Raw genomic sequence first — 71,729 nt, forward strand, 5'->3', positions numbered from 1 at the left:
GATTGATTCTTTTCCATTCCATTCCATTTCATTACCTCTAACTAAACGCCACCTTATAGTTGCCAAAAGTGTATATATCATCTTAAAATATATTTTTTTTTTATTTTCTCCCTCATTCATATAAGATAGGGTAAATACCATTTTGGACCCTCTGTTTTACAAAAGTTACCAATTGGACCATGTGTCTTGTTAAATGACAAAATGGACCCTGTATTTTCTAAAATAGTACAAATAGGACCCTGAATTGATTTTTTGTCAAAATAAAATTTAATTATAATCCGATCTAAAAGTGCTATATGAAAAAACTGTTTACATTTTTTGTATCTGTTCGTATTAAGCATTGTCTTCAAGTTGGTTGTATTAAAAAAAAGTTATCAAAAATTAAGCTCAGGGTCCTTTTTTTACTATTTTAGAAAATACAGGGTCCCTTTTGTCATTTAACAAAACACAGAGTCCAATCTGTAACTTTTGCAAAACACAGGGTCCAAAATAGTATTTACCCTATAAGATATGATAACTTTTCATAAAAAAATTACTTTTAACAATAGACAACTCTAAAAATTATCTACCATAATCTCATATGCCATTATTTAAATGATTAAATTTTATTAAATACTATAAAATAGTACCATAGTGATTTTTTTATTTTTTTTGAAAAAGGAAAACGATAAAGTTATTATAATGTCACATGTGTATTGCTAAATATAGACAATAGTATTAATAAAATTACATTAAAAAATGATAACCACATTGTATATCTAGCAAAAACAATTCTATGAGCAACCCCAAGAGGCCTTTATAATGTGTCTCTCTCCTCTCCTACTTCTATTAAAATAAATGTGACTCTCTCCTACTTTAAACTAAGTTTTTCCTATTTTAAAAAATATTATGGGTAGGATATAGGTGTAATGTTCATCAAATTGTCCACACAATACAAAAAAATGTAATTTGAAATCTTTTTCGGTTTAATTGTAGTTTCCATGTTTGACAAACCTAGTAATGCAATGCAATTAACGATTTTGATGAGTTAAATAGTTGCAGTTAAAACCGTACCGTACCATATATTATAAAATTAATAATTTTTACAATTGTTTTTTTTTTTAAATATATATAATATATTATATAATTTTTGAGATAATTCAATATAAAGATTTGACCGATTAGTATATATATATGTAATGATATTAATTTTTTTTTTTAATGTTAAAATTTTATAAGATTGATTTTTGAATTTTTATTATAATGTTTAATAATGATAATAGTGTAAATCGCTCAAATTACACCGTATGTACCACACCAAGGACGGACCCACTTTGATTGATGTGGGAGCTATAGCCCCATTAACAAAAATACTGTCTTTTAAAAAATTAAATGCAATTTTTTTAATTTCATAATTATAGATTAAGATAGTAGAAAAAGTCTCCATAAAATTAAATAAATTTAGTAAGAGTAATTATAATATAGATATAAATATTTTTTAATAATAAATTAACTCCTACAAAATAAAAATTCTGAGTCCGTCACTGTACCACACTATATTTTTATAGTGTAGTTTTTGTCATTATTTAATCTTACGGTACGGTTACAGAAATTACAATTTAATTTGAAAAACAAGTCTACTATCTGCATTGCGAAGTAATTACATTTAAAAATTAAATTTGTACCATATAAATTATTATTTTGTAGTTACATCTAAATTTTATGGGGCTATGGTATAATAGAGTTTCTGATTGGGACTCTTAAAGAGTATCACCAAAAGTAGAATAAAAAAGATAACTAAAGTTCTTATCCTTACGAATTTAGATTAAAAAAAAAGAAAATTATTTTATATATTATTTTTATTTCTTTAAATTTACATTTTGAGTTGTTCGGTAGTTTCTATGTGTATGAGTTATACTATATAGATTTTAGTTACGATTTAAGTTACTTCATTAGTTACTATTAAAAAAAATAAATTTTTGTATAAAATTCCGTAAAATTATAAAAATAATTGTTTTGAAGTATATATATATATAGTGGGTATACCTAGAAGAAAATTGGACGAGCCAATGTATTTCAAGAAAACTTATTATATCTTATCCTTTTATTATCTTTAGCTGCATATACATATTTTTAGTGGGAATACTTTTGATAAAAGAAAATAGTAAAAGGATAAGGTTTCTCATCAAGAAATATAAACAAAACAAGGAGGTTCCCCTTATTGACAAAATATTCCAAATACTGTTATATTAATTATTGCTCCCAATATATACATTTTTTTTAAAAAAAAAATTATTATTGCGAACAGTTTATGTTTTAAAAAAAATTAATTTTTAAAAATTACTTTTAATATTTTTTTTTTCACATTATTTTAGTTTTATTTTATTTTCACATGCATTTATGATTTTTAATAAAATTTTATATAATTTTGTTGTCTTAATATTTAAAATATATTTTATTTTATAGATATATTTTAGAAGAGTAAGAAAATAAATAAAAAAAACTAATATATATTTTAAGATAAATTGCGGCATAAATACTTAATATTTCAAATTTTATACACTTAAATATCTTATTTTTATTTTTGGAGGCAAAAATACTCAATGTTACAATTTTCTTACATTCGTTATTACCGTTTCCGTTAACTCATAAATATAGACAATATAGACACGTGGAGGGTTTAGATGCATTATATTTTTTTTGTTATTTTGAAAATTTAATAGTCTTAATATCAAAAACTAAATGTTACTTGTTAAAAAAAACAGTTCTCATAACAATTTTTAATTGACATTTTGTTGTCTTATATAAAATAATTGAATAGTAGAAAATTCCAAATCTGACCTAGATCGCTCTACTATTATTATTACAAGCTATGTAAAGTCCATTCATGCATTCAAGTGGTCCTATATTAATATTTTTTCTTACAAAAAACATGTGATTTTTTTTAAAAAAAGGTAATATGTAAAAACTTAAATGCTATAAATAAGATGCATAAAACAAGTTATGAAACCCCATAACTTTTGTTTAACATAAATTCTTCATTCAAACAAACGATTACAAATAATTAGGTAAATCCTGTTCTAAAGATTCACATAAGAGGATTAATCCCAATCCATATATCACTAGCTTAGAGTTTTAACATTCTTATTTTTATGACTTACTTTTAAGGGAAAAATCGAATTATGAAATTTCTCAATCTCACGTAGTTTAGAAAGATAAGATAGTTTTGCAAGCACAATATACTGTATACTCTCAAATGATGAATCTACTTCAACAAATGATAAAACATGATCCAAAATGGTATTTACTCCTAAAAATATAATAAATTACTATAGTATATACTCTCAAATGATGAATCTACTTCAACAAATGATAAAATTTTCTCTCATTTTGTTGTAGAATTAAAAAATTTGCTAGTTTACAACAATTTGGCAAAATGTGAGACGATGCAATTAATGTTTGAAAAATTCACGAGACAAAATGGATTATTCAACGGGCATTACAATCTCGCAATCACTCACCAAATTCATTTATTTGATGATGATTTTGAAGAGTGGTCCATACTTGATGGCTTTTTTGAGGGAGTTGTTTGCTGCTTTTCTTTGGCTCTTTTGATTTTGTTTCTTTTGTTGTTTGGGACTTTCTTTGTTTTCTTTATCTGTTTCAGTTTGTCTTTTTATTGAGTGGTCTATTAATTTGCTTACTAATTTGTACTAAGAACTATAGGAAAATGATGGAATTGAGCTTCGGATTAAACCGGTTGATAAGTGTGATTAAAGTAAATATTGACGCAGCCATCTTTGAAGAAAAGGGTCGGTATGGCTTTGGGATGGTGGCTAGAGATTGCACGGGTCAATTTGTAAGCTCGTTGCCAGTCGTTTCCCGGCCATCTGGATATGTTGCAACAGTGGAGGCGATAGGAGTCAAGGAAGCCCTCAATTGGATACAAGATAAACAGTGGTATCATGTGGAGGTCGAGACTGATAGTAAGCTAACTGTTCAAGCGGTTCATAGTTCAACGATCATGAAGTCAGTCTTTGGTCTTTTAGTTCAAGATTGCCGTTGTTTACTTCATTCTATGACTAATGTCACTTTATGTTTTGTAAAACAGTTTGCTAACTGAGTACCTCACTTTGTTGCTAGACAATCTTGTGTTTTAACTGATCGTCGAATCCTTATTTCTGATGTCTCTGCCGAGTTGCAGGATATTTTGTACTGGATTCTTATTATTAATAAAAGTTTGCTTTTGAATTAAGAAAAAAATTCTATAGGAAAATAGATTAAAGGATTATTTTTCATGCTTTACTGAACTATTTTGTTTCGTGGCACATTAATTCTTTTATCTAATAATAAAAAGTATATATTAGAAGGATCAATAGTATATATTATCTGGCCAAGGAGGACTAGACGGATGTAAAAATTTAATAAAATTAATTAATTATTATTATGTGATTATTTCCGTGTCAAAAATGACAATTTTAATCTTTTTTTAATAATTTGATGGAGAAATACTAAAAGAGACTAATGTTGCCTAGTACCTTTTAATGTGCTATATTGCTATTAGTATAATTAAATATCTAATTTCATATAATTTAATATAATAATTTTTTTAGAATATAGCTAACTAATTGTAAGACGCTACCCTGTGTTATGGGCCGTAATAAGAATGCCATACTTGGTTTTTTGAAGGATAAGATGCAGAAAAGAATTTTGAGTTGGGAAGGTCGGTTGCTTTCTAAAGCAGGTAAAGAGGTGCTAATCAAAACTGTTGCCCAAGCTCTCCCTACTTATGCTATGTCTGTTTTCTTGTTGCCTGTGGAAACTTGTAATAAGTTAGAAGGAATGATGAGTAAATATTGGTGGAGTTCGGGCTCCAATCAAAAACGTGGGGTCAGTTGGTCTAGTTGGAAGCATATGTGTCGACATAAACATCATGGTGGGCTTGGTTTTCGTCACTTGCGGGATTTCAACTTAGCTATGCTCGGAAAACAAGCTTGGAGATTAGTCTCGAATGAGCATTCTTTGGTTAGTCGGGTCTATAAGGCTCGATATTACTCTCATGGGTCGTTTTTGACTGCTTCTCTTGGTCCGAATCCTAGTTTTATTTGGAAAAGCATCTTCGAAACACAAGAGCTGATCAAGAAGGGCGCTCGACGGGTTGTTGGTCCTGGTACAAGTATTAGTGTTAAGTTTGATCCGTGGTTAGAAGATATTTCTCATCCGTGGGTCACTACTATCGCTAATGGTATGGAGCAGTGGAAGGTTAACAATCTCATGGTGCCAGGAGAAAGATGTTGGGATTTGGAAGTGATCTCCGATATTTTCAATGATCGGGATAAGGAGTTAATTTTGAAGACCAACATTGTTCAGGAGTCTACAATTGATACGTGGTATTGGTCTCTGGATCTGCATGGTGTTTACACTGTAAGGGAGGCCTATCGCTTGCTACATCAGGCTGAGGTCACTAACATTAGTGACTTTGAGATAAAAATCTGGAAGATCGCTTGGAAGCTTCAAGTCCCCCCGAAAGTTCACCAACTTATGTGGCGTGCTTTGACAGGCTGTTTGGCTACTAAAGTTCAACTTAATACCAAGCACATTCCTCTGGATCAACTATGTCCTATGTGTCACCAATCGTCTGAGACGATCATCCATTTATTGGTTCTGTGTCCCTTTGCAAAGATCATGTTGGCAGAGGTCGAGTTTAAATATGGTCTCAGTGTCTTGGACGTCATTTTGGGATTGGTTTAGTCAGATGATACTTCAGCATTCTACTATGGCACAAGAGGAATTATTGATGGTGATTTGGGCAATTTGGCATGCCCGAAATGAGCTAGTTTGGCGGGAGAAATCATTGTCAGCGGCAGAGGTTATTCTATTGGCAAGAGTAGTCCTTAATCAATGGAGAAATGCTCAACAAAGGAGAATAGGGTCTTTATTTGTTCCCTCGGGTTCGAACATAGACTTGGAGCATTGGGTGAAACCGGCTATGGGAAAGATTAAGGTAAATGTTGATGGCGCAATCTTTGCAAATGACAGAAAATTTGGAGCGGCTGGCGTGGCTCGAGACCATGATGGGCGGTTCATTGAAGCCTTCACGGTTCTCTTGGAGGGGTGCGTGGACCCGGTCATAGCTGAAGTTGTGGGGGTTAAGGAGGCTCTGAGTTGGATAAAGAGACACCAATGGGGTCGGGTTGATGTTGAGACGGATTCTTTGGTTGTTGTTCAAGCAGTTCGAGGTTCGGTATTCATTCCATCTCCTTTTGGTCAACATGTGTCTGCCTGTCGTACATTGTTGGCTTCCTTACCCTTAGTCACTATTAATTTTGTTAAACGTTCTGTAAACAAAGCTGCACATTGTCTTGCTCGTAGCTCTTGTTTGTATTCAGATCGTATTTTCAGTGAGAGTACTGCTCCTGCTGATCTTTTATCTATTGTAATGGTTGAAAGTTCATTCTAATAAAGTTTACCATTTTCCTTCAAAAAAAAAAAAAAAATTGTAAGACGCTACCTATTGTGACACTGTTAGTTCCTTCATGTCTCAGTTAGAGTTAGGATTGTTCAGTAAGTTAGTTATGTTAACTAACTCCTAACTAGTCCTAAGATCTATATAAGTACCTAATCAACTACTGCATAATGTTGTTGTAATAAGAACACACACTCTCATATATATATATATAATACTAAATTCTTTTACTGTAATTAATATATTGAACTTGGTGTTCAAATCGGCCTATGTCCATGTGAGCTGATCATGAGTGTTTGAGTGAGATCAATGCAAGACTTTTGCGTTAAGCATTATTTATAGCAATGCTGAATTTTATGATACAATTTTTATAATACGATTTTATGATGTTCTCTTTCTTGTTATGGCTCTTGTGACTGTATAATATTGTATGTGGTTTAATGCTGAGAAAGATGTAAATTACATTGTCAAGAGTACTACTGCAATATATTTTCTTAATTAAGATTCATTTTTTTTGGTCAGAATATTTGACCAAATTTCCTCCCAAATTATATATAATATTGTTTTGCTTATTAGTGTGTGGTTCTTCTAGGGAGTAATATGCCAAGGAATATTTACACTATTGCTCTTTCTTTTCTTCTTTGGTTGAGTATGCCTTGGTACTGAATTGGGCTCTTATCATAGTTAAAAAAAAAATAGTTGATGTGAACTTCATACAACTCTTTTTTGTATTCATAATGAGTGGAAATAAAATATTAGTGACAACAAAAAATTGTGAATTAAGAAGTATCAATGATAAATTTTTTGTTGTGATCTAAGAAATATTAGTGAGAATTTTTTTGTTTGTGAAAAAAAAAGTATTAGTGATCACAATATAAATTGTGACTATATAAAAGATAAGAGAGTTGTGGCAAAAGAAGTTTGTTGTCACTGAAAAGGTGGCTGTAACTAATAGTGATATCATAACAACTATTAGTCACGAAAATTAGTTAGATTAGTTGTGATTAAAATTGATTACTTTTAGTAATAATATTATTTTTATTGTGATGTTGGTTTGTCCTGTAAGGCTACTAACTGTTTAGAGAGATTGCTTTGGGTTGGTTAAGGCTTATGCAGTATGGTGTTGATGGCCTTTCTAACTAGTTGTGGCTGAAGCTCTTGCGGTTTACCGAAACTTGTTTTTCTGCATTCAGTTGGGGTATGAGAAGGTGATTGTGGAATCAGATTGCCTTACTTACTGTTATTGTTGCCATCAATAAGCATATTATTGATCATTCATGTTGTATTATTAGAGATATTATTATTGTTGTAATAAATTTGTTGTTAATTATTTCTTCTATTCATGTTTTTAGACTTGTAAATAGTGTGGCGCAAGCTCTTGCTCAGTTTTCTTTTTTGTAGGAGGTTAATATGTTTGGTGGCCTAGTATACATTATTTAATCAATTAGCTGCTAAAGCACCCTAATTTTAAGTTTGTAACAATTAACCACAAAAACTAAAATTTTGGAAGAGAACCTTGGTTCTGTTTTGCTTTGTACCCTTTCGTCCAAAAATCACAGTTAAGTGCCACGGTGGACTGTCCACCATTACACATTTGTACACGTGACAAATTTTTAGTGGTCCACGTAATATTAATTTTAAAATATTATAAAAAATAACTTGAAAATATACAAAATTAAATAATAATATTATAAATTAATTTAAAATTAAAAATAAATCATTTTATAGAATAAAAAAATTAAGATTTTTCTTCTTTTTTTTTCCCAATTTTTCTTCTTCTTCTTCTTTTTCATTCATTATATCAACACCACCGCCAGCATCGAATCATCACTGCAATACCATCACCACCACGCAAACACCACCATTACATTTATCAGATCCTAATCAACCTAAAAAATATAAAACAACAATAAAATGCAAAAGCAAATCTCAGATCCAAAATAAAACCAAACAAAATACCAAAATGAGAATATCAATAAGCGAAAAAAATAAAAATAAAGATGAAATAAAAAACATATTTGAGATGTTTGATCTCATTATTAGTGATAGTGTGGATCTGAGATTTGAGAGCTACGAACCTTTAATGGTAGCGTTGATGGCTATGGAAGCTTTCAAAGATGATGGACTTGGGCTGGGGTGAAAACAGAATCGAACGGAGTTGTGACAAAGGAGGGGCGATTGAACGAAAAAAATGGGGAAGATTAGATGGCGACTGGAGCTCCGAGATGGTGATTGGAGATGATGGACGTGGTTTGCAACCTCTGCAGGGTTCCTCGATGACGACGTTGAAGAGACTTTTGGGTTGAGAAAAACTGAGAGTGAGAGAGATATTGGGGAGAGATGGCGGCTCAGGGTTTTGAGTTTCAAGACCAAGGGATGTAATTCTGTGATCCGTTTGGACCGTTGGTGGTCGAAGGCGGCCTAAACGGGTTGAGCAGAGGGTTGTGCAGGTGAAGACAAGTATCGTGGAGGAGCAAGGGGCTGGGGCTGGGGCTGGGGCTGGGGCTGGGGAAGGTGAAGGCTATTTGGGGGGGTGGGGTGTTCTGTCGAGAAGAAGAAGAAGAAGAAGAAAAAGGGTTAAAGGGAGTTCTGTCGAGAAGAAAGAGAAAGAGAAAGAAAAAGAAAAAGAAAAAGAGAAAAAAAAAAGATTTTTTTTTTTAATTTTCAAATTATTTTTAGTATATTTAAAATTAAAATTACGGACCACTAAAATTTTGCCACGTGTACTCTTGTATACACGTAGGCAGTCCAGCGTGGTACTTAACTGTGTTTTTTAGACGAAGGGGTACAGAGCAAAACGAAACCAGGTTCAGAGAGTTATGCTGCCAAAATTTCAATTTTTGTCGTTAACTGTTACAAACCTAAAAATTAAGGTGGTTTAGCGCCAATATTTCTTTAATTAATGTTATCTCCTAATACTCTTTTTCCTCTTAAGATTTCTCTTATTGAGTTTATTCTGGAAGTTATAATGGGGCGATTTCTTCTTTTTTTTTAATATATAAAAAAAATTATTCTGACTAATTTTTAGAGATTTTTACACCTCATGTCAAAATTGACATCTTTTTTACATTTTTATCAATACACGGTTTTTTAAACTTTTTTAACTTTTACATTTTTCAATTTTACTTTTCAAAAAGTTTCATAATTACAATTTTACCTTTTCCCTTCTTCCTTACACACGTACACGCACGCCACCTCATAACTCCTTTTTTATTTTTTTTTTTTGAATTTTTCATTTATCTGATTCTTCCACTCTTCAAACCGAGCTTCCCACGATCACCATTCTCAAGCCCTAACCCATTTCTTCTTCCCACGATCACCTTCTCCAAGCCCTCACCCACGTTTTCCTCAACCTACATTGTCATCCTCCACTATCTTTTTTCTATATAAATGGCAACCACTAGAAGTGGTTCGAAATCACCATCTCCGGCGAAGAAACTTTCTAAAAAATCGAAGAAGCCTCCAACTGTTACTTCCAAAGTCGAAGCTAAGATGGGGTTAAAAAAAATTGCTAAAAATTTAGTGGGTGATGTTCCAGAGACATCGGGCACTAAGAAAAGAGCCCTTCCAGTTAAGGCCGATGCTCATAAGCCTAAGAGAGCAAAAATTTCCAAGTCTGCACGCGATGTAAGTTTCTCTTTGTTGTTTTTAAATTTTTCTTTAGTTTTTTTCTGGTTGTTTTATTTGTGGTGTTACATTTGATGATTTAAAGTTTTCCCCATTTTTTGTTCTAGGTTTCCTCAGATTCTGATTTTGAGGATGAAGTGCATGCTGAGGACCAAAAGCCTAAAGTTAAATCGAAGGTAATTTAAAATTGCTTGGTTTCATTTTATTGTGTTAATTTTTACATGAGCTTTTTAGGTCACTGATTTAGGTGTTTATTAGGATGTTTTTATGTTTTTTTTGTTGTTCTTTATGTATTTCTGTCATGTATTGTGGTTGATGTTGTTTTGTTGTTTTTATTCAGTTGTTGTTTGGTTGTTGAAAAATTGCCCAGTTCAATTCGTATTTTGTTACAGTTTTGAATTGCTTTTCCCCATTGGTTGTTTATATGTTTATTGTGAATTTGTTTTCGGTTGTTTTACACAATATTAGTATTGAGAAGCATTTTACTAATTTCAATTGCAACAAGATCTTTCAGTGTTGTTTATTCTTTAGTTTTGTATATGTTTATTGTGAGTTTTTTCTCGGTTGTTTGTCACACTACTATTATCGACTACCATTTTTGAAATTTCATAACAACGAGCTTGTACAGTGTTGTTAATATTTTAGTTGTTTTTTCTGTTTATTGTTAGTATTTGTTTTTTTTTATAAGTTGTGACAGTGTTGTTACTGTATTTTTTTGAAAGTTGTTTATCTCTTACATTTATCATACTGTAAGGGTTTCATAAACGTTGTTTTTAGGTTTTTTATTGGTTGTATTTTGGTTACTACATTTTTATATCTTCATTGTTATTGTATCTAAGATTTGTTGCTTATGTTTTACTTTGTATTTCTTTTTTTTTGCAGGTCCATGCTAGGACCTCAGAGAAGGTTGAAGGATTTGACTTACCAAAGAAAAATCCCCCTAAGGTGTCCTTTTTTTTAAAAAAAAATTATTTTTATTATTTGTTTTCTGTTTTTGTTTTAGTTTTTTTTTTGTTTTTGTCCTGATTTATTTTGTTTCAATTGATACAGGAATGAGATTATATTTATGACCAGAAGAATCTCTTCATTGCGAAAGCCTTTTCGACTGCTACTTTCCAGGTGATAGAGAACATTAAGTCTTGTCTTTCAGATGTACAGCTTGAAATGTTTTCCAAAACCTGTTTTGGACATTTCCTTAACCTTCCTGATTTTAAAGTTCAACCCCAAGTGTTTCATGGGTTGTTGCTCCGGGAGGTTCAGCAACCTAATGATGCTGAGTTGTGGGTAATGATACGCGGTGTTAGGCTTAGGTTTAGCATTGAGGAGTTTACTTTGATTACTGGGTTAGACTGTGAAGGTGACTGTAGTGTTTTAGATTTTAAGCAAGACGTTAATAGTCTTTGTGAAAAATATTGGCCAACTTCGTCCTCTATCACTAAGGAATCTGTTAGGGAATGTTTTACCACCAAGAGGTGGGGTGATTCTGATGAGGATGCTGTGAAGTTGGCAGTTTTGTATTTTGTGGAGTGGTTCTTGCTTAGTGGCACTAAGCATAAAAATGTACCTAAGTCTATTTTAGATGTTGTAGATAGTGGGAGGTACAATGAATTTGCTTGGGGCCGGAGTTCTTTTGAATTGACTATTTCCTCATTGAAGGGTAAGCTTGATAGTTGGGTTGAGGGTGTTAGGAAGGCAAGGAGTTCGGGAAAGAGGCCGAGTGTTTTTTACACTTTGATTGGTTGTCCTCATGTTCTTCAAATTTGGTTCTACGAGTGTTGTAAGTACATGAAAGGTAAGTACTGCCAAAAGGAAAACTCTCGTATTCCAAGGATCACTCAGTGGACATGCAATAGTCAGCCTACTTTCAAAGTTTTGAAGACTACTATTTTTGATGTTTCCAAAGATAAGGTATATCTGTTTGTTGTAATTTGGTTTTTCAGTAGTTGTTTTTATGTTGTTTTTCATTATTAATAATCTTCATAATTGAAATTTTCATTTTGTTGTTTTTTGATCAGCTGCAACTTTCAAATATGAGGCCCACGACTGGTGAGTTCAAAGCTTTGAAACTGAGCAGTTTCAAGTTTGACACTGACTACAACTCTTACAAGAGTCTTCCTGTTCCCGAAGAGCCAACTGTTGCTCAGAGTGACATTTCTGTCAAGCTTGATGCTTTTTCTGAGAAATTTGATGGGTTGGAGGTCAAGATCGATTTGTTGCATACTTCCCAACAGAAGATTTCATCTGATTTGGTTGAGTTGAAAGAGTTTGTGTCTGCACAGTTTGTTTCTTTTGGTGCTCAGATGGCTTCAATGCAGACACAGTTTTCTACTGTTTTTGCCGATTCCTATGCCAAGGTATTTTAGTTTTTCAATAGTTGTTTTTCGGTTTTTTTTGAGTTGTTTTATACTAATTTAAATTGTAATTTCAATATAGGACAAAGGCAGTGACTCTTCCAATGATGATGATGGAAGTGGCGATGAAGCAGATTTTGATTTAAATGAATCTGAAGAAACTGATGACAATGAAGAAGAGAATGTTATGGGTGATGAAGAAGGTGAGGGTAGTGAAGGTGAAGAGAAGGATGGTCAAGCTGATGAAGATTCTGACTCAAAAGAAAAAATGATAAGGGCAGTGATGATGAATCCACTGATAGTGAGGAGAAGGTAGATAAGTAGACAATGTAACTAGGTTTTAGTTACTTTGTGTGGTTTATTTTGTTGTAAGTCCGTTTTAGGTAGTGGTCTTGTAATTCTATGTTCTTGTTATGTCTCTTGTTATGTTTTATTTTTTTTTTTAAAAAAAAATTTGCAACTATTTTTCAGACTATTTATTTGTATTTATTATGTTATTTATATGGCTGTGTTTATAGATTATGTTGTTCGCAATTTATTGTTGGTCTTCTTATTTTACTTGTTGTTTTTATTTTGTTTTTAAGTTGTTATGTAGTTTTTTTTTTAGTTGTTGAAGTCTTTAACAAAAAATAACTTCACTTTTTTTCCATTTTCTTTTTCCTTTATTTTCTGTATCAAGAATTTCGTTGATTTCAATGACGGGCCTACTCAAATAGATGTTGAGGCTACTGTTCAGTCCGGTGTAAAAGCAGTTGAGATTATGGTAATGTTGCTTTTGTGTTGTTTTTTGGTTGTGTAAAGGTTGTTATTTTTTAACCATGCTCTAATTACTTTTTAATACCATATATAAACAGATGTCTTCAGATGGAATTGGTGGTGATTCTTGTAAACAGATTTCAGTTTCTGAAAATGTTGAGGTTACGGATCGTCGTCTTGTTTGTTTTGAGGTATATTTTTTTTTGGCTGTTTTTTAGTTTCTTCATACTTTTTGTGTTTAACACTGCCTTTTTTCTTTCATTTTTGTGGAAAAAATATATTAGATGGGTGCAACAGGTCTCAATGTTGATTCCAACATTGAACTTGAAGATGACCCAATTCCCGTTGAAGAAACTCCTCTTGTTGACAAGAGGAAATCTAAGAAACCCATAGCGCTGACGTCTCCGTTTATGGAGTATGACTCTTCCATTTCTAGTTCTAAAGATGGTTCTGGTTATGGAGTTGTTAAGTATGTGGCTGGGTTGTGTCCTCTCGATGATAAGATTGGTGAAGATGTAGAACATAAAGACGAGAATGATTTTGACTTGTGGCTTGGTGAAGGACGCCGATCGAAGAAAGATCCGTAAGTGTTTATTTTCAGCATTTTTGTTGTGTTTTTGTATTTTTTGTTTTTTACTTTACTATTTATGTTTCAATTTTTTTTTTAATGTTAGGCATGACAAGGACAAGGTTTACTTGAAGGGTAAGGATAAGATTGTTCCCCCTTTTCGTTTTGGCGTGGAAGATGTTGCAACCAAGATGTGGTTCCACAAGCTTGCATATCCTGGCCAATGTTTAACTAATTCTGTAAGTTAATTTATTTTTTCTTTTGATTTTTTTCAAAAATTTCAGTCTATAGTTTTCTTCATGTTGTTTGTTGGTTGTTTTTTAGTTGTTGAAATATAATTCATTTTCTGATTTTCGAACATTTCTCATTTTTTATTGTTTAGCATCTGGACATCATTTTTTACTATCTACGTAAAAAAGGAAAGTATGCAAAGGAGCCAAAGGTTAAGTTCACAACCACCGATTGCTTATTCTTCAAAACCATTCATGCTTTGTATGAAAAATTTATTGCACAGAAAAAAAATCTTTCTTTGATAACTGCCCAGCATGCCATTGCTGATTATATCAGAGGTAGAAAAATGTTATGTGGTTCCCCTTGGCATTTGTGCGATCATGTTTTGTTTATCATCCATATGGAGACTGAATCACATTGGATTCTTGGTCGATTGAATATTAAGGAAAGGCGTATGTACATGTACAACTCCTTGTCGACTGCTATGAAAGATAGTCTTTGTTTATCAAAGCTTGTCAGCCATTTGCGGTGTTGTTGCCCCACTTTTTTGCTTTGTTTGATGAGTTCAAAAAGGAAAACAAACCGGTTTGTTTAGACCCTTTCGAAGTTGTTAAGGTTGATGGTTTGCCTCAACAAACCTCGAAGTAAGTTGTTTTTATTTTTTATTTTCAAATGTTTTTAAAATTTTGTATGTTATTTTCCTTTTTTAAGTTTTTCTGATGTTGTTTTTTGGTTGTTTTGCAGTGACTGTGGTTGTTTCGTTGCATCGTTTGCCGAATACTTCATTGATATGAAACCGATTCCTCCCATATTTGATGTTGAGAAACACCGTGATAGGCTTGCTGTGTTGTTCTATAAGTATGCTCGCATGAAAGAATTGGATCTTATTGATAGTGAAGATGAGGCTCCTCCAAAGGGTCCAAAGAAGAATTTGTCTTAGTTATCTATTGGTTGTTGTTGGAAATACTACTTTTTTTATTTAGCTTTTGTTTTTTCTATTACCAGATTATGTTCATAATCATAGACAAGTTGTTGTTTCTATAATGTTTTTTTCTTTATTGGAATTGGTTTTTTATTTGTTCATATTTTTGGATTTTTAATTTTTATATTTACTTTAACTCATGACAGCATACTATTAACAACCTTATTACAACCATCTGACAAACAACTAAATTGCATTTTAATCACTTTATGTAGTTTTTTTTCTTTCTTATTAATTTCAACCTTCTTCCACTCATTTAATTATTTAACTATAATATTTGATGTTCTTTTGTATATTAATGATAATAATACCAATTCCCTATTATCAATATCTCTCCACATAAAAAATCACAATAAAAAAATATATGTAACAACCAATCGTAATATGCAGTATGTGTTTTCTAAATGTTTTAATATAGTTGTTTTTTGGTTGATGTGTAGTTGTTTCCACTTCTATGCTGTAATTCTTCTGCAGGTCTTTTTGTTATGTCCCTTTTGTCCACACTTGCCACACTTGTTTTGTTTCTTTGTTTCCCAAGCCGCGCCATTCTTCTTTTCCTCGGCCTTCCAGACTTGATTCTCTCCTTTGGAGGCAACACTATGATGTCTTCAAAAAATTCTGGAAGTTCCCATTCTCTTACGTTTCCAACTGGATATACTGTTTCTTCATATGTTTGCAGCCATGCTTTTGATGTGTAGTATTGTGCACAGTAGTTGTATGTGTTTATGTTCAAGTCCTTCATGACGGCGACTGCATGGTTACATGGCATTTCATCTTTTTGAAATCTATTGCATGTGCACGTCTTCTCCTTCAAGTTTACTATTCTTGTTCTGTCTTCATCTATCACCTCAAACAGGTTTTGGTTTGCTGGTTTCACCTGCATGTTTTAAACCAACTTTAAAACAACCAAAAAACTATGCAAAAACAACTGTTTTCATTTTACTTTATGCGAACGATAATCTCAACTTCCTGTTAGTCGCAATGACTGTACATAGTTCCCTATGAGTTTTTTCTCAGATGATGGTGTCAGCCTTGTTGTGCATTTTTGTGCCTCCTTTCTATTATTGTATGTCCACTCTTGCATTTGTGCCCTCAAGCACTCCATTAATGTTGTCACTGGTGTTTCCCTTGCTGCTAAATTTGCTGAGTTCAGTGCCTCAGCTATGTTTGATGTCATGGTAGAGTACCTATAATTTGGACAGTTTCTATCATAGTTCTACTTTTGAAAAAAAACTCAAACGCAACGCAAAAACAACGCAAATACAACGCTTTAAATATCTGAATATATCATTAATTTTATCCTTCTTATTAGTTTTCACCTGTTGTTTTCTGAATGATACCTTGACCATTTTTCATGGCTAATTTTTTCCAGGTACGGTCTTATGCGCTTATCCAAGTTGTCTAGCTCCCTCATATGGAATTCAAACTTCATTTCTGTGTAAGCTTTTGCAGCTGCAAAGAATGGCACTCTAAAATGCTTTGCATTTTTTTTGAATTTTGTTTTGAGGTTCGACAAGAGGTGGAAGATGCAGTAGCCATGTGTTATTTCAGGGAACATTTTCCTAGTTGCTTTGATGATGCTTTCATGTCTGTCTGATATTAGGCATTGACATTCTCGAACCCCGAATGCTTCTTTTATTTTTTTTAAGAACCACTCCCACGATTTATCGTTCTCAGAATCAACTATGCAGTATGCTAGTGGAAAAATTTTCGATTCTGCATCTTGTGTGTTGGCAGTGAGCAACGTGCCTCCATACGCGGCCTTTAGGAATGTACCGTCTACCACGATGATTGGTTTGCAGTTTGGCCAACCTTTTATAGCAGCATTCAATGCAACAAATGCATATTTGAAACTGTCATCATCATCTTTCTCTATGTCTATTAATGTTCCTGAATTTTAATCAAACAGGATTTTGTCAAACAACATGTACGCAACGAAATAACAACGCAAAAACAACTGTTTTTTCACAAATATTTTCAAAGTAAAATTTTTAAATTTCTTTTACCTGGATTTGTTTTCTGTAGCATGTACAGGTATCTTGGCAAGAGATTGTACGACTCTTTAGCATTTCCATGTAGCTGGGTTTGTGCTCGCTCTTTACTACGCCATGCTTTCATGTAATTCATCTTTATTCCGTATTTGTCTTTCATTTCTGTCTTTATGTCTGCAGGGTTGCACTTTGTTTTCAGGTTCAAGAATTTTGGTTTTACAAAATCTGCTATCAACTTTGATGTAGCTTGTCGTTGATCTCCAAATCTTATTGTAACTGCACATGTGTGTTCTTCTTCGTAGCTCCTTATTATGAATGTTTCTGTGTTTCCATTTTTTGTAGCCTTTAAACTCCATTTGCAGTTTGTGTCCAAACACACTATGTTGTATTCTTTTGTGCAAGATTTCACTACTTTGTATTGAAATGTCTTCTTGATTGCAAAGTAGCATAGTGTACTTATCAATGTTTCTTTGTCCTTGTAAATTTGCCCCTTCTCTATTGTTTCATGTCGTTTGTCATTGATGATAATCATTTCTGTGTTGTCCACTTCCTCTTCTTCTTCCTGGTTGTTTTCGAGTTGCTGTACCATTTCTGCAGCCACAAGCTTTTGCATAGTCGGTGAAGTCGAAATCTTCATCTCTTCTTGTAGTTTTTTCTCTGTTGTTTTCGGTTGTTGTATGGTTGATTCGATGACACTTTGTTCTGTTTCTAGGAAAAATGTATCAACTTCACCGAGATCCCATCGTCTCTTGTGAGATAGTTGTTGCTTGGAAGTTGTTGCCGTGTTGTTTCCGGAGTTGCTGCAAGTCTTCTGTGCTTTGCGTTGTTCTCATACGATTCCATGATCATATTGTTCCACACCATTGTTTGGTTAGGTGGTCTTGCAGTATTCTTTTGGTTTTGTTCACACACAATGGGTACCTTGTGAAATCAACCTCCTTCGTTAATAGCTTTATGTAGAACAACAGACTTTTGTCATCCTTGATTTTTAGTGGTTGGCCTCCTTCCTTCAGTTGATATTTCAGTTGTAGTTGTGTTGATTCATGGTTGCATTGGAGTTCTTCCATCATTATTCTCATTAGTTCCTCAAAAGTGCACTTGGTCGAAATTAATTCTCCACTTGATTCATAATCAACATAGTTTTTGTGGTCATCCCAATGCCCATTGCTCTGCACCAATATTTGTAATGGTTCCGTTTCCTGAAATAATGTAAATTATTTACTTGGTTCAGTTTTTGTAGTTGCAAACAACTATTTTAATCTGTCAAAACAACCAATAAACAAATCTTTCCAGCAATAACTTATGCATCTAACACTTTCATCTGGCCGACTATTTATATAGGTTAAATCAACTATCAAACAACTATTTTAAAAGCCATCAGTAATTAATAACAATAGATTCATATTTTCTAGTTTGTAGATCCCAAACAACTATTATTCCACTGTAAAACAACTTGTAAACAACAGTTTTCAGAATAAAACACTGTAGCAACTATTTATATGCGTTAATGTTTATTTTCATGCAAACCGTTGTTGTTTTTTTCTCAACTTCATCAATATTTCATTATTATTTCAATTTAATCCGGTTTTCATCAATTAATATCAAATTTCTATTCATCTACACTAAAAGATGTTTTCACGTTCATGAAAAAATTTGTTTACCTTCAATTCTCCTTCTGATTCAATCATGGGTGAGTTTCTTTGATTTCCAGCTCTCCTTCTACTCGGGTTCTTCTCCTCTGATCGCGATTTCTTTGTTCAATGATTGTTTTTTTTGAGTTTTTTTTGTACATCAATGGAGGTTTCCTGGTTTTTTTTTTCCTTTTCGTTTTTGATTTTGGATTTTCGCGATTCAGCTTGTTTCCTAGGAGTTCTACATTTTTTTAGATTTTGATTTTGCTGGTTTTGGAAGAAAGATGGTTGAGATTGGGTTGTTGGGGTTGGATCGCTGGGTCACGAAGAAGCTTGCGGCTGGGTCACGAAGAAGATGGTGTTTCCGTTTTGCTTGGCCGGCATTTTTGTAATTAACAACTTTCTAGTTTCTATTTTTGTTTATTTCCTTTTTTTAGGGTCATAAATGTAAATTTATTACATTTTTAGTTTATAATAGAAAAAATCTCTAATTTTTACTGTCATGACATTTGGTAATGATATTTCTCACTTAGACTTAGATATGAGTAGGTTCAAACCAAAAGATTCTAATTTTACAAATTACTAAATATTCCAAAAATAATTTGTTTATTAATACTTAATATCATATATATTTTTTCAATAACAATCTCACCCGATCAGATAATTAATTTCAAACACATTTTGTCTCTCACAAATTTATTTATTTTATTATAACTTGTGCCAATACTAGTAAGGAAAAACCAGAAAATTAATATATATAGTTCATATAGATATAGGTATAGATAATATATTATATATGAGTAATTGTTTATTATATATTTATGGGGGAGAGATAATGGAGTTGCTTGTCAATCTCATCTTTGAAATGAAATTTTGTTGGAAATCTGGAGTCACATTTAATGACACTTGTAACACCTCACATGATAGTGCTTCCATTAAAGATGTCTTCCCAGCTAAATTTTGTATCACAGGCCTGCACAATTCAACAATATTAATTCAATATATCCCTAACTAATTATTTATTATATTTGACACGGCAATATTATATATTATATTAAATTATAGATCAAATAATTTGTATCTGTACTCATCCAACTAATATTGCTCAATTTATTAGATTTGTATATAGTATATGTATAATTGAATATATAATGATGCACGTGGTATTATATAAAATGACAAGTTGATCAACTAAAGTAAACTATATTAATTTAAAAAAAAAACGAAATTGTAAACAGCCAAAAAAAAATAATAATAAAGAAATGTTCAACACACGCAATACATTCATATTTCTCTAGTATTGTATGCGCTTGTTAATTATTTTTATTAATTATTATTACTGTTATTATTTATATAAAGGCAACGATTGCAAATGTGTAATTAATGATCACTATAATAAACATGTAAATTCATTTTAAGAGAATAATAAATATATGAAAATTCTACAATGCACTAGCTTAAAATGGATATATTAATACATCCTAATTTGTTTTAGCATCCGAAATAATTTTTTAGTCAATTTTTTTCTCATGGTCATATACGTTATAGTTATTTAAGACATCCTGCAAAATTTTAAAAAATTCGAAAAAGTTTAACACGCCGAAAACTACGTTCAAACAGTGTGTTGTACGTGTGACTATTTTATTTTACATGCGTGTAAAATAGACTGTTTGAACATTGTTTTCGATATTGTAAATTATTTCGAATTTCTCAAAATTTTGTAAGATATCTTAAATAGATATAACGTACATGAATATGAAAAAAAAATTAGACTAAAAAATTTTTCTGGATGCCGAAACAAGTTAAGGGTGCATCAGTACATCCCTTTTAAGGGAGTGGATTGTAAAATCACCCATAAATATATTACTAGATAATTATTGGAAAATTCTACAACACGCCCCCTTAAAATGGATATATTGATGCACCCCTAGCTGTTTTAGCATCCGAGATAATTTTTTAGTTAATTTTTTTTATAGTCATGTACGTTATAGTTATTTAAGACATCCTGCAAAATTTTAAGAAATTTGGAAAAGTTTAACATGCCGAAAACTATGTTCAAACAGTGTGTTGCACGCGTGACTATTTTATTTTATACGCGTGTAAAATCGACTGTTTGAACATTGTTTTCTATATTGTAAATTATTCCGAATTTCTCAAAATTTTGTAGGACATCTTAAATAGCTATAACGTACATGAATATGAAAAAAAATTAGACTAAATTTTTTTTCTAGCTGCCGAAATAAGTTAAGGGTGCATCAATAAAAGGGGTGCATTGTAGAATCACCCATAATTATTTATCCCTTAATACCGTTGAGATATACACATTTATATGCAATATATATATATACTAGTTAGATATTGCGTGCGAGGCACGTATATTTAGTTTTATACTAGGTGTTTTCTATTTTATTTAAAAATAATACAATAAATAATTAAAAAAAAACATATAATTAATTATTATTTGAAATTATTTTTAGGTATATTAAATAGTAGTATTGTAAATTGTGTGTCAGTATATTTTATAAATAAAACATAATTGTATCTATAAATTTATGATATGTACATTGTTATTAATAATAAAAAGTACGTTAATCTTAATATATACATACTCATGTAGTAGTTATCCTTGACGTGAAATTTTTGTATTTTTTTTTAGGAAGCATGAGTTCTCCCCCTTAAGCAACTCAATTGATCATATACTATCTATATGATAAATAACAAATTTAAAAGTATTCTTACAAAATTAATTATTATTTTTTCAATTAGGGATTTGTTTTTAAATTATTATATAATTATTAATTAAATAATAATTAATAATTATAGTGATGATTATTTTTTCAATTAGGGATTTGTTTTTAACTGGCGCAGAAAATTCACAACAAATCTGTTAAACACAACAAATATCAGTTCAAATATTAATGAGATTTGTTTTATTTTTATTTTTTATTATATATAAATAATATTTTATTATTTTATTAAATATAAATAAAAAGTCACCCATGAATTTCTCATAAACCAAGAATTCAGTTATATAGGCACACTTTATATAGAATAGATATCTTATAGAGATTATGGTGATATAAATATAGAAATTTTATAATTTTTTTTGAAAGGGGTATATAATTCATTTTGCAAAGTATAAAAAGTTTAATAGTATGCAATATACAAGATGTTATTCGAATTCTAATTTTGACTGTCAAATTATTAAAAAAAATTCGAAAATTTATAAGATACCTTAATTTTATAATTTATTTATAGACCAAAAGCAAACTAAAAAAATTCCTCCCATTCCTACCAATTTGAACTGAAATTTTTTTTTTATAGCTCTTAAATTTTGATAGATTTAGATTATATAATGAGGCACTTTTCAATAGTTGTTACTTAATAAATTTAATTATAAATATTAATTTTAAAAATATTAAACAATTAAATTTTAATCCATTAATAAATAATAAAAATAAAATTTAAATTTATATACTTAATTAAAAAAATATTCTTTTTTATACTATATCAAAAATATATTTATATACAAAATATTAAGTTTTTGAAAAACTTTTTTTTTTTAACAGATGAAAAAAATGCATATGCTTACTCTGGAGTTGTTATGATAGAGAAGCATTCCAATCCTTCATGACCAGCCATCATAGAAACAACAAAAGACCTTGGCACAATGACCAAATGACCAGCCTTGATCTCACTCTCCAACACAAGCTTACCATTAAAACCCACAACTTGTATCATCCCACCTCCACTAACCACATAAATCACTTGAGTAGATGAATCACACGTATAAACAGGGGAAGTCATAGCATTAGCCTCAACTCTTATATGATTTGCACACAACCCAACTTCTCCCAAGAAAGGAAATTGGGATTTTGTCACTTTACTCCAAAACCCACTTTCTATTTTCAAACACTGCTCCAAGTTGTTATAAACCAAGTTGTTGTTATTGGGTTCATTTTGTTTTGGTTTAGGCAAGGTTTTTGTGTCATCTAATTTGATGACCAAAACCCCATTTTGGGATTTGACAAGTTTGTTTGCCTCTTCATTAGTGTCCATACCAAAGGCTTTTTTGACAAAATCAGTTGAGAATCCTCCTAACATTGAACCACCCCCAGCTATGAAAAAGTAAGTGATATTGCCTGGGAAATGAGCCTGAGAAGTGTCTCCTAGGAAAACAATTTCAAGGTCATCATTAGAATCAGAATCTCCATCATTGAACCACCATGACACTGCTCCAAGTGGCACTGGTATTAAGTCTCCTTTTTTTAGTTTCAATACCACTTCTTTTGGTTCATTTGCTAATACCATTCCCACTACTCCATTATTGCCTGTCATATGCATAAATTAATATTTAATCATGAGATATAATAATACATTACATGTGCATATATATGTAGTAGTATTATAATGAAATAGATAGGAAGAAAAGAAAAAGATGTCATGTATATAATATTTTAATGTATTGAAAATTGTGCAGATCTAAATAATTGGTAATGGATATTATTAATTGGGAAAGAAACTACTGATATAATTAAATATTGGTTTTATATATTTTACTTTAATCATTATTATAAAAAATAATTAACTATTTATAAGCAACACCTAATAATATTACTGAACACGATAAGTATGCTTAGTGCTCAATAATTATAGGGAACTTCTCCAAAAGCAGTATTCTTTAAAATGGATGTAAAAGGTTTAAATTTTTGGATCCGTTTCGTGAATCTTATTGTATTGTATAATATTTTTATGAATTGTATTATGTTGTATTTTTACATAATATTATATTTAATATTAATATCTATATGTATTTAAATATACAATTATTTATATAAATCAGATGAGATGGTTATTTATTAAAAGATCCTGAATTTTTTTAAAAAAAATTACAAATTATTTATAGAGCTAAAATTAAGATTTAAACAATATCAATTTCACAAATTATTTTTAGAGAGAAAAGTGAGATTTGTGCAACAAGATGTTTGAATATAATTTTTAATATTATAAATTATTCAGAATTTTTTCAAACTTTCTAAAATGTCTTCAATATAGCTAAAATGAAAACAATAATAATAATAAAAGAAAAATCAAGTTTATAACTATCCAAATATTGAAAAAACCACAAGGTGAGTATTGACCTTGATAAAGAACAAAACTACACCCTATATAGAATGTTATATATAAGATCAATATACAATACAAGGATTATATATAGGCAAATCAAATTTATTTAATTGATTTAATATGTAAGATTAAAAACAAAAGAAAGTATACACATGTATAATAAATTTATGTAGATCTTAAGATATATAAGTGATTATACAAACCTTGAAGAACAAAACCAACTTTGGGAGAATCAGCATAGTGAGGAAGAGCAAAGCCACGAGGGTGCAAAAGAAGCCTTCCTGCACCAACTTTGGTGTGAGACAGTATTGGAAGCTGTGTACTTGACCAACTTCTGTACTCTCCTCCTTCTCCCTCTACTACCTTCTCGCTATACTTTGGTGTTAAATCAAACTCCAATGCCATTTTATATATGATAATATGATATGAAGTCAAGAATAGAAGTAGTTCCTCTATTTATAGAAGAACATTATATCTATTTAATGCACACTCTAAAAATAGCTTGAATATTAAATTGGAGTGGGTTTTACTTCAAAATATGCTATTCTATTTTTTAATCTTAAATACAATAAATATATGTTGTTCAATAATTCAATTATGAACATTATTATCATTTTGATTATTTTTTTTTTGTAGGGACCTCTATTACTATATATATATATATATATATATATATAAAGATATTTTAGGGGTCACTGGTATTAATTAATATTAGTTTTGGATTGGTAATTAGTAGAAAAGGAAATATTATTATTTAATAAAAGCTAATTAGTAATTTTTTTCCCCGAACTTTGACATGTACTAAATCGTGCCCCCTGAACTTTTTTGACCATTAAAAATTCCCCCTGAACTATTGAGATTGTTAAATTTAATGACTTTTGTCTAATTTCATGCAATTTTACTGTTTCAGTGATTGTTTATGTACTAAACCATGCTCCCCAGACTTCATATTTATCAAATCATGCCCCTCAAACTTTGATATGTACTAAATCATGCCCCTTGAACTTTCATCTATGTTAGAATCTTTTTACTAAAATTAGACAAAAGTCCTTAAATTTAACAATCTCAATAGTTCAGGGGAAATTTTTAACAGCCAAAAAAGTTCAGGGAGCACGATTTAGTACATGTCAATATTCAGGGGGGAAAATTACTAATTAGCATTTAATAAATAGGATTTGTTTCTGTGACTTAAAATATTTGTGGAATTTTGATCTCTCAACTTTTTCTGTTATAATTAAGAATTTACTTGAACTATAAAAATCGCCACAAGTATCTTGTAACGCACTAATTCTTAGAAATACAATGTGTGTGTTTTTATAAATTAGTTTATAATAATTAAATTAGTAATTTAAATAAAATTGTGATTTAATGAAAATCTTACAAACTAATTTTGAAACATAATTTTTTTTTGGCATAAACACTTTTAAGACCTGGAATCTCCTTTAAAATATTACAAAATATGCCATTATACATTTTTTTTTAACAAAATGCACATTAAAGTTCAGAACATCGTAAAATATGAATCCCAAAAACCCAGCTCCACTTGTCGGATCTGCTAATATGTACATTCATTGGAAATGATCCCGAATTCATGGTTGTCCAAACGTTTCCTAACCCCCGCTTGCACCACATAGCACTTGTGAGTCACAAAAGCTTTGTAAAAAAAAAGCGATAACATAATATCATAAATCAATACAAAAATATCATCATCTAAACTCAAATTATCACAATCAGATAATTACTGGTATATAAACATTTGGTAATACACATGTAATAAGTCATATTTGTTACTTCATAAAGTAATCAATCTCGTTGTAGTTAAATAAGATAAACCTGATACCTAATCTGAAATCCAAATATTATTCTCGTTTTATCATAAGACAACCTTAATACCTATTTTGACATCCAAATTATGTCACTGTTGTTACCTAACGAGATAATTGACAAGTAAAAAATCTAACAACGATTTCAATTACAGTCATGGCTTTTTTCTCACATAACGGTAATGACCGTGTCTTATAAACAATAATAATTGTATCTTATAAACGATAATAATCATATCTTATAAATGATAATAATTGTATCTTAACATGACATGCTATGTAGTACGATTGTACTTTTTTTTTTACCTTTAATCGAAATTCATGCATGCCGGCCAACTTGAGTGGAGAAACGCCTGAAGATCTCGACTCTATGCCACAACAACGGTAAATCGATCAACAACTTGACCTAACCTGTATAAGGTCTTAAATTCATAACTGAAAGTTTCTCTATTAATAAATAGCGTGACAATACCCTAAATATTGAGAAGATACGAACATCAAGATTTCCAAGCTTCACCCAAAACATTAGATCATTTGGAAAAACGACAAGCCATTTTTTTGAATTCCTTGCTAGGAAAAACAGTAAATCATTTTCTCAAAAATGGTCTACCATTTTTTGCAAGAAGCAAAAACTCCGAGTTTCACACATGATCTCCAACATTTTCAAACTCAACCGAAACCTACCAAACTTCCCAGAATAATCCAATATCATCAATACATCAAATAACACAGCTCACACAACTCAAAAACATCAACTATCAAGATTCACCATTAGAGCTCAAACTTAAAGCTCTCAATTAAACCTGCAACAAAGTACCTTAAGCAACTCTCTACAACTCAAATTTAAGCTTTAAAACACAATCTCACCTATAGCAATCTATACAAAACAAAAACACCCAAACTCTAAACTTTAACTTATAACTCAAAGAGAGACTATGGTTTAGAATTTCGTCGAGATAGGGTTGAGTTTTGTGTTCTAGCTGAGCAAAGAGAAAGAGAAGGTGAGTATAATTTATTTTTTCTTATTGATTTATATATCCTCCTTCTTATTGATTTATATATTCATAATTAATACGTAAAAAATAAAGAAAAATGAACTTTGCTACAAGGTGTTCAAAATTAATTATTTGACTATAAGAAATATTATGTAGGAGAATATATATATAATTGTAAGAAAATGTGTAAATTGTAAGAAATATTGTGTAGGAGAATATAATTGTAAGAAAAAGTGTAAATTGTGTTGATTGTATAGGGTAATATGTAATCATATTCCCGCTAATTGAATTATACTGTTTGTTTGAGTACAAAAACTTTATATTATTTTAAAAAATAAAATTATAAATAATTTTTTATTAGATACATTTAATGTTAATTATACATAAAAAATAAAATAATTTTTCATATAAAGAAATATATTTATTAATTAGTTAATATTAAATTTTATTATATTTTTATTAATTAAAATGAATATTATATATTTTATCATTATGTTATTTATTTTTGTTCGTTATGTCATTTATGTACACTATATATGTGACAGTCAGTAGTCCCGTGATCCGTAAGGGGAAACACCGGGTAAGCTGTGCAATCCCACACCGCCTGGGGAAGGTCAAGTGGGATGATTCTGAGACTGTGTAGGTATGGGACTACACAGTTGAATAGAGCTTAAATGGATTGATTGGTACTACCTATGTCAACAAGGTGCATCTTGTTTTTCGGTAGCCCATCTCGAAAGAACTCCACAGTTAAGCGTGCTTGGCTTGGGGTAATTTAAGGATGGGTGACCTCCTGGGAAGTTTTCCCAGGAAGCGTGCGAGTGAGGACAAAGCATGCTGGAAACACTCGTGTTGGTCTGTAGGGTCAGTCGTCAGTCCATGAAGCAGCCAGAGTGACGTACTCGTGTATAAGAGCCATTCATTCCGTGGGTGTAAGGGCCCAATGGAGGCTTGAAGCGGGGACGTTACAAATGGTATCAGAGCCTTGACCCAGCCGGAAGTGTGGTCGACGAGGACGTCGGACCCCGTAAGGGGGGGTGATTGTGACAGTCAGTAGTCCCGTGATCCGTAAGGGGAAACACCGGGTAAGCTGTGCAATCCCACACCGCCTGGGGAAGGTCAAGTGGGATGATTCTGAGACTGTGTAGGTATGGGACTACACAGTTGAATAGAGCTTAAATGGATTGATTGGTACTACCTATGTCAACAAGGTGCATCTTGTTTTTCGGTAGCCCATCTCGAAAGAACTCCACAGTTAAGCGTGCTTGGCTTGGGGTAATTTAAGGATGGGTGACCTCCTGGGAAGTTTTCCCAGGAAGCGTGCGAGTGAGGACAAAGCATGCTGGAAACACTCGTGTTGGTCTGTAGGGTCAGTCGTCAGTCCATGAAGCAGCCAGAGTGACGTACTCGTGTATAAGAGCCATTCATTCCGTGGGTGTAAGGGCCCAATGGAGGCTTGAAGCGGGGACGTTACAATATATTTACATAAAATTTATGTATAATGCATATATATAACTATATATTATTGCACATTAAAAAAAACTCACTAAAAAAATGATCTCATGACAGACTAAATATATATATCGTTATATTTTGTTTATAATAAATTATAATATTAAAAGTATTTAAATTTATTTATTAATTTAAAAATGCTATTAAAATTAATAATATAATAGACGCAAATAATTTAATCTCACTATTTTTTTAACATTATCCTCCTCAAAGGTGAATCAAGATTCACTGTTAAAACTGATGTCTTATATTGTATTAAACTAATTTAAGTTTGACACGTCAACTATAATTTAATTTATATTAACTATGTTAACTATTTTTGTTGACTCACTTAAAGGTTTAATTTTTTTGATAAATAAAAAATTAATCGACGTGTTAAACTTAAATTAGTTTAACATAATATGAGACACTACTTTTTAATAGAGGATATAATTATATTACACTAAGAGAATAACACTCCAAAGTTAAACTCTCAAAATAAATAAGGTAATGTTTCACATTACTATTTTCTTGCTAGCATTAACTTATTCCAAAAAAGAAAAATTAAAAAAAGAGAAATGCTAAAAGGCACTAGTGGTGCCTAGCATCCTCCTATGTATTAATATCGCTATTAGTTCAAATAAGTATTGAGTCCCATAATTTATATAATAATTTTTAGGGAGTATCGCTAGCCACTCACTACAAAATTTTTTACTTAGTCACAATAAAATTTGTGATTAAAAGTGAAAAAATTGTGACTAATTATAAATTTCCATTCTTATGTTGTGAGTAATTAAAATGTCCGTGGCTAAAAATATTAGTCACAAAAATTACAATTTGTTGTGACTAAATGTGTTTTTAGTCACAATATTTGTTGTGACTAAAAGTAAAAATTAGTGACAACTTGTATCTAAATACTATGTTTTAGTCACAAATAATTTTTTGTTGTGACTAATAGTCGCATTTAATCACAAAATATTTATGTTGAGACTAAAATGTTGTCACGAAAGACAATTTTTTTAGTGAATCGCAAAGTGACATATCTAGAGATGTTGTGTCTAATAGTAATACTCCTAAAAAAAACATATTATTATTATTATTATTATTATTATTATTATTATTATTATTATTATTATTATTATTTGTAATTGTGTTTCTAATGCTTTTCATATATTGATAGGGCGTGTGAAGTAGTCACACTTTTTTATTATAAGTTAAGTAATACAAAGTGTGAAGATTATAATATGAAAAGCATTAAAAAGAATTACACTATTAAAAAAGATATATTGATATAATTATGGGATTTTTTCAATAATATACTTAAAATACAAATTAATTTCAAAAATACCTTAACAAATCTCATTTACAATAATACCTTGCCACGTCTTCAAAAAATACCTTAATTTGAAATTAATATACCTGAAACGAAATTAATCTCAAATTCTACTTTTTATTTTTAATTTACCTCCGTTTTCAAAAGTAACTATTTGGTTACTTAGTTATGATGTTGATAAGAAACTAATTAATTAATTTTACATAAAAAAAATTATTTTTATTTGTAAACATCTTAATAATCAATTAATTATTTTTAAGTTATATTATTGTATCTTATTATTTAAAATATATTTTGGTAACCTTAAAATTTATTGAAACTAATGAGTTGTTATGTAATATAATAAGCTACCACTTTTATATACCAATTATTTTGTATACCTTTTGATACTTTAAAATTTATGTGTTTATTTTTAAATCATATTAAATTATTCAATTATTTTAAACTTTTACGTTACTTTTTATTTTTCTTTTGTAACAACAAGTTTATTTAATAAACTAATAAATAATAATAATAATAATAATAATAATAATAATAAAAAGCTCACATAATTTATTAGTAAAATTAGTAAACATTTAAATTATTAATTGCTCATTTTAAAATTACATTTTTAGTTATCTTTTAAGTTTATTGTAGAAACTAGTTAGTTTTCATATATATAATATAAGAAGTAAGCACAAATATGAAATAGTTTTATTTAGTATACTTCATAATTTGAATATCATTGGTAAACTAAATATAAAAAAAAAAATTGAAAAAAAAAAAACTGAAAGAAACTAAAATGTTACCTTTGATTTCGGCTAGCAAAAAAATATTTGTGTCTCACATATCAAAATGATTATCTTAAAGTGTAGATCACAATATGCAATTTTTGAGATCAAATAATTATTAGTGTAGCCAAAAAAAAATTAAATATAAAAAAAAAAAAGAGAAAATATTTTAAATCTAAATATTTATTAAATATATGTACAGTAAAAAAAAATTAGGTATAAAAGACATGATAATTGATACAAACATTGAGATATATTGTACAAAAAAAATAAAGAATGTACATCACAAAGATAACCAAGAAAAGAATGTATGAACTAAAAACAAAACCAATATTAACGAAAACGTTACAAATATAATAGTAACTTTGATTATTTTAAAAGTCACGTTATTTATGTAATTAAGATGTATTTTAAGACTCTAGATGTAAATTTTCCTATAAATATTCATATAAAGAATGAAAATATGGTAGTAATTGAGTACGTAATAAAATATTTATTATGAAAAAAAATTGTATAGACAATAAGAGAACCACCATTGTTGACCGTCGAAATTAAAAAAGAATGAAATACATATTATTGGGTAGTGGGAATTGAGTTGAGTATGGCGTGTGCATGTTGTTTGACTACGTTCCAAGCCAAAATGACATGAGATTCTTGGGTGAGAGTGGCTCCAACAGCGAAACGAAGCAAATAGATACCACCAACAACCGAATGGGTCATGTAAATCCCACCTGACCCATTAATCGACTCCATCAATTTCTGGTTCACTTCATTCACCATTCCCATCTTTGTCTTAGTTCTTGGGCTACTAATATCATTACTGTTAGTTATCTCACCCAATACTCCATTACTACTTTTATTCATTACTGCTGAAGGCGATATTCTGAAACACACGTTGGCGAAATTCCTCGGAACCACAACCTCAAATCTATTGTCAGCTTCCACAAAACCTTGGAACACCTTAGCCATCTTCACATGGCTTCGTAGGAACCCACGTAGTTTCTCAACTCCATAGCTACGGAGCACGAGCCACAACTTGAGAGAACGGAATCGTCTGCTTAAAGCGAGTTGCCAGTCTTTATAGTCAACCACTTGTTTTGATTCGGTGGCCTTATTCTTCAAATATTCAGGATCAGTAGACAATGATTGTGTCAACGCTGCAGGGTCTTTGACCCAAAGGCAGCAACAATCTAAGGTGGTGAAGAACCATTTGTGAGCGTTAAAGCTAAAGGAGTCAGCTCCTTCCACTCCGTCGATGAAGTGTCTAAATTCTGGGCAAATGCAAATGCTCCCAGCGTAGGCTGCATCCACATGAACCCACATTCCGTAATCCTTTGCCACGTCACATAGAGGTCCGAGTGGGTCAACAGCAGTTGTGGACGTTGTCCCGACAGTTGCGAGTAAAAATATGGGAACGAGTCCAGCCTCAACATCAGCAGTTATGGTGTTTCTCAAAGCCTTGGGACACATGGAAAACGAAGACGACAAAGTTGTGGGGATAACTCGAAAATTGTTGGGATTGATCCCTGCTATCTGGGCAGCTTTCTTGAAAGCACAATGAGTTTGGTCGGAACAATAAACGACGAGCTTTCCAATATTGTCGTTTCCAATAATTCTGAGAGTTCGATCTCGTGCAGCAACGAGAGTACACAAGATTGCCTCGCATGTGGTTCCTTGTAGGACACCGCCTCCATTTCCAGAGAAAAGAAATGACTTAGGGAGTCTGAGCATTTGACCAAGCCAATCCATGACTATGCTCTCCAGCTCGGTTGCAGCTGGGGACGACATCCAGTTGAATCCAACGACATTGAAGCCAGTGGCTAACACTTCTCCAAGGAAGCCTGCAATGCTACCGCTAGAAGGAAAGTATGCAAAGTAGTTGGGGCTCTGCCAATGGGTTATTCCGGGAACGATGTGGTCCTGGACGTCACCTAGAATGGTCTCAATGGATTCCGGATAGAAAGGGGCTGAAGTGGGGAGCCGCTTTTTGAGGTAGCCCGGTTCGACTTGGCTAAGAACTGGGTACTTCTCGATGTTTTTGTAGTAATCGGCAATGAAATCAATGACCATGTGGCCTTGGCGCCGGAACTCCTCAGGGTCCAGCGGGTTATCATTGCTTGAGCCACCAGCTATGTTTGAAAGAGCGTTGTTTTGGGGAAACTCAAAGTCGCCGAGGCTACCCATTGGAATAATGAATATGTATTACTTGTTTCTTTGATTGGAATTAGAATTATATATATAACTAGAGATGTAGTTGAGTTTTCTTTCTGTCTAAAACTTTGTTTCGTGTGTGAGAGAGAGAGAGAGCAATATTGGAATGAGTAATAGTGGTTGTGGTCTGGTGGGTTCGGATGCAAGAAATGGATTGTAATGTGAGTATATTTATACTTGGGAATAGGCATATGGGCATGGGATGGGATCATAGTATGGGTATGGGAGGAAGTTTCGTTCACTTTTCGATGGAGAGAGTTAATTAGAGTAGAGTTGGTGAAGTAGCGGAGATTTGACCAAAGACTGGGTGACTGTTGAAACTTCTCTACCACTGAACAAAATACTTGCTGATTAAAGTGTTATTTTGTGAAAAGAAATGTGCAAAGGCTGACTTGGACTCCTTTTCAAAAAAAAAAAAAGCTGACTTGGACTGTTACTTTTAATATTGACTCCTCTATGTACGTATATGTAGATATTAGCATTTAGTGGTTTGGTTTGGAGCAATATAATAATGCTACAAAAATAGCCAATCATATACGCATATGTTGCACATGCGAAGTGAAATTATTCTTTTTCTTTTATTAAACAGGTGGGTGAGAAATAATTAGTGTTAAATAACATTCAATTATTTAGTATAGCTATTTCTTTTAAAACATGTGCTGTAAGAAAGTAATCATCTATATAAATATTATGCTAATTAAGGGAAAGAGTGTGTTAAATGTTTGTGTACAATTAAAGTCTTACATTGTTTAGAAATGAAAAAAAAAAAAATCACAAATATATAAAGATTATTAATATCTCCATTATTATGATATGAGACTTTTTTAAAAGATCTCCACAAATAAATCCGGGATGACTTAATATCATAAATAGTACTGTCTGAGTTTAAAGTGATAGAAATAGTGCATTATTTTATTTTTTTTTAATTTTTTTTTCCACATTTATATTATAGGCCATAATTTTTAATATTTAAATAATTTTTGTAGTGATAGTCTTAAAAAAAATTGTCATTGGAACCGTCACAAATTCTGCCTTTTGTAATAGTACACTTTTATTTATTTTATTTTTATTTGGGTACATAATTAAATTTATTAAATTAAAAAAGTTATTTTGTTTCTAAATAAAGTACTAATGTATTAGAGAAGATACTTTTCTGTTTATTGCTTCACACTACAATTACAATGTAATAGTTGTAATATTAATGTGATTATATATACGTATGAGAGACAAACCTCTAAATAAAAATTGGTTTGTTTGGCTTTTCACAAATATAAATAAAAATACTCATTTTGTAATATTTAATAAAAAACATAAGCACATACGACTCGAGCTAACATTTATTAATTGCAATTAGTCATGTGTAATAATTAATACATATCTAATTATAACTAGAGGGCAAACGTTGTTCGTACGAGGACGAGTAGTGGAAATTTCAACACTGACCCACTTAATAATTAAATGGTCAAAATAATCTCCACTAGGACTACTACCACCTACTATACACAGCTCACAATGAGAAATTTGATTTTCTATACTTAGAAAATCAAAAATTTTTTTCCCTAAACCAAAAATTTAAAACCTAAAAAAACTATTCCTTTTTTTTCAAAACCCCAAAAATACCCCCCTCACAATATTCTCTCTCTCTGCATCATCTCTCTCTCCCTCTATCTCACCCCAACCGCCCACCCTCACCCGAACCACCCTCACCCACCCACGTCAACCCCAACGCCGATCACCACCCTCACCCCCGTCGACCACGACCCCAACCCCTCCGACCCCAACCCCAACCCGAAAGAGCAACCCCAGTCTCTGAAACTTTTTTTTTTTTTTTCATGCGATTTGAGAGAGGGAAGAAGACAAAGGTCCGATGGTCGGACCTTGGGGGTCCGATGGCTCGGACCCATCGGACCCCCAAGGTCCGACCATCTGACCTTTGAATTTTTTTTTTTTTTTTTTTTTTTTTTTCTCGCGATTTTGGAGAGAGAGGAAGAAAGGGTCTGATGGTCGGACCTTCGGGTCCGATGGGTCCGATGGTCGGACCCATCGGACCGAAGGTCCGACCCGGCTTTAATTTTTTTTTTTTTTTCCCCGCGATTTGAGAGAGAGGGAAGAGAGAGGTCCGATGGTCGGACCTTGGGGTCCGATGGGTCCGATTGGTCGGACCCCATCGGACCCCATGGTCCGACCATCGGACCTGGGGTGTGGGATTCTTGGGACCGGCTAGATAGAGAGAGAAAGAGAGATAGTTTTAGTTTGGGGGTATTTTTGGGGTTTTGAAAAAAAAAGTATAGTTTTTTTAGGGTTTAAATTATTGGTTTAAAAATCAAATTTTTTGATTTTCTAAGTATAGAAAATCAAATTTCCCCTCACAATTCATTTCTCCATCCAAAGAGAGAAAAAAAAGTTTAAGGCTGTTATTGTGAAGCTTCTATTATAATTTTTTAGTTAATTTTTATGCTCAAAAACAAAAATTAGATGATTTAAAATATTTAAGATAAGTGTTCGTTATAGTTATAAGATCATCTTTGTAAATTTTAATTTTTTTTAAAATATTTTACAGTACTGAAAATAAGTTTAAAATTTTAGGAACACGGGTAGTAAAGTGGAATATTAAGAATTTTATTTTCGGTACCGTAAACTCTTAAAATTTTTTTAAAAAAATTTGCAAGGATGATATTATAACTAAACAAATACTGCTCTTAGTAAAATGAAAAAAAAATATTTTGACATGTAATTTCAAGCATAGAAGTTGACTAAAAAAATATAATAGGATGTTGTAATTAACACTCTTCCATAGTGTTGGATAAATTTCCATACTATCTGTCACATAAATAAGTTACAAGGAAAATAAATAAGACCTTTTACAAAGCCTAACAGACCATTATAACTCATAGAGTTGTCGGTTCTGTTTTCATAGGTTTAGGTCTTTTTATTTCTTTACAATATAAAGAAGCAAGCAATATATATCAAGACTCTAACAAACCCTCAGCTATTCAAGAAAAAATATCTCAACAGAATATAGCTATTTCTCAGCTCAAAACAAACACAGCCAGCAACAAACAACATTATAAATATTGAGGTTCAACCTTCTCTTTGGTACATCAAGAGAAGCTTTCGGCCAGCATTTAAAAAGGGCAGCAGCCTTGTTTTTTTCCTTTGTAATCCACCTCAGAAACAAGAGAGAAAATAGAGAGAGAGTTAGTGAGAGATATTGTAATGTAAACCAGAAAAATAAAGTGAAGAAAAGAGATAAAGAATAGAGATTACCTACTGAACTTTGTGGCTAGGATTCTCCAAATCCTTGTAATCTGTTTGGACATGGATAGTGGAGAATCAAGCGTCTTTGAGGGAAGCTTGACGGAGATGTACTCTTGATTTCAAGGGGAACTCCGAAATCAAATTTTGTTGTGTTCATCTTTATTTTTCTGTTGTGGTTTTTTCGGTTTCTCTCTTCTAAAACCAACAAAGATCATTTTAGATCTTTGTTGCTAGTGTTTCTCTCTCTCGGTGTTGTTTGTGTGTATTGCAGGCACTAAGGCGCTGCTGTAAGGAGAAGAAAGAAGGGCAGCAGTGGCTGCCATGAAAGCTACAGCCGTAGCTTGAAGAAAACGAGCAGTTTGCTCGGCTGGTGTCAGTTACAGCAAGAAGAAAAGGAAGAAAAGAAGAAAGTGGGCTGTTGTGTTTCAAAGCTTGAAGGAGGAGCTGCTAGGGTTTCATTTCCAAGAGAAAAGGAAGAGGAAGGAGAAGGGCCGGCTGTGAGAAGAAACATTGTGGCAGCTAGGTTTTCTTTGAAGAAAAGAATGGTTTTATATTGCAATTAAATGCAATAGGGTTTTGAAAAGGGAGATCTGATTTTGAAAAGGGGAATATTCCCTTGTGATCCGCACCAAGAGGGAAGGACGAGTTTACCCTTGGTTTTTTGACTGTTGGGTGCTGTGTGTAGGGGCAATTTCGGATTGCATCTATTTCCTACAGTGGTATCAGAGCTCGGGGAAGCAAGAAGATTCAACAACACCTGGAAACAACGTTAAGAAACAAGAAAGACATCAAAACATTGAAGAAGCCAAATCTGAAATTATCAAGAAATTGATAAAGAGGAAAACTCTAACCTAAACTTTGTCTTGTTACATTCTTGCTTTTATTATCTTGTTATAACAATTAAACATGAGTAATATTAGAGTGGATGTTGACAAGTTTGATGGATCGGGGGACTATAGGATTTGGAGGAAGAAGATTAGAGCTCTTCTTGCTCATAACAAATTACTTAGGGTTCTTAGTGAACCTATAGAATGGCCAGAAAATACTTCTAAATCTACACAAGAAGAACTTCTTGAAACTGCTACTGGTTTAATCATTTTAAATTTGTCTGATGCTATTATCAGGTTAGTTGACAAAGAAGATACACTAGCAAAAATATGAAAAAAGCTTGAAGATCAGTTTCAAAATAAATCTTTAATTAACAAGATCTTTCTTAAAGAAAGGATCTTTGGTTTCAAGATGAGCACTAGCAAGACTCTTGATGAAAACCTAGATGAATTTCTAAGGTTACATATTGAATTGGCTAATTCTGGTGAAAATGAGGCATTAAGTGATGAGAACCAAGCCATCATCATCTTAAACTCATTACCCGAATCCTACAAAGAAGTGAAGAATGCCATTAAATATGGTAGGACAAAAATTACTTTAGAAGAAGTGATTTCAGCCTTGAAGTCAAAGGACTTGGAGATCAAGAATGAGAAGCATGGAGGTTCTAATGGAGAAGTAAACTTCAGTAGAGGAAGACCTAATCAAAGAAAACATGGACACTACAAAAGTAAAAGTCACAGCAGTGATCACTGTTGGAAATTATTTTACCAGGATCTTAGATCTACTCACAAGTATGTTTATTAACACCCTAAATATGAACTTTCTAAAACGATGAAATAAACACGTATAAAGTTTAGGAAACCTTACATTGGGTGCAGCGGAATTAAATGACTCCTTCCGTTCAGATCTCTAACCCTTGTATCCTTTCTGTCGCAGAGTATTATCAAGATGCTGAAACTCCTTTGCTGATTATCTTTCTTCACGATCTTCCTCACTATGATTGAGGTATTGCTTGCTGTGTGTGGGCACTACTCTAATCACTAAGGTAATTTCGAAATTCTAAGGAAGAAGAGAGAGAGAGAGGGTGGCGGCCAAGGTAGAGAGAGAAAGGCTCAGGTTTTCTGATTCATAAATGTTAATATTCCTGAAGCCTTCACTATCTATTTATAGCATTCCACTAGGGTTAGGTTTGAATTATTTGGCATTAAAATAATAAAAATATCAGTTTAAAATGCCTACAAAAGTGGTCGACCATGGCTTGATGGATTTGGGCCTTGCTTTTTGCAATTTTGCAATTTTAACACTTTTGTATCTGATTTTCTCAAAAATGCCAATTTTCTAATTCAACCATTTAAATGCCAATTCTAACTATTTAATAACTATAAATAATTATTAAATAATATTATCATTTATCATATTTATTAATTGAACCATACAAAGTATCATAATTAACAAATATGCCCATATTAACTCTTTCTTTACAATTTCGCCCTTACTTAGTGAAAATTTCACAAATAGACATTGTCTAATTTGTGAATTATAATTGATTAATCAAAACCAATTACATGAGTCTTACAAACAATATTATCTCAACTAGTGCGGGGACCATGGGTCTATATAACCGAGCTTCCAATAAGTAGATCAAGAATTTAGCACTAAAATTCACTAATTAATTCTTCGTTGAATCCACGCATAGAACTTAGAATTGTACTCTCAGTATATAGAATGCTCTATATGTTCCACCATATAGACGCATCATTAGTTATCCATTGTTATAATCCTAATTTGATCAATGATCCTCTATATGAATGATCTACACTGTAAAGGGATTAGATTACCGTAACACCCTACTATGTATTTTATCCTTAAAACACTTGACCCCGTATAAATGATATTTCAGCTTATGTGAAATGAGTACTCCACCATTTATGTTCGTTTGGTCAAGCTCGAAGGAGATCATCCTTTGCTTACTATTCGCCAGATAGAAGCTATAGATTCCATGTTTATGCTAGCGCTCCCACTCAATTGCACTACCGTGTTCCCAAAATGTACGTATCACCCTGACCTAAAAGTAGGATTAACTAACAAATCAAAGAACACGAATAGCCTTTCAAGATTGAGCCTAATCATAACAGGATTAAGAACATTTGATCTAGGATCAACTTGACGATATTGACTTGAATAGATTTTACGGTAAGTTTAATTAAATCTAAGTCAAAGTTCAATATCGGTCCCTTCCGATGCATACTCCATGCATCCAACCTGAGCTTTACTTTAACCAATGTTCTGGAAAGAACATAGCATTTCTCCAAATGCAAGTAAACTCTTGTTGTAGATTATCATATCAGTAAAACCCTGTGTCTGATAAATCTAGGAAACTTTATTCACATAGTCATGTTTACTTTCTAATGTGATGACAGCACAATAAACAGGATCAAGTATGTGAAAAGGGTTTAAGATGAATTTATAAATCAAATAGACAAGCAATTGATAAAGTGAACCAAAACATACACAAATGAATGAAAAATACTTCTGTTTCTTTATTGATGTTGAATAAAATAGATTACATTGAAATGGAATTTTATTTAGGGCATAAAACCTAACAATCACCACAAAGGAAAGAATCACAACAAGGGAAGATCAAACTCAAAAGAACCACCTGATCCTACGGGATGCTACAACTGTGGCAAGCCAGGGCATTTCAAAAGAGATTGCTATTTTCTAAACAAAGGCAAACCAAATAAATATAAAGGACAGAGAGAAAATTCTAACTCTAGACCTAATTTTTCTAAAAATAACCAAGCTAATTATGGTGATGGTTATGAAAGTGTTGCTAGTGGTGAAGTATACATTGCTGCATCATCTTTTAAAGATGATTGGATTTTAGATTCAGGTTGTACTTTTCATATGACTAATGATAAGAGTTATATGTTTGATTACAGGGAATCTAAAAGAGGAAAAGTGATCATTGGAAACAATCAGACATGTGAGACTAAAGGGTCGGGATCTATCAGATTTAAAATGTGTGATGGGATAGTAAGAACCCTAACAGCAGTGAGGTATGTGCCTAATCTCTAAAAATCTAATTTCTATTAGTATGCTTGATGATTTGGGTGTTGTGAGTAAGGTAGAGGCAGGTCATATGAAGCTTAGTAGAGGAGCATTAACAATCATGAAAGGAATAAAAAATGGTGGACTTTACTACCTACAAGGCTCTCCTATTTCAAGCTGTAACATTACAACTCACAACGACAAAGAAGATGAGATAGCTACTCTATGGCACAGAAGATTAGGGCATATAAGTGAGCGAGGCTTGCAACTCATGAGTGAGCAACAACTGTTGGGTAAGGATAAAGTGAGTAAACTAGATTTTTGTGAACATTACATACTTGGAAAGCATCACAGATTAAAGTTCACAGCAGGTACTCACAACTCTAAAAGAATACTTGAGTATGTACATTCTGATCTATGGGGTCCTGAAAAAATCAGTACTCATGGTGGCTGTTCTTATTTTTTATCTATAGTAGATGATTATTCTAGGAAAGTATGGATATATCTACTTTAGAATAAAAATGATGCTTTTACAAAATTCAAACATTGGAAATTATTGGTTGAGAACTTAACTAATGAAAAGCTGAAAACTTTAAGAACTGATAATGGTTTAGAATTTTGTAACAATGAATTTGACCTCTATTGTAAGGAAAATGGCTTGCAGCGACATAGAACAGTGATGATTACACCTCAGCAAAACGGGGTGGCTGAAAGAATGAACCGCACCATACTGAACAAAGTAAGATGTATGCTACTTCAGTCAGGATTATCTCAAGGATTTTGGGGAGAAGCTGCCTTGACAGCAGTTCACCTAATAAATAGAAGCCCATCAAGAGCAACTGAAGGTAAAACTCCCGAGGAGAAATGGTCAGGTAAACCTCCAAACCTTTCTCATTTGAAAGTTTTTGGATGTGCTGCTTATGCACATCAAAGCATAGGAAAACTTGAACCTAGGGCTTTAAAGTGTGTTTTCTTAGGGTACCCCGAAGGGGTAAAAGGGTATAGACTTTGGGTAAAGGAAAAAGGGGGATTTAAAACTATGAATAGTAGAGATGTTATATTCCAAGAAAATATTTTTCCTTGTTTACCTAATGAAAAGTCTAGAGCAGGAATGGAAGATACTAACCCTGCAGGTACAAACCTAGAAGTTAAAACTGGTTCTAATCAGGTGAAAAATGAAGACACACCGGGAATGGTTCAGGTGGAACCTAACCAAAGCCAGCAGCCCATGAACAATGGTCAAGGGGGAGGAACTGATGCTCAACAAGAGATCAGGGATGAAGACACCGAAGAGAACCTTAGAAACTATCAGTTGACAAGGGATAGATCTAAGAGCACTCCGAAGCCTAATCAGAAATACAGCTACAACATTTGGAGTGAAGAATTGGCTTATGCTCTTCTAACAGATTTGGAAATGGATGATATGGAACCCAAGACTTATAATGAGGCAGTTAATGGAAAGAATTCGAAGGAGTGGAATAAGGTCATGGATGATGAGATGGGATCTCTCAAGAAGAATAGAACTTGGATTGTGGTACCAAGACCCGAGGGTAAAAGTATTGTGTCTTGTATGTGGTTGTTCAAGCACAAAGAAGGAAGATCTAAAGATGAGCCTATAAGGTTCAAGGCTAGGCTAGTCGCTAAAGGCTTCACACAAAAGGAAGGTATTGACTTCAATGAGATTTTCTCTCCGGTGGTGAAGTATGAAACGATTAGAGTGGTCCTAAGCTTAGCCACACAGTTTGACATGGAGATAGATCAGATGGATGTTACCACTGCCTTTCTCCATGGGGAATTGGAAGAAGAAATATGCATGACCCAGCCAGAAGGGTATGTAGAGAAGGGAAAACCGAACCATGTTTGTAAACTGGTTAAGTCCTTGTATGGACTCAAGCAATCCCCTAGGCAGTGGAATAAAAGGTTTGACACCTTTACGATGAAACAATGTTTTTCAAGGAGTTACTATGATGCATGTTTCTATCACAAGGGAACTGACATCAACACGGTCATCTACTTGTTACTTTATGTAGATGACATGCTTATCATAAGCAAGGAGAGATCTCAAGTGGATGAGATGGAGAGGCAACTCAAGGCTGAGTTTGAGATGAAAGACTTGGGGATAGCATCTAAGATACTAGGTATCACTATAAAGAGGGACAGAAAGTTGGGCAAGCTATTCTTGACACAAGAGGACTACATTCAAAAGATTATAGAGAAGTTTTCAATGAAAGATTCAAAGAAAACTTCTCAGCCAATAACTAGCCAATACACTTTAACAAAGGAACAATGTCCTAAGACTGAAGCAGAGAGGAAGCAATGAGTAAAGTGCCTTACTCAAGTGCTGTTGGGACTATTATGTACTTGATGGTTTGTACAAGGCCAGATCTGGCCTTTGCCATAAGTACCTTGAGCAAATACATGGCAAACCCAGGAAAGATTCATTGGCTTGCAATGAAATGGGTTTTTAGGTACCTAGTAGGGACACCTAAGGTTGGACTCATCTACAAGCAACAAAAGTTCAGCACCAACATAGAAGGATACAGCGATGCCGACTATGCCGGGGATAGAGACAGCAGAAAGTCTACTTCATCTTACATGTTTCTACTAGGAGGAAACTGTGTGAGTTGGAAAGCCCAACTCCAACCTATGGTTTCACTTTCAACAACAGAATCAGAGTACATATCAACCACAAAAGCTATTAAGGAAGCCATATGGATGAAAGGACTCTTGACAGAGATCAAGTTACTTAAAGAGGTTCCTAGAGTGTACTCAGACAGTCAAAGTTGTGTACACTTATGTAGGAACCCTGTGTTCCATGGCCGAACTAAACATATAGAGATTAAATACCACTTTATAAGGGACAAGGTGACTCAAGGTGAGATCCAAGTGGAAAAAGTTCCTACTGAGGAGAACCCAGCAGATATGGGAACTAAGGTGGTGACTCTCAACAAGTTCAAACATTGTATGAACCTGTTGGGAGTTGACACAGGATGATAAATGGACACACAATCAAGCAATGACCCTCAAAGACAGCAACAAGTAAATAAAGCAAAGACAGAAACTTTTTTGGACTGATAGTATGGAAATTTAGGTGGAAATTGTTGGATAAATTCCCATACTATCTGTCACATAAATAAGTTACAAGGAAAATAAATAAGACCTTTTACAAAGCCTCAACAGACCATTATAACTCATAGAGTTGTCGGTTATGTTTTCATAGGCTTAGGTCTTTTTATTTCTTTACAATATAACGAAGCAAGCAATATATATCAAGACTCTAACAAACCCTCAGCTATTCAAGGAAAAATATCTCAACATAATATAGCTATTTCTCAGCTCAAAACAAACACAGCCAGCAACAAACAACATTATAAATATTGAGGTTCAACCTTCTCTTTGGTACATCAAGAGAAGCTTTCGGCCAGCATTTAAAAAGGGCAGCAACCTTGTTTTTTTCTTTTGTAATCCACCTCAGAATCAAGAGAGAAAATAGAGAGAGTTAGTGAGAGATATTGTTATGTAAATTAGAAAAATAAAGTGAAGAAAAGAGATAAAGAATAGAGATTACCTACTGAACTTTGTGGCTAGGAATCTCCAAATCCTTGTAATCGGTTTGGACATGGATAGTGGAGAATCAAGCGTCTTTGAGGGAAGCTTGACGGAGATGTACTCTTGATTTCAAGGGGAACTCCAAAATCCAATTTTGTAGTGTTCATCTTTATTTTTCTGTTGTGGTTTTTTCGGTTTCTCTCTTCTAAAACCAACAAAGATCATTTTAGATCTTTGTTGCTACTGTTTCTCTCTCTCTCTCTCTCGGTTTTGTTTGTGTGTATTGCAGGCACTAAGGCGCTGCTGTAAGGAGAAGAAAGAAGGGCAGCAGTGGCTGCCATGAAAGCTACAGCCGTAGCTTGAAGAGAACGAGCAGTTTGCTTGGGTGGTGTCATTTACAGCAAGAAGAAAAGGAAGAAAAGAAGAAAGTGGGCTGTTGTGTTTCAAAGCTTGAAGGAGGAGCTGCTAGGGTTTCATTTCCAGGAGAAAAGGAAGAGGAAGGAGAAGGGCCGACTATGAGAAGAAACATTGTGGCAGCTAGGTTTTCTTTGAAGAAAAGAATTGTTTTATATTGCAATTAAATGCAATAGGGTTTTGAAAAGGGAGATCTGATTTTGAAAAGGGGAATATTCCCTTGTGATCCGCATTAAGAGGGAAGGACGAGTTTACCCTTTGTTTTTTGACTGTTGGGTGTTGTGTGTAGGGGCAATTTTGGATTGCATTTATTTCCTACACATAGTTTATCCAATATAATTCTTCCTCACAAAACTCATCCCTTCACTTTAGCAAGGTATCAGATCCAAAACTAAACAAATAAATTATTATTAAACTAGAATATATATCGTGCTTATATTCATTCATTGAATTGGAAAGACTCACTTCACTTTCAAACATGGTCGGTCATGCAAGCACAAACCCTTTGGACCCCGAGGACTTTCGATACATGGTAATCGATTTCATCGCTGATTACTACAAAAACATCAAGAAGCACTCGATGTTAGGTTATTTTTAAAAATCTACTAATGTGGGCTTACAAATTAAGACAATTTATTTGAGTTAGTATTCTAAATTGAGCTAAATAAGTAATGTAATTAAATGAACCCAATAAACATCTTATTTAGTATGGTCTTTGTAATGTGTAATACCCAATAGTAAACCTAATTAAGGTTTATGATACTCTAATTAGTTTGCTATATAATGAACATGTTCTACAAGGGGCCACTGGTGAGGCCATCTTGTGTATGCTTGTCGCTACCCAAAACAGAATTCTCAAAATCATTAGAAACGATAAATATTGGAAAGCTAGTCGTTTATTGTTCAGAGCAAACACATTGTGCTTTCAAGAAAGTTGCTCAGATTGCTGGAATCCACCCTTATTAATTTTCTAGTCATCCCCACAACTTTATGTTCTTCATTTGCATGTCCCCTAAGGCTTTAAGAAACACCATAATCGCAGATTTTGAGATCGAACTCATTCCTTACAATTCTACTCACAATTGTTGGGACGATGTCCACAACATATGCCACTACTAAAAAATTTAGTTTTCCCGACAGTTTTAAATAGTTGGCTAATATATTGCCTTTGGTCTCTGTTACGAAAATTCTGTTTATTACGCAAGTGACGTATCAAGTAGTATCTCACGCAAGTGAGGTCGAACCACAGGGAATTGGATTAAGTACTACTAAATTATAATTATGATTCTATTTGGTAAAATAATAAGTTGCAATTTTAAAAGTAAATAACTCAGAAATTAAAGAGAAAATAAACGAAGATTAATCAAGATGAGAGATTAGGGAGGTGAATCCTGTTGATGAGTTACCTATGTTAATGCCTAATTGCTATCCTTATCTCAATGTGAAAGACAGATTATAAATTAACCTAACTCTTTTCAGATTTTTTAGGTTCTAAATAATATGTTCTCTAATTAACTTCTTAATTAGATCAACACAAAATCAGCTTTAAGCAATAATCTATTAGTCACTAGGCTATGTAAATACTTTCGTTTTACATCAAAACCTAGACTATCCAAATTTTAGCATTCCTAATTCTCACTTTTCAGATTTCGAATTAGGATCATAGAGCATGTAAAAGGTGATCAAGCTTGCACATGAAATTAAACACAAATAAAGATAATATTCACACATAAGATGAAGGAATGGCAATTATTTATTAACTAGGCATAAACTTAAACAACATTCATCATCCTCCCTTATTGGGAAATTTAGTTCATAATAACTCTAAAAACATCCATGATTAATTCAGAAATAAAAACAAACATAAAGATGAATAAAAAGGGTAAAAGAAAGAAACTAGAAGGTGGTATCGCTCCGGGTCTTCAAGATAGCTTCCTCTCCACTTTGCCTCCACTATTAGGTCTGTTTTTTGCTTGCCTTTGACCTTCAATGTCGTATTCCTTATATAGGGATAAGTGGTGAGCCTCCAATTGAGTGAAAAATCAAAATTAGGTCAAATCTGCGATTTCCGTACATAGTCGCGACTAGCATTTAAGGCTGAGTCGCGACTACGAGCAAAACTCGAAAAGCCGAGTTTCGCCAACTTACGAAGTCGCGACCGGGGTCGCGACCAGGAAAAAGGGTCGCGACCTGGCTCTCTGGAGGTCGCGACTACTGATGCTTCAGGAACCGAATTTTCCAATTTTTTCCAAGTTTGTCCCAGTTCTTCGCCATTTGACTGAATTCGAACTTTAACACCCCGGGAACCTGAAATAATGAAAATCAAGCGTAAAACTGCTCCAAAAAACACCAATAGACGAGATAATGCTAACTTTAAAGACCCGAAATATAGGTTAATTATAACCTAACAAATTCCCCCAAACTAGATTCTTACTCGCCCCCGAGTAAGATAAAAAAAAAAAAAAACTAACTACTCTATCAGATAATCACTACACTGCTGACTCATGCTCTGTTTCCTTCCTTGCATAAACTAGAATTTTGATCTTACTAACTCTAACAATTAACTCGGATGCTCAATTAATAACACTATGCACAACTGCAACAATCTACTCAAATATGAAACTTTGTTATAAAAGTTTTACTCTTTCCATTAGTTCCACAACCCGATAGCTCATAAGCTTGCATGTTTACCTTTCTCCACTAATGTTGACAGTATTCTTTGGAATCATTAGGTCTTTTCAAGGTTTAGGTGATATGGCTCAGATATTCAGGGATAGGCAAAAGATAATTTTGGCTCAAGATATCATAAGCACACAAACAGAACCCACAAGCTTCTTACTTTTTTTTTCAATACCCCATAGCGTTCCCACATCTACCAAGATTGAGAGAGGATATATTTACTATTTTCCAACATCACTGAAATCATATACTTTATTTGTTTATTTTTCTCTTTTTTTTCTTTTTTTCTCAAGTATATTTTTCTTTTTCAGTGACATTGAATTACACAATTTTTTTCTTTCTTCTCAATCTTACAAAAATTTTCTCCCTCTCACTATTTCGTCACACTAAATGTTTCTTTTCCCCCAAACTAATCATATAGCTTATGATATCATGGATAATCATGGTGAAAACAAAGAGTAATAGTGTGGTTGCAAAATTTCAAATCAGTGGGTGAAAACTCAACAGGTTAAGGCTCAAAAGGGTAACTAGGGATACACATTATGGTAGGCTTGAAAGGCTCAAACTATCCAACAAATGCCTAAGTCATATTCCAATTGAACACTATCAAGGATTTCGCCTCAAAAGAATAAACATGCAAGTTCTAAGCTATCCTGTCAATCTTACCACAAACCATAGTAAAACAGTTATAACAATTTTCACAACTTGAGTATTTGCAGAAAGACACCGGTTTCTAAGCATCCAAACTAATCCAAAGAGTTAACAAAATCAAGCACACAGTTATTTTGCAGTTTCAGATCACATCACACTCATCAGCAGTATACAACTATCATCAAGCTTATTGCCATTCCTTAACTAAAACAAAAACTAAAACAGAAAATTAAAATGCAGAAATTAAAGTGCAGAATTTAAAATTTTTACGGCTCTCCCCCCAAACTAAAATATGACATTGTCCCTAATGTGACATTAAAGAAAAAGGAAAGGAAACTTACCTGAGCGCCACATCAACAAGCGGTTGACGCCCGTAATAAGCATCATGCTGGACAACTTGAAAGTTGTTTTTAAAAATGCCATCAAGCTTGGCATGTAATGAGTTTGAACCAAAAGCCACACCAACAACACAAAACTTTCGATGGTGAGCTTGGGGAGAAGCCTTTCGTAGCTCGTAGAGGATATAATATAGTGTTGATGAAATATATGGATCCATTGGTGGTTTGTTTGTCAATATCATTGATGCAGTTGAATCAATGATGTCATGTTCTTCCTCATCCTCCAATGTCACAGTTTCAACACTTTCATCTAACAACCCTTCTTCTTGTTGCTCACTCTTCACTTGGCTATCCATACCCTCACTTATGATTTCATATTCAATGATTTCCTTTTCACAAGGATCTTGATCTTCAACTGTAGGCTCATTATCTTCCTTGTATTCAAATAATGACCCTTCTTCATTGTACCAACAACTCTCATAACTTTCATCATTGGAGTTATTACATTCTGAATCATGAGTCATTGAATTATCACATAAAGATCTCACCATGTCAGTTAAGCGATTAATCTCTCCTGGAAGTGATTGTAGAAGTGATAGTAGTTGCTCCTCTTTTTCAGTTTGTTGGGATGAATTTGGGCAATAAGGTGGGTATTGGTGACTCCAACCCTGAAGTGATGGATTCCAATGCCAATCGTAATCAAAATCTGCCATATCATTCAACAGATCTATTACATCATAGCCTCTCATTAATAAAGGTGCTCCAGCTGCCTCTGCTCCATAATCAACCCAGCTTCTTGTTTCATCGTTAAGTCCATTATACAAGAGCCATGTAAAACATCCACTTGAGAAAGTGGGATAACATCTCTCTCCAAGCTCTTTAAATCTCCTCCAAGCAGAATAGAATGGTTCATTGTGTTGTTGGACAAAATCCTCAAGATATAGCATCTGGATTTATCTTGCAGTTCAAACTCATAAGTAAAACATTAGTAAAATTAAAAGAATAAAACTAAATTAGTACTAAAAAGATAAAAAATTGAAACAACAAAATTAATACTAAAACTAAGAAGAAAAATTAAATTAGAACAAAATTTAATTTTTAATAATATTACAAAATTTAATCTAAAAGAAACAAATTGGAAATAAGCAAAAGAATTAACCAAAGTAGAAGTTAGTATAATTTTATGTAATATTAATCTTTAAACAATTCCCCGGCAACGGCGCCAAAAACTTGTTACGAAAATTCTGTCTATTACGCAAGTGTACGTATCAAGTAGTATCTCACGCAAGTGAGGTCGAACCACAGGGAATTGGATTAAGTACTACTAAATTATAATTATGATTCTATTTGGTAAAATAATAAGTTGCAATTTTAAAAGTAAATAACTCAGAAATTAAAGAGAAAATAAACGAAGATTAATCAAGATGAGAGATTAGGGAGGTGAATCCTGTTGATGAGTTACCTATGTTAATGCCTAATTGCTATCCTTATCTCAATGTGAAAGACAGATTATAAATTAACCTAACTCTTTTCAGATCTTTTAGGTTCTAAATAATATGTTCTCTAATTAACTTCTTAATTAGATCAACACAAAATCAGCTTTAAGCAATAATCTATTAGTCACTAGGCTATGTAAATACTTTCGTTTTACATCAAAACCTAGACTATCCAAATTTTAGCATTCCTAATTCTCACTTTTCAGATTTCGAATTAGGATCATAGAGCATGTAAAAGGTGATCAAGCTTGCACATGAAATTAAACACAAATAAAGATAATATTCACACATAAGATGAAGGAATGGCAATTATTTATTAACTAGGCATAAACTTAAACAACATTCATCATCCTCCCTTATTGGGAAATTTAGTTCATAATAACTCTAAAAACATCCATGATTAATTCAGAAATAAAAACAAACATAAAGATGAATAAAAAGGGTAAAAGAAAGAAACTAGAAGGTGGTATCGCTCCGGGTCTTCAAGATAGCTTCCTCTCCACTTTGCCTCCACTATTAGGTCTGTTTTTTGCTTGCCTTTGACCTTCAATGTCGTATTCCTTATATAGGGATAAGTGGTGAGCCTCCAATTGAGTGAAAAATCAAAATTAGGTCAAATCTGCGATTTCCGTACATAGTCGCGACTAGCATTTAAGGCTGAGTCGCGACTACAGCAAAACTCGAAAACCGAGTTTACGCACAACTTACGAAGTCGCGACCGGGGTCGCGACCGGGGAAAAAGGGTCGCGACACGGCTCTGCGGAGGTCGCGACTATCCGATGCTTCGAGAACCGAATTTTCCAATTTTTTCCAAGTTTGTCCCAGTTCTTCGCCATTTGACTGAATTCGAACTTTAACACCCCGGGAACCTGAAATAATGAAAATCAAGCGTAAAACTGCTCCAAAAAACACCAATAGACGAGATAATGCTAACTTTAAAGACCCGAAATATAGGTTAATTATAACCTAACAGTCTCTATAACCATCGCGTATTCAACTGTCATAAAATTGGGTAGAATAGGCAATGATAGAAAACCGTCGACAATAGTAAAAACTATAGCCTACGGTTTGATATCATTGGTTATACTATAACATGCAATTTTAAACATAGCCGACGATTTTAAATTGCATGCTATAGTGTTATATACAGAGAAAAAATTAAAAAGAAAAAAACTTATACTGACTTTTTTGTCCTCCCACACACCTGACTGTAGCCTTCACGGAACAGAGGCCTGGCTAATACCATTGCTGTCATCAGAAAACTGGATATAAAATTGAAAGTTTAGAATTAAAAATACATAAATAAAGGATTATATATAAATATAAATATATTTTGTTTGAAAAGAAAAAGAAAACTTGTTACAGTAGGGATTGCTTTCATGAAAATGATTTACCCATTTATTTATGATGGGATTGCTAACCTTTTCTAAAAGTTGAAATTTATTGCTAGTACTTGGACTGTGTAGCTCATCTTCTTTATCAGATACATTAAAACCCATTTCGTAATCCATGGGAGTGTCCCATTAGGAGGACCAAATTAATTTTTCGATAGTGGTTCTAGTGACTACCATTGTTGGACTCTATAACTTTGGTATCAACTCTTTCTTCAACTCCAAATGAAAGTATCAAAATATTTATTGAGTTTTTTAGAAACCAATATTATAATTATTTTAATGCTAAATAAATAGATCAAAAATAAAGAACAAGATAAGAGATTTTTATGTGATTTAAGTATTAACAAACTATAGTCCACGAGTCAATATTATTTGGCTAAAAAAACCTTTGAGTATTACACAAGTGTTTGCCAAGTTTATAAACCTTGAGATTTGTCTTAGCCTGTAAGAATTGAGATTCTTTGAGAAGGCTAAGACAAAATGCAAATGTACAAGATAGGAGAAATCTAGATAAAAGCCAAGATAGATTGCACAAAGATCCTTTGAATCCCTAGTTGCTCAAGAGTTGGAAGCAAGGAATGAGTATATTGATGTTCATAAAACCTACTGCTCTTTTATGCAGCAAAAAGCAAAAATAAGCTGGATCAAAGAAGGTAATTCAAACATAGAGTTATTCCATATCTCTATTAAGCAGAGAAGAATTCAAAATAAAATTTTGTTTATAACTAATAGTGAAGGAAGAAGAATTGATGATCCTAATGAGGCTACTGAAGCTTTCCTGTCCTATTACAAAATCCTATTGGGATCTCGGTTAGAAAATAAACAATCAGTCCTGAAGGAATATCCAACTCCCATGGTTAGTTGTTGAAAGCTAATTTCACATTGGAAGAAGTTAGGCTTGCTGTATTTAGTATACTTGGAATTAAGGCTCCTGGTCCTGATGGCTACATCAACTCTTTTTTTTTCAAGATAATTGCGAGCTAATTAAACTTGATGTCTACGAAGTTGTTATATCTTTCTTCTAGCCTGGTTTAATACCGAAGGGGATCAATTCGACAGTTCTCACTCTCACCCTAAGCTAAAATGCCCTAACACTGTGAGTGACTATCACCCCATAGCTTGTTACAATGTATTATATAAAATTGTAACAAAACTGATATGTTCTAGGTTAAAATATATCCTCACTAAGATTTTTTCTCAAAATCAAGGAGGTTTCATTAAGGGTAGATATATTTCCCACAACATAATGATATGTCAGGATTTGATTAGGCAATATGGAAGGAAATCAGTGAAGCCTAATTATATGATCAAGCTTGATTTACAAAAAGCTTATGACACCATAGAATGGGGTTTCTTAGATGAGCTGCTGCATGCTTATAATTTTCCACCAAAATTCATCAAGCTCATCATGAGCTGTGTTACAACACCAAGGTATTCACTAATGTTTAATAAATCTTTACATGGCTTCTTTGAAGCTAGGAGAGGATTGAGGCAGGGGATCCCATGTCTCCTTTACTCTTTGTGTTGAGAATGGAATACCTAAGTAGAATCATGAAGAAGATTGGGGAGAAAAAATATTTTACCTTCAATGAAAGGTGTAGTGATTTGAGATTGACTCATATCTTAGCTTTGTTGATGATGTATTATTATTTTGGAAGGGGAATTTCAAGAGTATCTATTTAATGTTGTAGGGCCTAAAGCTATTTTCCATCACATCTAGTTTACAACCAAATGTGTCTAAAATTGCTGTTTATAGCAGTGGAATGCAAGAAAGTAAAGTAACAAGGGTCCTGAATATGTCTGGTTTCAATAGAAAAAATTTAATCTATTGTCATGTCATCATCATTTAGATACCTTTGTATACCAATATGTGCCAAGAGAATATCAACATCAAAGTGTACTGGTTTGGTGCAGAAAATGGTTTCTAGAGTTAAAACATGGAGCACAAGAAATTTTTCTTTTGCAGGTCGTGTTGTACTTATCAATTCTGTTATACACACCTATTGGTGTCAGATCCTAATCCTACCCAAGAGAATCATTTCAGAAATTGAAAGAATTTGCAGAAACTTTTTGTGGAAAGGGTAAAGTAATATGGATAGTCCAGGAAGTGTTGCTTAGGACAAGCTATATGTGGATCCAAAACAGTAAGGGGCCTTGGTTTCATGAACTCCTCAGATTGGAATATGGAAACATTGTTTAAACATGTTTGGTCGATTGCCAATAAAAAGGATAACCTATAGATTAAGTGGATACATAATGTGTACATCAAACAAGATGAGTGGTGGGATTACAAAGCTCCTTTATGCAGCAACCGGTTTTGGGAAAAAATTTTTGAAGCGAAAGAAAGAATAAGGCATCTAATGGATCCCATGCAATCTTCCCTTAGAAAATATTCAATTGCAGTTGGTTATAAGCTGATGAATTTAAACATGGAGCACTTTCATGGAGTAAAGAAGTTTGGTGCATGTTAAACATTCCAAAGCACAACTTTGTTTTGTGGTTGGCGATTCAAGATAGATTGAAGACTAGAGAGAGGCCTCAATAATTCAAGTAATAAATAATACTAAGTGTGTCTTCTGCAATTCGGCAGTTAAAACTAAAGATCATTTATTATTTGAATGTACTTTCTCTATTGATATTCATATAGACAGGTTAAAACTTGGCTCGACTGGGAGATTTGCTATGTTTCCTTGTAGGGGATTTTAAGGAGAATTGAAAGATCCAGGTATTCCAAGTTCAAGAAGCAAGGTTTCTCTGCTGCTGTTGCAACTTTTTTTTTAGTTTTGTCCGAACCCTTAACCTAATTTAGAGGTTGTTTTTTGGGTCAATTTTAAGTTTATTGATGTTTGTTTGAAGTTAATTTGAGGGTTGATTTTTGAGTAAAGAAAGTTTGAGTTCAAGAACTTAAACTTGGCTTAAGTACAATAGTGAATTTTGCATGTTGAGGTTATTTTTGGTTCTGTTTCTTAGGATATGTTTGTTATGATATTTTTAGGCATTCCGTAGCTTGGTTTGAGGTTTGGATTTGATTTGGGTTAGATTTGAGGCTTTGTTGTTTTCTGCAACAGAAAACGTCAGGCCGTTTCTGTGGAAATGGTCTACCATTTTTACTAATAGTTTTTTCGAAAGTCTCATTTTTTTCGTGTTTCCTCGACAATTAGGGCATTGCCATGCTATTTATCAATAGGAAAACTTTTAGTTTTGGATATAGATCTCCGTAAAGGTTTTAGTAAATTGTTTACCCGATTTACGTGATTGTAACATAGGGCCTTCGTTCAGCGCGTGAATTTCCATTAATTCAAGTTGAGCAGCACACTTGAATCAGGAAACGAGGTAAGACTAGCATAAGATATGTATATATATGTGTATGTATGTAAATTGCATGTTGTGTTATGTGATTCATATACTACCAACAGTACTAGTATGGTAGCAGTACGAAGTGCATTGGTAAAGTATATGACGTTCAAAGGGCACGATCCAATAATACCAACACTAGTACAAGACGAGTACATAGTGCATGGTGGTTTTGGTTTCAAGAATGGTACCAAATGGAATTGAGCTATTCTAGCTAAATTTCTTTGGGCCATGATAGAAAAGCATGATGTTTTGTGGGTGAAATGGATCAACACGATCTATCTGAAGGGTACAAATATGTGGACTTACACTTTGCCTTAAGACACCGGCTGATATTGGAGCAAACTGTGTCACTTAAGGTAAGTTTTCAATGTTTAACAAGTGTAGAATGCTAGAAGTTCTGGTAAGTTCAAAGCTTTACAGCTTAACAATAGTATGCTGAGATGTGACCTGGATTATTTTTCAAGAGTTGTTCGGTGCAGATTAAGTCTACCCAAGCACATGATTGTTTTATGGAAAAAAGTCAATAGTTAGTGGCTCACTAAGGATCTTCTCTCATTCTGCATTATTGCTGCTACCAATGATTATCCTGTGTGTGGTTTGAGTACTGAAAGTCACAATCACCTATTATTCGAGTGCTCTTATTCAGATCTGGTTGTGCAAGAAGTGTTTAACTGGCTTGGTTTCAGAGGTTGGCCCTTCCAATTTGCTAATTTAGCCAATTTTGATTACAACCAAAGTAGGGAAAACTAAATATGACATTACCTATGCCACACTTGTTGCTTCAGTCTACTATATTTGATTAAACAAGAATAAATGTATTCATGAGGGTTGTTCATATGCAGTTCAATAGGACTCCCTTATGTTGTCGGTTAGTTTTCCTCTTACGGCGTCGCCTGTAATAACGTCGGCAACGAATTTGCTAAAACCGATGTATGTCCCAAAACCATCTCTAAAATCTATTTTTCTAGCCACATGTAGTTAAGGAGATTCAAAGAGTGATAAAGTGTTGTTTGTATAGTATTAAAAATAGGAATTTCAATGCTTGTAATTATAGAGTGCTTAGCATGTTAATGGGCTGATTAGGGGTTCGAGTGTACTGGTTTGGAGACGTTTGGCTGTTTTTGTTGGTTGTGGCTTTTATGTATATCTTTTTGGTTGATGAAATTTCACATATTGCAACTAGCGCTGCAACCTAAATTGCAAACAAAAAATCGTATAAAAATCCTATTATAACTAGCGCTGCAACCATTTTAGAAAGTCAAACCGTAAATTTGAAAAAAAAAAAAAGTTAAAAAAACAGTACATAGGATAATTCCTCATAATTTTTTTTTTTATATATAAAAAGTGAACTTTTTGTATTCCAACGAAAAAATTATATTGGGTTTTGCAGCGAGAAAAATAAAAATTAGGTACTAAATCAATAAAGATATAAAACATTAGACACTTTTTGCGGTGATTTTATCTTAAACTATCATCTTAATTTATTAAATTGGATACTAACTGATAACAATAATGGCGCGTTTATTAAACTGTAATTGGAATCAAAATAATCAATAAAAGTGTACATTTACTTACTTTTGTCATGAAAAAAAAAATAATGAATTAACAAAAAGTTCAAACATTTGGTACTTTAGAGGCCATTTTCGTATCAAAAATATTAAACTAACAAATTTACTAGTAACATTGACTCCTATCGTTATTTTTCGATCAACAAATACTATGCAAGGTAATGTTTTTCTTGTGTCAAAAAAAAACTCTTGTTAGCATTTATATTGAAGAAATTAATAAATTATTCTTACATATATCTATCTATCTATGCAATCTATTTATCTATCTACATATATCTATCTATATATAATTCTGATAGTACAATTAATGGATGAGATAGCCTATCAATTATTCTTCTTATCTCTTCCATTTATTTTTCTTTCTAGTCTTTGGTTCTTTTCTAATTACTTCTATTTATCATTTACTAACCAATAACAAAAAGAGAATGAAAAGAGGTATTAATATATATTCAGTGTGATGCTATTAACTTTTTATTGATAATATTGTTAATTGAAGAAGACCACCCACCAGTAATCATTAAAAAAATTAGAATTTTTGTTCTCTAATTTTAACACATATTAAATTATATCCTTAAATTTTTAAGGTCGTTATTAAAAATTCTCACTGAATTATTAAAATTGTTGAATTTAAATAAGATTTTTATCCAATTTTAATAAGAAAAATCTAACATAGATGAAAATTGATCAAGAGGCATAATTTAGTGCATGTCAAAATTCGAAGAGTATAAACGATTTAGTGGATGTCAAAGTCTGGAAAATATGATTTAGTTTATAAACAATTACTGAATTAGTAAAATTAAATGCACTTGGACAAAAAATTTTCAATCCAACTATTTTAATAATTTAAAAAAAAAATTATCGACCAGAAAAATTCAAATAACATAATTTATATACATGTTAAAATTTAAGAATAATTATTCTAATTAGCAAAAAAAAAAAATATATATAAATGTGTGTGCAACATATCTTTGTATGCAATGAATATAGGTTTCTTTTTTGATCACTATTGGTAATTTATAGAGATCATTAATTACAGGTTATTTACCATCCATATCAAAGTGTATATGGTTGAGCACTTGTATATGTCTCAAATAATCCTTTGAAATTTCTAATAATTTAGGCCACGTAATATTATTTCAGCTCCAATTTGTTATGTTTTGTTTTTTGTTTTGTCTTTTTGTATTGTATCATGATTTTATTCTGTAATAATTATTGGAAGATGCCATTCAATTGGATACAAAGACAAAAACTGAAATATGGGCAAAAAGTGGTATATGCAGCCGTAACTGTAATAGCTTCTGATCATTATTTTGAAACGTGTGACAATTTTTCAACTCCCACCCAACCTAATCATACAGAAAACATAATATAAATATAAATAACTACTAAGTCTTGCATAGAAAGAGAGAGCACAACATATAATATCTCTTGGGAACACATACAATATTTCATACTGATCAACTCTCCAAAACAACACAAGAGAGACTTTTAAGAACATATTCAAATGGGCAGCCTTGGCGACAATCTTTCACGAATGGCTGGTGGGGACACCAATAACCCGTTATTGGACCCCGAAGAGTTTCGGCGACAAGGCCATATGGTAGTCGATTTCATTGCTGATTATTACAAAAATATCGAGAAACACCCCGTTATGAGCCAAGTCGAGCCCGGTTATCTCAAAACACGGCTCCCAACATCGGCACCGTTCTATCCAGAATCTATTGAGACCATTCTAAGCGACATCGAGAACCACATTGTACCGGGCATAACTCACTGGCAAAGTCCCAACTACTTTGGTTACTTCCCTTCCAGTGGCAGCATTGCAGGCTTTCTTGGCGAAATGCTTGCCACTGGGTTCAATGTTGTTGGATTCAACTGGATGTCCTCTCCAGCTGCAACTGAGCTGGAGAGCATTGTCATGGATTGGCTTGGGGAGATGTTAAAACTCCCTAAGTCATTTTTGTTCTCGGGAAACGGTGGAGGTGTTCTACAAGGAACCACTTGTGAGGCCATCTTGTGTACACTCGTGGCTGCTCGTGATCGTGCTCTCAGAATCATTGGAAACGATAATATTGGAAAGTTGGTCGTTTACTGCTCTGATCAAACGCATTGCGCTTTCAAGAAAGCCTCCCAAATTGCCGGGATCCACCCGAACAATTTTCGAGTCATCCCCACAACATTGTCATCTTCGTTTTCCATGTGTCCTAAGATTTTACAAAAAACAATAATTGATGATGTTGAGGCCAAACTCGTCCCCATTTTTCTACTAGCAACTATCGGAACAACCTCCACTAGTGCCGTGGACCCACTCATACCGCTATGCAAGGTAGCAAAGAAGTATGAAATGTGGGTCCACGTCGATGCAGCCTATGCTGGAAGCATTTGTATTTGTCCAGAATTCCGACACTTCATCAATGGAGTCGAAGGAGCTAACTCCTTCAGCTTAAATGCCCACAAATGGTTCTTCACAACCTTAGATTGTTGTTGCCTTTGGGTGAAAGACCCCGCAGCATTGACACAATCACTGTCTACAGATCCCGAGTATCTGAAGAACAAGGCCACTGAATCAAAACAAGTAGTGGACTATAAAGATTGGCAACTCGCTCTAAGCAGACGATTCCGTTCTCTCAAACTATGGCTCGTACTCCGAAGCTACGGAGTCGAGAAACTACGTGGCTTTCTTCGTAGCCATGTCAAGATGGCCAAGCTCTTTCAAGAGTTTGTAATGGGTGACGAAAGGTTTGAGATAGTGGTTCCAATAAACTTTGCCACTGTGTGTTTCAGAATTAAATCCAATATCCCATTGAATACTGAGAGAATGAATGGTATGATAAGGCCTATGGTATCCATAAATGAAATCAACAGCAAGCTCATGGACTCTGTTAACAATTCGGGTCGGATCTACATGACCCATTCAATTGTTGGAGGCATCTTTTTGTTGCGTTTTGCTGTTGGTGCCAGTCTCACTGAAGATAAACATATCGTTGAGGCTTGGAATGTGATAAAGCAACATGCAGACGTCATTCTCAACAACATGAATAATCACAATCAATAATAGTCATTATGTTTCTCCTATCTTAGGGGTTGTTGTTTCCTATTTTTTATGAATAATATATGAGGACGTCATTATATAATCACAATGAATAATATATGAGGTGGTATAGTATAGTTATAATTGATTGGAAATTCTGAATAAAATAAAATTCCAAATAGTATGTTGAACACTTGTACAATAAAATAAATGTGTACAATTAAATCTTTAAATTTTATTTTGGGTACCATAAATTAATAAGAATTTTCCAAAAATATTAGACAGATTATCTAGTATAACTATAAAGCACACCATCATATAACAAAAAAAATATGGTTTGTAATTTCTCTATATAATAAAAATAAGAAATTTCCTTAGCAAAGCACTATTTTTGTTCTTTAAGGGTATTTTTTAGCCTTTGATGATTTTAAACTGGATGACTTTAGTTTGTTTGGTTAGAACATCTCTAAGTATGCTCTTTAAATACTTTTTTTAATTAGCTAAAACAAATTAATTTGAAAAAATAAACTACAACCACAAAAATATAACTTTATAATAGAAAATTGATATGTTTTTTAATTTAATAATATTTTAATCAAAAATATCATTACATTTTTATTATTTTATTAAATTAATTCTTATTTGATCAATTCATGAATCAGTGTAACGCCCTGCCCAACAGGGACGCCACCTGTTGATAACTCCCTTCCTTCCACAAATACTGGAAGGGATCTCACCCACCTGCTGGAGATAACCAACTCCCCAGTAGGCAGCAAAGTCCCAAAACTTCTAGAAAGCACATCAGTAGGTCTATTCAATTTCTCAATTATTCTACTTGAAATATAAGAATGCGTCGCACCAGAATCAATTAGAACAGTCATTAAAGTACCAGCAATAGAAAGCTGACCTGTCACAGTGGAAGGACCAGCATCAGCCTCAGCTTGAGTCAGGGCAAACACTCGAGCAGGAGCAGTTGTAACATCCTTCTTTTGCTCTAGTCGTAGCAGCTGTGGACAATTCCTCTTCATGTGACCCACCACACCACAGTGGAAACAGGTCCTGGCCTGACACTCGCCCTGGTGGCGCCTTTTACACCTCGGACATTCAGGAAAAGTCTGCCAATTTTCGTTCCCACCAGGACGGAAACCTTGGTTACCCTGGAACCTTTTGTTTGGGCCTGTAGCTGATAATTCACTAGGTCTTTTCTTGCGGTCACCGGGATCAGTACCCCTACCAGAACCAACACCTGATGTTTGCTTCCATGAATCTCTTCTGGCAATATTTTTCTTTCGTATCTGAGCTTCTGCACCCTCAGAAACTAGGGCCAGTTCAACTATCTGAGCATAAGTTCGAGCGACCCCCGGTTGTTTAGAAGCAACAATCACATCCCGAGAAATATGTTCATCCAACCCTCGAATGAATTTTGCTTTCCTAGCAGCTTCAGTAGCCACCTCATCTGAAGCAAATTTTGCCAGTCCATCAAACTTACTGGCATACTCTGTCACAGTCATACTGCCCTGAGTCAATCGTATAAACTCTTCTGCCTTTGCTGCCCGAATAGACTCATTATAATATTTCTCATAAAACAAGGCCCGGAAGGCTTCCCAGGTCATGTTATTCAGATCATGACCCTGAGATACAATCTCCCGCCAAATATGGGCATCATCTCGCAGCATATAAGTAGCACACCTAACCCGGTCATTATCTTCAACCCGCATAAAATCAAAAATGGATGTCATCATACTCATCCATTGCTTCGCCTTGAGTGGATCAGCACCACCCCCAAACACTGGCGGGTTTTGCTTCCGGAACCGCTCATACAAAGGTTCCAAATGATTCCCTGCATCCGGTGGCACTACCAGAGGTGCCGGAGGATCAGGGTTAGGGTTTAGAGCAGGCTGAGCTCGCTGCTCTCTCAATTCTCTGATTTGCTCACCCTGCTGCCGAATAGTCTCTTGCATTGCAGCATATAACTCTTACCAGTTTGGTGGGGGTGTAGGGTTCTCGCCCTCACTAGGAGCCCCGAGCCCAGCTAGTTCGCGGGTACCCCTACCAGTCCGCCTCGGGTGCATAATCTATACACCTGCGGTCACATTCAAGGTAATAACAATACTAATAAGTATTTCCATATATTATAGTCATGCCCACACCATTCCGATATCAACACAATTCAGATAATCAAGCAATTAGAAAATTAACAAACTATCTTTTAACAAAAAGCTTACAGAACCATGAGTCTATCAAGTCCTTGCAGCCAATGTACATGTCAAGCCAGTCTTCAGGATCTAAAAACCTTGGCGCTCTGATACCATGTTGTAACGCCCTGTCCAACAGGGACACCACGTGTGTGCAATTTAGTAAAATTCTTATATAGATATTATATAATTATACCAAAAGTGTGGTTAATTAAATTTTGATAATTGAAAATTTGACATATAGACTATATGATAAAAGATAAGTGGTATTAACCATGGGGTCCCCCAGTTTTCAAAATATTCACAAACTGGTTTAATAGTGTTTTTTACAACATAAACTTTGTACTCCCAAATACTTTCAAAATAGAGCATCCTGACTACTGGGCCGATACACTGCGGCTGATATGTACATTGCTGCTACGACCTCGAACTCATGGCTGCTCAACCTTTGCTTTCCCCTTACCTGTACCATAAAGCACCTGTGAGTCACAGAGACCCAGCAAGAAAAGTGAACAAATAATAACTGAAAAAATGATTATCAATTTAATCTCATGTCATCATGTTTACACATTACATAATATCATAAAGTACCCTTTTACACATTACACATTACACATTACACAATCTTGGTACTTTATAAAGTACCCCTTTACACATTACACATTACACATTACACAATCTTGGTACTTTATAAAGTACCTCTTTACCACTCGTTAACCACGAGCTGTATATGTCACTATCGTTGCCCGATGAAGCAAACGATAAGTAAGAAACCTAACCGCAGTTTCAAGAGTAATTACTCGTAATGGTATTAACCGTTTCCAACCCTAGGCCATAACCTAGGCTCAACAAATATTTAATCAAAGTCTTGATAATAATCAAGGCCATAACCTTTCAGCCATTAATATTTAACCACATACGGTGCTTACCACTTTTCTTACCTTAGTTCTGAATTCAAGCGTACGGGCCGACTTGAGTGGAAAACAAGCTAGGCGATTCCGATCCTATGTCACGACAACCAAAACTCAATAAATACCTTAATCAAATTTCTTATAATCAACTCAAATTTTCACAATCGAACACACCCTACTTTCCCCCAGATCAAACTAGCTTAACCATCTCTAAAACACCCTGAATTCCACTGCGAAAGACACCCCGAATCAGATCGGACTTGGGGAGAAAAACCCAAAATCCCCCTTTCCTGGGAAAAACGGTCGGCCGTTTTTTAGACACCCAGAAAAATGGCCTGCCTTTTTTTCCTGGCAGCCATGGTGATTTCTGGTTTTTCACCCCAAAAACCAATCAAACCTCCACCAAACCTGCTCAAACCTTCCAAAACAGTATAATAACATAAATATAACATAACCCAAGCTTCAAAACACAAAAATTCAATCTCTAACTCAAAATCACATGTTCAAGTGAAGAAAATCAACTTTTAGCTTCAACCAACACACTTCAATCCAAGCAGCCAAAGAAACCTCTCAAAACCATTCTCAACATACACAAAAACATAACCTAAACATAACTCAAACTCAACCTAATCCCTACAGCCACAGAAACACAAAACTCTAACCTTAAACCAACCAAAATCCATTAAAAAATCACAACCCATAAGGTGTAAACTTACCTCAATCACTTCTAGGTTGAGCTTAGGTTGAATAATATGCTCCAAAGACAAAAGAAAATGGTGAGGAGAGCCTCTCTTGCTGGCTGGTTGGTTTGCACGAAGGGGAGAAGAAGAATGAAGTGTTGTTTCTTGCCTTGGAAGCTATTACCTTAAATAGGGTTTTTTATTTCATTTTTTTCTTTTCTTTTTTTTTCTTTCTTTAAAAAAAATGGTAGGCAGCCCTAAAAGTAAAACAAAAGCAAAAGACTAATTTACCCCTAATGAAAAAAATTATAAACTTTAAAATAACCTAGGGTATTTTTGTAATTTTTCTAATTCCATTAAACCGACATTCTAAATTTCTAACCTAGTCTAGAATATTCTCAAAATAATTCTTCCATAAATGTCGTGACATTTCTAACCAAAATCGTCGGGCCCAATAAAAAATATTTTATTGAAAAATTGATATCCTCGGTACTCACATATCCCAAAATAATCTCCGTAATTAATAAATTACGCTATTTATTTCATTGAGTAAATTCTCAATAATTACCCTAAGTAAGATCATAATCTTACTTCATTACCTACATAATTACATATTTAATAAAATATGCCTATTTAAATATTATTTATTTTCCGGGATATTACAATCAGATTATAAAATATTATTAAAATCACAAATATTAATTAAAGTAGAAAATATGATTGGGTAACAACAATAAAAATAATTATCTTATTAGAGGTGCTCTTATAATAAGGGTGTTTCATTGGTTTGGAGAGGATATTACCTTCCATATTATTTTGTTACATTTTTCATGTGAGTTTGTAATCTTTTATTTTATTTAGAGATCAATGGTTCCAACAACTTTATTTTTTCATAGAGAAAAGAGTACACAAAAACCTCATTTAATATTTATATATATATAGGCAACCTTGTAAAATCACAGATTGTATTCCGTTGTACTGTATAGTGAGTCCTATGTATTTTATTATTTTTTAATATTTTTTGTGAATTTTTTTATTTATTTGATAACCGGCTATATTGTAAGTTTTTTCACCATTTGTCAATTTTCTTTTTTATTTTAAAAATTAAAAAAATACAAAAAAGTTTAATCAAATGACAGTTGGTGGTATTTAATAGTATAATAGTACTGCAGAGGGTGGGTCCATGTTGTCAAACTGTGGTTATTTTTGTCTTTTCAATCCTTCCTATTTTCTATATATTTGTGCAGTTGTAGTGAAGTACGTTATATCGCGGAGTGTACATTTATAGTTTATATGCATGATGTTTAGTAAAAAAAGAGTACAAAATATCAGGTACCTAGTACATGCCTTTATGTTTTGTAGAACATTAGTTAGAAAAATTTCTTATAACTCATGAAATTATGTGTTGTTATATATTGAGTTTTATATTGGTGTATTTGTTTTATTTTAATTAGGTTTTAGATTAAAAATTATCATAGAAATATATTTTATTTTCACTTTATAAGATTGGTTTTTTTTACCTTAAATAATTTACTGTGTAAGTTTTATACTGTGTACTGTGTTAAGTTTTCACTGTTGTTCTATAGTTATTTTTTAGTTGTTCCACTGTTGATTTTAGTTGTTCTGTTTTGTGTTCTACTGTTGTTTTATAAAAACACAATATTTTTGAAAAAATTTCCATATAACAGTATTTTTGTAAAAGTTAATCTAAATTTTGTAAATTCCCTTATTTTTATTCAAAGAATTACAAATTAATTAGATTTTAAATAAATAGTTTTATTAAAATTAATGTGATATGTTTTATGTTGGAAATATTTTGTTTGAATTTAAATTTTTTTTGAGTTTTATTAAGAAGAATATCATTTATAAAAGAAAAATAATTAAAAGTTGTTAAAAATGTGGCCCAAAATTATAAAAATTGGTATTTTTGAGATCCAATAGCAGCAAAAGACAAATGCCCAAATGAGCTCAAAATCCTCTCCCGACCTACATAGGTGCCACATGGCACCTCCGGTTCGTGCGGAAAAAGACACCAGGAGCAACTGCGCCTTTTCCCCAAGCCCGACCCACGCGCGCGTGCAGCGCACGGCGCCGTGTGGTCACTCCCCTATTGACTAATTCATGTGAAACTTTATAATGATTCACGTTAACTTATAGTTAACATTGAAATTCTGCATTTTAGGCTAAAATTAAGAAACAAAATAACATTTTATGAATGCTTTAAAATTAATTATGTAGCCAAATAAATAAAATGAATAAAAATATAGAATTCATAATTTCTTTCAACCAAACCAAAACGTATGTTTAACACATACTCTTTCCCTTAATTAGCATAATATTTATATAGATGATTACTCACTTACAGCACATGTTTTAATAGAAATAGCTACTAATTAATTGAACATAAGACGTATTATATATTAAGGGATATGATTTTGTCCTGTTATTGTACTTTCACGGATTGTAATCCGTGATGTACAACAGTTGTCAGATGAGGGAGTTATTTGATCTGACGGCTGAGATTGATCTAGGGGTAATTAGGGTTAAAAAGTAGAAACGTACTCTAACACTCATTTAATGTACCATGAGACCCATCTAATGTACCACGGAATACATTCCGTGAAAATACATCACAGGACAAAATCGTATATTTCTGATCTCCCTCTTCTTAATTTATTAAAAGAAAAAGAATAATTTCAGTTCACATGTGCAACATATGCGTATATGATTGGTTATTTTTTTAGCATTATTATATGGCTCCAAACCAAACCACTTATTAATATATACATGGAGATGGAGGGAGGGGTCAATATTAAAAGTAACAGTCCAAGTCAGCTTTTGCACATTTCTTTTCACAAATTAACACTTTAATAAGCAAGTATTTTCTTCAGTGGTAGAGAAGTTTCAACAGTCACCCAGTACGTCTTGGTCAAATCTCCACTACTACCTCACCAACTCTACTCTAATTAACTCTCTCTCTCCATCGAAAAGTACTTAACGAAACTTCCTCCCATACCCATACGATGATCCCATCCCATGCCCATATGCCTATCCTCCAAGTATAAATATACTCACATCACAATTCATTTCTTGCATCCAAACCACCAGACCACAACCACTATTACTCATTCCAATATTGCTCTCTCTCTCTGACTCTCTCTCTCACTTCAACCAAAGTTTTAAAAAGAAAGAAAACTCATCAACTGTATCTCTAGTTATATATATAGTTCTTATTCAAACAAGTAATTATACATATCCATTACTCATTCCAATATGGGTAGCTTCGGCGACTTTGAGTTTCCCCAAAACAATGCTCTTTTAAACATAGCTGGTGGCTCAAGCAATGATAACCCGCTGGACCCTGAGGAGTTCCGGCGCCAAGGCCACATGGTCATTGATTTCATTGCCGATTACTACAAAAACATCGAGAAGTACCCAGTTCTTAGCCAAGTCGAACCGGGCTACCTCAAAAAGCGGCTCCCCACTTCAGCCCCTTTCTATCCGGAATCCATTGAGACCATTCTAGGTGACGTCCAGGACCACATCGTTCCCGGAATAACCCATTGGCAGAGCCCCAACTACTTTGCATACTTTCCTTCTAGCGGTAGCATTGCAGGCTTCCTTGGAGAAATGTTAGCCACTGGCTTCAATGTCGTTGGATTCAACTGGATGTCGTCCCCAGCTGCAACCGAGCTGGAGAGCATAGTGATGGATTGGCTTGGTCAAATGCTCAGACTGCCTAAGTCATTTCTTTTCTCTGGAAATGGAGGCGGTGTCCTACAAGGAACCACATGCGAGGCCATCTTGTGTACTCTCGTTGCTGCACGAGATCGAACTCTCAGAATTATTGGAAACGACAATATTGGAAAGCTCGTCGTTTATTGTTCCGACCAAACTCATTGTGCTTTCAAGAAAGCTGCCCAGATAGCAGGGATCAATCCCAACAATTTTCGAGTTATCCCCACAACTTTGTCGTCTTCGTTTTCCATGTGTCCCAAGGCTTTGAGAAACACCATAACTGCTGATGTTGAGGCTGGACTCGTTCCCATATTTTTACTCGCAACTGTCGGGACAACGTCCACAACTGCTGTTGACCCACTCGGACCACTATGTGACGTGGCAAAGGATTACGGAATGTGGGTTCATGTGGATGCAGCCTACGCTGGGAGCATTTGCATTTGCCCAGAATTTAGACACTTCATCGACGGAGTGGAAGGAGCTGACTCCTTTAGCTTTAACGCTCACAAATGGTTCTTCACCACCTTGGATTGTTGCTGCCTTTGGGTGAAAGACCCCGCAGCATTGACAAAATCATTGTCTACTGATCCTGAATATTTGAAGAACAAGGCCACCGAATCAAAGCAAGTAGTTGACTATAAAGACTGGCAACTCGCTCTAAGCAGACGATTTCGTTCTCTCAAATTGTGGCTCGTGCTCCGTAGCTATGGAGTCGAGAAACTACGTGGGTTCCTACGAAGCCATGTGAAGATGGCCAAGGTGTTCCAAGGTTTTGTGGAAGCTGACAACAGATTTGAGGTTGTGGTTCCGAGGAATTTCGCCAACGTGTGTTTCAGAATATCGCCTTCAGCAGTAATGAATAAAAGTAGTAATGGAGTATTGGGTGAGATAACTAACAGTAATGATATTAGTAGCCCAAGAACTAAGACAAAGATGGGATTAGTGAATGAAGTGAACCAAAAATTGATGGAGTCGATTAATGGGTCAGGTGGGATTTACATGACCCATTCGGTTGTTGGTGGTATCTATTTGCTTCGTTTCGCTGTTGGAGCCACTCTCACCCAAGAATCTCATGTCATTGAGGCTTGGAACGTAGTCAAGCAACATGCACACGCCATACTCAACTCAATTCCCACTACCCATTCCCAATAGCCAAGCCCAACAATATATGTATTTCATTCTTTATTAATTTCGACCGGTCAACAATGATGGTCCTCTTATTGTCTAATGCAATTTTTGTTATAAAGATATATTATTTTACCTACTTAATTAATCTACCGTACATTTTATTTTGTTTATAAATGACACTAAATATAGAATTTATTCAATTAATCTACCGTATTTTATTAATTCTCTATATATGAATATTTAAAAATATAAATATGTTAATTAAGGACATTGTCTAACACCGTAATTTTTTTTATAAAGGACCGTAATTTCGACCGGTCAATAATGAATCAAATTTTTTTATTAAAAATTGGTGTCCCATATGTTTAATCAATTAAAGTTTGACACGTCAATTAATTTTTTATTTATGAAAAACTTAAACCTTAATAAAGTTAACAAAAATTAGTTAATATATTTAATATAAATTAAATTAATTGATGTATTAACATAGTATGAAATACCAATTTTCAAAAGGGGATCTTAATTAGGCAATAATGTGACACATTGTAAATATTAACACTTTCTGTTAGGACTTTTTGTCATATTGTGTATAGTTAGTTAGATTGTCCTTAACATTTATTTTTGAGGAAATTATGTAGAATATGAATTTCTTTTCTAAAGTTTGATAAATATGGAGAAATTATAATTTTATTTAATCTATATGGCTTTTTTTTAATTTGGGTTAGTTATATAGAATTATATTTCCATATTTTTAAGCTTTTATAAAATAAAGCCATATTTTATTTGTTAACTTATTCTGTAGAGATTTGTATTAATTCTTTAGAAAAAGTTATGATTTTATTTTAATTATTAATATTGAATTTGTAATTTAATATATATATATATATTTGTGTTTCACAATATTTTCATGTTAGTTTTTTTTTAGTTTGAGAAAAATAAATATTTAATTTATTATTTAAATTGTTTTATTGTACTTTAACTTTTTGATACAGACCTTACCAAAAAAAATGACAGAAAGAAAAAAAAATTTCATGTTATACTTGTAAATGATAGTTCTTCATATGAATTAAGTATTACTACTAAAATCAAAAGTAAAAGTATCTGTTTACTCTATAAAGTAAAAACGATGTCTAAAGTTTAACAATCAGGTTACTTTTTTAAATTAATATTTTACTTTATAAAACCATAGCATAACGCACAATACATGTACCAGGTTACTTTTAGAAGAAAAATTAAAGCTAAAAATTCAACCACCACTTTACTTTTTCAAAATGATTAATTTATTTTTTAAAAATACAGTCACAACTCAACACACTCAACCATATTTTATGATACATGTATTAGATGACTTACAAACTTATATGTTACTTTATGCAAAAATAAAATCAAAATTAACAAACTATACAAAAATTATAGGTAAAAGTACCGAGTTACAATTTGAAGCAAAAATAAAGTCTAAAATTTAACAACTACGTTACTTTGTGCAAAAATGCAATTAAAACTTAATAAAGTATACCAAAATCAAAAGTAAAAGTATCAGGTTACTTCCTGAATAAAAATAAAGTCTAAAACTTAACAGCTAGGTTACTTTTCAAATTAACACGTTACTCAACTAAGTATATTACTAAAACACATATCATGATTTATATTGTAAATAAATAGATTACTTTCTTCATAAAACTCTATCATAACTCAACAAATTTAACAAAATTCAATTTGCAAGGTAGCAAGTTACTTCTATTATTTACAACTTAACTCGTTTACTTTAAAAAGTAAGTAGATAATTGTATTTAGCATTTTTATTATGCTTCAAAAAGCCAACATTCTCAACCAAATTCAATTTTACAAGGTAACAACTCATATTAAGTTATTTCTACACAAATTCAATTTTGATTGTACCAGGTTACTTTATAAAGTGGAATATAATGTCAACATACATACATTAGGTTACTTTTCTACATAACCATACTACTTTATAAAGCATAACAAACATAGCAGATTATTTTTTTTTTTATCAAATTCTTAAGATTATGTAGTTAGAACATGTACACCAATCATACATTAGGTTACTTTTCTACATAACCATACTACTTTATAAAGCATAACAAACATAGCAGGTTACTTTTTTTTTTTTTATCAAATTCTTAAGATTATGTAGTTAGAACATGTACACCAATCACTTTGTAATTTGAGTTACTGCTATTTTCATTCAACTCTCCTCTATAATGAATTAATGCTTTAATGAAACTCATTCTTCAAGAAAATTACAGGTCCCAAGTTGCTTCCTGAAGCAAAAAGAAAGAATAAAATCATTTAACAAGTTACTTCAAGAAAAAAAAAATAGCAGGATTTTTTTGTTAAAAATTGATGTCACAACACTACACTCAACCTTATCCAAAAGTGAAGTTACTTTTAGAAGTACAATAAAAGCCTAAAATTGAACTACTATGTAACTTTTTCAAAATATGAAGGTTCATCATTAAAAAATACAATCACAACTCAACATATTCAGCTTTATTTAAAAATGAAAGTACCAAGTTACTTTCAGAAGCATAAGAAAAGCCTAAAATTGAACTATCAGGTGACTTTTTCAAAATATGATGGTTCTTCATTAAAAAAAATACAGTTACAACTCAACACATTCAACCTTATTTAAAAGTGAAGGTACCACTTTTCAAAAAAAAAAAGTGAAGGTACCATGTTACTTTTTTAGAAGCACAATAAATGCCTACAATTGAACTACTAAGTGATTTTTTCAAGATATGAGGTGTTCTTCATTAAAAAATACAATCACAACTCAATACACTCAAGCTTATTCAAAAGTGAAAGTATCAGATTATTTTTAGAAGTAAAATAAAAGTCTAAAATTGAACTATCAGGTGACTTTTTCAAGATATGAAGGTTCTTCATTAAAAAAATACAGTCACAGCTCAACACACTTAGCCTTATTCATAAGTAAAAGTACCAGGTGACATTCAAAAGCAAAATAAAAACCTAAAAATGAACTACCAGGTGACCTTTTCAAAATATGAGTGTTCTTTATTAAAAAATACAATCACAACTCAACACACTCAGTCATATTAAAAAGTAAAAGTACCAGGTTACTTTTAGAAGAAAAAGAAAAACCTAAAATTGAACTACTAGGTGACTTTTCAAAATATTAGGGTTCTTCTTTAAGAAAATATTGTTACAACTCAATACACTCAACCATATTCAAAAGTGATGTACCATGTTACTTTCAAAAGCAAAATAAAAGCTTAAAATTAAACTATCAGGTGACTTTTTCAAAATATAAGGGGTTTTTATTTAAAAAATACAATCATAACTCAACATACTCATGTGAAGGTACTAGATTACTTTAAAAAGCAAAATAAAAGCTTAAAATTAAAATACCTTGTCATTTTTTCCAAATAACATGTTAATTAAGTCAAGGATATAATCAAAATATATGTATGAGTGTCAATAGTGAAAATAACAATAGAATTTAAAATTACAATTGGTTGAAAAAATCAATCAATAAATTACCTTTCTCTATTTTTCAATCAAATCAAATAAATATTTATTAGTTTGCTTAGAACATGAAGATGAGGAAGCAGAATGTACAACAACACCAAAGAAAATTAGAGGAGAATGATAATCGTACCAAAGAAATTTGACTAGAATGCCAATCCCACCAAAAGAAAATAGAGGAGAAGTGAGAAAACAAGAAGAAGAGAGAAAATTGTGGACTGTTAGGGTTAACTTAGATTGTTGAATCTAAATATGGAAAAAGTATATTATTATTTCCATTTTTTAAGTTTTTTATTCTTTTTTCCAGCTTTTAAGTTATTTCCTTAAACTAGGTGAATGTACGTGCCGAGCCACGTATTGATAGTTTTATTTAAGATTTTAGTCTTTTTAAAATATGAACATCTGCATTTATAAAGCTAAAAAGTGGGTCAATGACAGAAGTGGTATATCTGCAATCACACAAAGATAGAAGTGGTATTTCTGCTAAACCATGACACTTGAATCATCGGGCCGAATTAACACCAACCAATAAGAAAGAAAAAAAAACAGAGAACGGTTTCAAGGTGGAGTATTGTGTTTAATATATGAGTTTGCACGATCAGATTTAGAGCAATTACAAATAATGAGAAAGTAGATACAGAATTAAATCTAATCAAATTTAAATTTAAATAGTATATGATTTAGATATTTTTAATTAATCTATTTAATATTTAATAATTATTTAGTCAAAAAAAATATCTACAAACATCATATTTTTTAGAAAAAATAATAACAATAAAAAAAAATAGTTATCCTTATATAATAAAAAAATAGAAAAGTTAAATTTTATCAATTAAAATTAATAATTATACGTGTATAATCAATAGGTTAAAAAAAGAGTATTGACCTATATTATAGATAGATGTTGACCGAGGTTTTCGGCAACTATTAAAATATGATTATAATAAAGAGCTGTAAGAAAGTGAGATGAAGGTTTTTTACGTGGTTGGGGCGTTAATGAGCCTTAGTCCACGAGTCTCTGTTATTTATGGATGTATTTAATACAGATTCCACACTTGAGAGAATGTCTTTCTCTTAAATACAGAGAATGTTCTTGGTGAGTATTTTCTCTTCTTGCTTGTTTGCAAAACCAAGATTCTCGACCCCATTAAATGAGCTTTGAGGGGGTATTTATAGTGTTTTGGTGGGGTAATCCCTAGAATTGTTCTTACACATGTATCTGTAAGTATCCATAAAGTTGAGCATTTCCAATGAATATACCATGGGTGATGCATGGTCAAATCCCTAGGTGCGATAGGGTTTTTATGGAGAATGTCCTTTTTGCCTTGTGATTGACGTGACTCTTCGCAGAGTAGCCGTCGCTAGACTTAAATGATCATTACTGTAGCGCTGCTGTTTGGGGGTTGTGCCGTCAGACTTTATTGCGTGTTATAGTCCCAACACGCTTCCTCCCATGCAGCATTAAATGCGACTTGATTGCTCGGGAGAGACCTGACACATCCCGGAGAGCCTTCACGCTATGCACGCCTCCTGGAGTACCTTGTACTCCGGGAGCCTCCTCCGGGACCCATGCTAACAGTACTTCCTGGTGGCGCGCAGAGACTTAGCAAATGTTTACAAG

The 71,729-nt window shown here is 32.9% G+C and overlaps 8 protein-coding genes and 1 long non-coding RNA gene across 11 annotated transcripts; 4 read left to right on the forward strand and 5 right to left on the reverse strand.

Annotated features, from left to right (window-relative positions):
* Positions 1–8,111: 8,111 nt before the first annotated feature.
* Positions 8,112–9,213, reverse strand: LOC115722976 (uncharacterized). Of its 2 annotated transcripts, none has more exons than XR_009684549.1 (2): positions 8,524–9,213; positions 8,112–8,275 (listed from the first exon to the last, which is right to left on the reverse strand). It is a non-coding gene; the product is annotated as an uncharacterized LOC115722976 (long non-coding RNA). The 2 variants fall into 2 exon arrangements; XR_004012880.2 differs by having other exon boundaries at positions 8,112–8,334.
* A 159-nt stretch (positions 9,214–9,372) lies between these two features.
* On the forward strand, positions 9,373–12,528 carry LOC115723919 (uncharacterized). 2 transcript variants are annotated; one of them, XM_061104185.1, is made up of 4 exons: positions 9,373–10,072; positions 10,180–10,248; positions 10,955–11,980; positions 12,088–12,435. In XM_061104185.1, the coding sequence occupies exons 3-4, from the start codon at positions 11,237–11,239 to the stop codon at positions 12,433–12,435; spliced, it is 1,092 nt and encodes a 363-aa protein (XP_060960168.1). In that variant the 5' UTR covers positions 9,373–10,072; positions 10,180–10,248; positions 10,955–11,236. The 2 variants fall into 2 exon arrangements, with proteins under 2 accessions (XP_060960168.1, XP_060960169.1); XM_061104186.1 differs by having other exon boundaries at positions 9,373–10,248; positions 12,088–12,528.
* Positions 12,529–15,369: 2,841 nt separating this feature from the next.
* LOC133031496 (uncharacterized) lies at positions 15,370–15,843 on the reverse strand. The gene has a single exon (XM_061105007.1). It carries the CDS (start codon positions 15,841–15,843, stop codon positions 15,370–15,372), a length of 474 nt encoding a protein of 157 aa, XP_060960990.1.
* A 78-nt stretch (positions 15,844–15,921) lies between these two features.
* On the reverse strand, positions 15,922–17,564 carry LOC115722156 (uncharacterized). The gene is made up of 3 exons (XM_061105008.1): positions 16,967–17,564; positions 16,280–16,850; positions 15,922–16,147 (listed from the first exon to the last, which is right to left on the reverse strand). Exons 1-3 carry the CDS (start codon positions 17,562–17,564, stop codon positions 15,922–15,924), a joined length of 1,395 nt encoding a protein of 464 aa, XP_060960991.1.
* Positions 17,565–19,180: 1,616 nt separating this feature from the next.
* LOC115721737 (13S globulin seed storage protein 2) lies at positions 19,181–24,280 on the reverse strand. Its single transcript, XM_030650808.2, has 3 exons — positions 23,913–24,280; positions 22,175–22,913; positions 19,181–19,555 (listed from the first exon to the last, which is right to left on the reverse strand). Exons 1-3 carry the CDS (start codon positions 24,112–24,114, stop codon positions 19,402–19,404), a joined length of 1,095 nt encoding a protein of 364 aa, XP_030506668.2. The 5' UTR covers positions 24,115–24,280; the 3' UTR covers positions 19,181–19,401.
* Positions 24,281–30,594: 6,314 nt separating this feature from the next.
* Positions 30,595–32,477, reverse strand: LOC115721792 (tyrosine decarboxylase-like). The gene has a single exon (XM_030650870.2). The coding sequence runs from the start codon at positions 32,303–32,305 to the stop codon at positions 30,695–30,697; it is 1,611 nt and encodes a 536-aa protein (XP_030506730.2). The 5' UTR covers positions 32,306–32,477; the 3' UTR covers positions 30,595–30,694.
* Positions 32,478–41,785: 9,308 nt separating this feature from the next.
* On the forward strand, positions 41,786–42,463 carry LOC133031497 (secreted RxLR effector protein 161-like). The gene has a single exon (XM_061105009.1). The coding sequence runs from the start codon at positions 41,786–41,788 to the stop codon at positions 42,461–42,463; it is 678 nt and encodes a 225-aa protein (XP_060960992.1).
* A 13,343-nt stretch (positions 42,464–55,806) lies between these two features.
* Positions 55,807–58,046, forward strand: LOC115723206 (tyrosine decarboxylase-like). The gene has a single exon (XM_030652639.2). The coding sequence runs from the start codon at positions 56,420–56,422 to the stop codon at positions 57,968–57,970; it is 1,551 nt and encodes a 516-aa protein (XP_030508499.2). The 5' UTR covers positions 55,807–56,419; the 3' UTR covers positions 57,971–58,046.
* A 6,778-nt stretch (positions 58,047–64,824) lies between these two features.
* On the forward strand, positions 64,825–66,739 carry LOC115721908 (tyrosine decarboxylase-like). The gene has a single exon (XM_030651011.2). The coding sequence runs from the start codon at positions 65,006–65,008 to the stop codon at positions 66,620–66,622; it is 1,617 nt and encodes a 538-aa protein (XP_030506871.2). The 5' UTR covers positions 64,825–65,005; the 3' UTR covers positions 66,623–66,739.
* Positions 66,740–71,729: the final 4,990 nt, after the last annotated feature.

This window comes from Cannabis sativa, chromosome 9, assembly GCF_029168945.1.
Source record: "Cannabis sativa cultivar Pink pepper isolate KNU-18-1 chromosome 9, ASM2916894v1, whole genome shotgun sequence".
Classification (NCBI taxonomy): domain Eukaryota; kingdom Viridiplantae; phylum Streptophyta; class Magnoliopsida; order Rosales; family Cannabaceae; genus Cannabis; species Cannabis sativa.

What these genes read in the sequence shown, in the direction of transcription:
- LOC115723919 (XM_061104186.1), top strand. Translation starts at nt 11,237, where the DNA reads ATGTTTTCCAAAACCTGTTTTGGACATTTCCTTAACCTTCCTGATTTT. An exon ending in TTGATGTTTCCAAAGATAAG is followed by an intron (nt 11,981 to 12,087) that starts GTATATCTGTTT and finishes TTTTTTGATCAG; the next exon opens with CTGCAACTTTCAAATATGAG.
- LOC133031496 (XM_061105007.1), bottom strand. Translation starts at nt 15,843, where the DNA reads ATGCAGGTGAAACCAGCAAACCAAAACCTGTTTGAGGTGATAGATGAA.
- LOC115722156 (XM_061105008.1), bottom strand. Translation starts at nt 17,564, where the DNA reads ATGCAAAAGCTTGTGGCTGCAGAAATGGTACAGCAACTCGAAAACAAC. An exon ending in GCTACAGAAAACAAATCCAG is followed by an intron (nt 16,851 to 16,966) that starts GTAAAAGAAATT and finishes ATTAAAATTCAG; the next exon opens with GAACATTAATAGACATAGAG. An exon ending in TATCATTCAGAAAACAACAG is followed by an intron (nt 16,148 to 16,279) that starts GTGAAAACTAAT and finishes TCCAAATTATAG; the next exon opens with GTACTCTACCATGACATCAA.
- LOC115721737 (XM_030650808.2), bottom strand. Translation starts at nt 24,114, where the DNA reads ATGGCATTGGAGTTTGATTTAACACCAAAGTATAGCGAGAAGGTAGTA. An exon ending in AGTTGGTTTTGTTCTTCAAG is followed by an intron (nt 22,914 to 23,912) that starts GTTTGTATAATC and finishes TGCATATGACAG; the next exon opens with GCAATAATGGAGTAGTGGGA. An exon ending in TCTATCATAACAACTCCAGA is followed by an intron (nt 19,556 to 22,174) that starts GTAAGCATATGC and finishes TGAATTGTGCAG; the next exon opens with GCCTGTGATACAAAATTTAG.
- LOC115721792 (XM_030650870.2), bottom strand. Translation starts at nt 32,305, where the DNA reads ATGGGTAGCCTCGGCGACTTTGAGTTTCCCCAAAACAACGCTCTTTCA.
- LOC133031497 (XM_061105009.1), top strand. Translation starts at nt 41,786, where the DNA reads ATGAGTAAAGTGCCTTACTCAAGTGCTGTTGGGACTATTATGTACTTG.
- LOC115723206 (XM_030652639.2), top strand. Translation starts at nt 56,420, where the DNA reads ATGGGCAGCCTTGGCGACAATCTTTCACGAATGGCTGGTGGGGACACC.
- LOC115721908 (XM_030651011.2), top strand. Translation starts at nt 65,006, where the DNA reads ATGGGTAGCTTCGGCGACTTTGAGTTTCCCCAAAACAATGCTCTTTTA.